General features: G+C 39.9%; 5 protein-coding genes across 5 annotated transcripts; 3 read left to right on the forward strand and 2 right to left on the reverse strand.

Annotated features, from left to right (window-relative positions):
- The first annotated feature begins 8,217 nt into the window (after positions 1-8,217).
- Positions 8,218-11,817, forward strand: LOC149300055 (kelch repeat and BTB domain-containing protein 13-like). Its single transcript, XM_089485527.1, has 2 exons — positions 8,218-8,224; positions 10,406-11,817. The coding sequence occupies exons 1-2, from the start codon at positions 8,218-8,220 to the stop codon at positions 11,815-11,817; spliced, it is 1,419 nt and encodes a 472-aa protein (XP_089341653.1).
- Positions 11,818-18,455: 6,638 nt separating this feature from the next.
- Positions 18,456-30,613, forward strand: LOC149300056 (ras-like protein family member 12). The gene is made up of 5 exons (XM_089485528.1): positions 18,456-18,579; positions 19,172-19,228; positions 26,351-26,424; positions 28,915-29,105; positions 30,226-30,613. Exons 1-5 carry the CDS (start codon positions 18,456-18,458, stop codon positions 30,611-30,613), a joined length of 834 nt encoding a protein of 277 aa, XP_089341654.1.
- A 3,386-nt stretch (positions 30,614-33,999) lies between these two features.
- On the reverse strand, positions 34,000-35,388 carry LOC149300057 (organic solute transporter subunit beta-like). The gene is made up of 3 exons (XM_089485529.1): positions 35,298-35,388; positions 34,402-34,492; positions 34,000-34,216 (listed from the first exon to the last, which is right to left on the reverse strand). The coding sequence occupies exons 1-3, from the start codon at positions 35,386-35,388 to the stop codon at positions 34,000-34,002; spliced, it is 399 nt and encodes a 132-aa protein (XP_089341655.1).
- A 6,774-nt stretch (positions 35,389-42,162) lies between these two features.
- Positions 42,163-49,806, forward strand: LOC149300058 (methionyl-tRNA formyltransferase, mitochondrial-like). The gene is made up of 9 exons (XM_089485530.1): positions 42,163-42,893; positions 43,405-43,611; positions 43,691-43,813; positions 45,755-45,857; positions 45,944-46,019; positions 47,468-47,559; positions 48,114-48,195; positions 48,822-48,889; positions 49,612-49,806. The coding sequence occupies exons 1-9, from the start codon at positions 42,163-42,165 to the stop codon at positions 49,804-49,806; spliced, it is 1,677 nt and encodes a 558-aa protein (XP_089341656.1).
- A 1,133-nt stretch (positions 49,807-50,939) lies between these two features.
- LOC149300059 (uncharacterized) lies at positions 50,940-60,001 on the reverse strand. The gene is made up of 12 exons (XM_089485531.1): positions 59,889-60,001; positions 58,835-58,923; positions 57,981-58,099; positions 57,058-57,160; positions 55,109-55,206; positions 54,868-55,017; positions 54,623-54,790; positions 53,930-53,999; positions 53,579-53,657; positions 52,591-52,744; positions 51,677-51,781; positions 50,940-50,969 (listed from the first exon to the last, which is right to left on the reverse strand). The coding sequence occupies exons 1-12, from the start codon at positions 59,999-60,001 to the stop codon at positions 50,940-50,942; spliced, it is 1,278 nt and encodes a 425-aa protein (XP_089341657.1).
- Positions 60,002-62,673: the final 2,672 nt, after the last annotated feature.

Here is a 62,673-nt window from a genome sequence, read left to right on the forward strand (position 1 = left end):
TTGACGATTTGATTCAGTAAACAATTTTGGTGATTTCAGGAATAATTTTAATTTTGCTTACTGGGCAGTGACCTCTTCCTTTGGATTACATTCTAACCAGAAGTTGGAATAATTTTAACTGAAAATGAAAAGTTTTTGATTGGAACATGTGAACTATAACATCAGGGAGCAACTGCGTGTAGGACGGGGCTCCAGAGACAGCACCTTATGGTGTTGAGACCCTACAACCAGCCCTATATGCAGTGACCAGGCCCTACGTACTTGGCCCATAAATCTTGAGGCATCAAGATGTCTTGTGTGTAGTATGATTAATTTAGAAGTTTAATTATATTGTAGCAGCCAGGAGGCATCCGTAAATAACCCCCAGAGAAGCTTAAAATCTATTTTAGATGAAGCTCTGAAAGAGAAAGGCCCAGGATTTACCGCACGCTGTGCAATTATAACCACTATGTTTACAGCTGAAATCTAGGAACTGTTTTCCAGTGTTTTTCCATTAAATTATGTAATAAATATTTACTGAGAACACTATGTAAAAAATGAATTTACTAATAAATACTCATTGTTTAAACTATATTTATGCGATGCATACTGTTCTTCACAACGTGTCAAATTCTTGGCTTGTTTTGCAGAACAGGGGACAAATGGACAGTGGAGGGTGTTTTGGACCCTCAGGGTCTTATGTTTTTTTAATTAAGGTGAGCCTGTGATGAATTTGTTCTGCTGGGTAGATGTTGTGTCTTAGATCACCAGATGCCGCATACATAGAATCAATTTTCCAAACTAATATACATTTCACACAGGTGTATACATCCCGAGTGTCCCTCTTTAGAAGAGACAGTCCCCCAACCCCCTTTGTCCCTCTCTCCTCCCTCTTTTGTACAAGCTTAGAATTCTACTTCTGATAAGGCCTGCAACCATAGGGCAGGGCGGCATGAGGTTGTGGGGGCAAATAAAGGTCACTGTTATAATAGCTAAGTATAGGCTGTGGGGTCATTGAAGGGTCAGGTAGTTCAATAAAAAAAAAAAAAAAAAAGTGAAGCTTATATAATTTTGTTTGCGTTTGCGCATGCGCTAGCGCTTTGCCGCGTTTTTTAAGTGTCGCGTGCGGCCGCATGCCTGCCTCGCGGGTGCTTTGCACGGCGCAATGGGCGGGAAAATCACCTATAAATAGGCTGTTTTGACGGACTGGTTTCACTTACCTGGCTTTCAGCGGAGCCGATACTGCACTGACCTCTGAGTCTGGTGAGCAGTGGCGAAGCTGACAAGCTGAAGAAGCGATGGAGCAATTAATGAAGATGCGCCCTCCCACCCTCCCTGTATTTTATCCTCTTCTTTGTCGTGGCTTTTGTCGGGGTATAGTTATCCTATAGCTTTAGGGTGAACTGTAAGTTTAAGTTATGCCGGCTGGCAAGATTAAGTGATTTAAGTAGGTTGCTCTGGGCTTGTGCCAAGGGCTTATTATGTTGTTACAATGGTTGCAAATCAGTTCGCTACATTTGAAGTTTGTATGTTTGATAAACTAAATAAAAGCCACGGCCTGTTTCATCCAAGCATGGTGTTTGTGTTTTATTTATATAGGAATAGTTTATGTTGGTTGTTATATATATGGTTAATGTCCCTTACAACCTCATGTAAAAGTCACAATAATGTGTATAGAAACAGCATTGTTTATCCAATTATATAAATTAATATAAATACACTCCATACTAATTTATGTATTTACCTGTTAATCTGTACCAATAGGTAATAAGCCTTTTATACGCATAGAGATGAAGTGAGTGTGCACTTGACTCCGTGCAGCATTGGTCTGAAATCTCAAGGCGAACAAACAGTTTATGCATCTCTTTAGGTGATAGTAGACCTATTTGCATTGTGTCCTTTCTGTACATGCCACTAGGTATTCACCAAAACCTGTAACAAATGGGTTAATTTCAGTAATAGTTGTCTACCAGATTTTGTCCAGAAATACTCCTGTTTCCACTCACAATCTCTCCCCAGTAAACTGTGAGCAACTCTATGATACTTACTTACTGATTAAAGTCTTATCACGGTTACAAAATAAATTGGGTGTTCTGCCACTGGTGCTATTGCAACATTGTTGGATATATTACATGACATTTATTTACAAAGTGCCAGCAAATTCTTTAGCGCTATTACAATCGGTAGACAGTGAGAAGAAACAATAACTTCGAAACTGACAGCATAAAGAATTGACAAATGCTAAGACGCATTGGTACAGAAGAAGAAGGACCTGCGAGTCCTGCTCGTGTAAGCTTACAATCTAGTAGGTTGAGTGGAATGAGACAGAAAGAAAGGGATATAAAATTCAACTAATGTGTGATGTTGCAGCAGATTTTGTGTAAGGTTAAAGGTGCTGTTCCACTTAGCAGCAACACAAGGTTATGGCCAAACCTTTGGGTTGAGCAGCTCTCCTGCCACACAGGTGCCTCAGTAATGGTGTCTAGGGAAAGGTTTAAATGGCTTGAGAGTCTCTTTTGGGTTAAAATGCAGTGAAAAATTAGCTAGTGCCCGACAAGCATTGACGTAGTGGCGGGTTGAGCAATATATAGCCATACAGTGTGAAATCCCCAATATTTATGCCTTAGATAGGTTTTTTTAAAAAATGGTATTCACTAGGTATGTGCTTAATTCAAGTTTTGTTTTGTGTTTTATGTAATTTGACCTTAAAAGAAAATAATAAAATTGCAGGTTAAATTTCTTACAGGTTAATGATAGAGGGTGCAATTAATGTTTTGTCTAAGTGAAACGGCACATTTAATGTAGAGTGCGTTGTGTCATCACCTAAATAAAGAGCAGTTTATTTGTTTTCTGTACAGTGATATACATTGAGTCCGATAATAATAATAATAATAATAATAATCTTGATCCCTACATTATGGGTCTGTTTATGACCGCTGTTTGGAAAACAAGATGGCTGCTCCCAGAAGTAATATTTTATGTTAATATAAAACGTGATATAAAGTCTGTCCTTTCAGAAGACAATCAGCAATTATGCCACGAGTCTACTCCCCATTTAAGGGATAAATCAGTTAATCTCAGTCTAAATTTAGAACTCATATTTTCAGAGCTGTGGGTTCAGCTGCAGAATGGAAGCCGCATCTATACGAATCCCGCTCTAATTCTAATTTCTCCTCCTCCATATCGCCCGAAGTGGCCTTTTAGTTCTTTCAAAGCGAAAAAAAATGTACGCCTTCACATCGACCTGTCAATCAAACTCACATTAGAGCAGGGTGGCAAGATGGGTCCATTAATTGTGTATTTTAGGGTTGTCTTGGATGATGCATGTTTTAAGTGCCTCTGGTTAAAGAAGTCATCTGGATAAGTGCTCCAAAACCCTATCCCAAATAACAAATACAGATGACATGGAGTCGGGGGACAAAACATAATATATTGCATAATAGCCTTCCTCCCAAGTTCACATAAACAAAGCACAAATATATTCAGTAAAATTATAGGTTTATCTTGAATAACATTGTAGCAACATTGCTGGCCAAAGTTTAATGTGTAAAGGTCATATAAAAAAAGAAAACAGCATTTTTAATTGGCAATTTTAAAAGTAAAACATTACCGGTATATGCTAGGGTCAATATATACCGTATTGGCTCGGATATAGGCCGCCCCCGTATATAGGCCGCACCCTAAAAGTTTGGTGCTTTTTAAAAGAAAAAGTTTTTTTAATAGACATGCTGCCACTCTGTCCCCCCCCGCCCGAGATATGCTGCCACTGTTCTCCCCCCCGAGATATGCTGCCACTGTCCTCCTCCTCCCCCCCGAGATATGCTGCCACTGTCCTCCTCCTCCCCCCCGAGATATGCTGCCACTGTCCCCCCCCCGAGATATGCTGCCACTGTCCTCCTCCTCCCCCCCGAGATATGCTGCCACTATCCTCCTCCTCCCCCCCCCCGAGATATGCTGCCACTGTCCTCCTCCTCCCCCCCGAGATATGCTGCCATTATCCTCCTCCTCCCCCCCGAGATATGCTGCCACTGTCCTCCTCCATCCCCCCTGAGATATGCTGCCACTGTCCTCCTCCATCCCCCCTGAGATATGCTGCCACTGTCCTCCTCCTCCCCCCCGAGATATGCTGCCACTATCCTCCTCCCCCCCGAGATATGCTGCCACTGTCCTCCTCCTCCCCCCCGAGATATGCTGCCACTATCCTCCTCCCCCCCGAGATATGCTGCCACTGTCCTCCTCCTCCCCCCCGAGATATGCTGCCACTGTCCTCCCCCCCGAGATATGCTGCCACTGTCCTCCTCCCCCCCGAGATATGCTGCCACTGTCCTCCTCCTCCCCCCCGAGATATGCTGCCACTCTGCACCCCCCCCCGACTTACCAGAGCAGACTCCCGGGTGTCTTGCGGGGCCGGCGGGGGACATCTACGCAATACGCGTATACAACTTCCGGTGCCGGTACTCAGCGGATGTGCCGGCACCGGAAGTTGTATACGCGTATTGCGTAGATGTCCCCTGCCGGCCCCGGGAGACACCCGGGAGTCTGCTCTGGTAAGTCTTGAGGGCAGAGGTAAAACGCATCGTGCGGACGTTCACCGGCTGCGGCAATGCGCATAAACAACCTCTGCTGCCGCCACGTCTGCACAATGTGCTTTAACAATCTCCCTTGCCGGGACTCCCCCCGTGGGAATTCCCGGCAAGGGAGATTGTTAAAGCACATCGAGCAGACGTGCCGACAGCGGAGGCTGTTTACGCGCATCGCCGCTGCCGGTGAACGTCTGCACGATGCGCTTAGACAATCTCCCTTGCCGGCATCCCCCCGAGGGTATCAGAGAGTAGTATACGGGTCCCCTGCACCGCTGCGGGGGATCTGTATCCTAACCCTGCTGCCTGCCCGGCGCCCGGAACTGCATGTCCCGGGCGTCGGGCGCTAGACCCCGAATATAGGCCGCACCCCCACATTAAAGACTTAAAGTGGGGGAAAAAAGTGCGGCCTATATTCGAGCCAATACGGTAGTTCAGCTGTAGGACAAAAAAGTTCCCATGGATTTAATAAATGTTATATATGGATAATAATCATCCTCTGCAGTTGTTCTGATGACAATGTTAAACCCTATGCACATTTTGGACAGACGTATTCTCAGGGATTCTTAGAGACATCTTAGTGTAAGAAAAAAAGTTAATGACTCAGATACAGGTCAACAGATGTCAAAGCCACGGGATGGGTTCCCAGATTCTTAGAACTCATATACTTGAAAGCCTTGATTTTGTTAATAAAAAAACGTAATATAAAGCAATAGTTAGTCACTTCTCAGTCTTTCCCTTGAGACAAAGTATAACTTTTTAATCAAAAGTGGTTATGGATTTGGATAGCAAGAAGATCTCTAAAATCATATTACTCACTCCATTGGATTGCATTATATTATGGTGAGAAGACCTCCAATTTATAAAATGAAAACTATGGCAGTATTACCATATTAATGGCAGCCACTATGGTGTGTTTCTTACCACCACCCGTTAAAGGTGTGCCAAGGTACCCTTCATACATATACATTGCAACTTTACCCTTAGAATTATCTGACCTTTAAGATTCTTTCAAATGTTAACCCTTTAATAGTTTATTCCTAAGATTGTATTTCAGCTACCTGCTGACTGGGATAGGCAAATTGTCCGTACAAGGACACCAGTGTCCGTGACATGGTTTGTGAAGGTCCATAGAACATCATTAAATTGTCGTCCATAGACCCCAGTAAATGTCTACCATAAGTAATGTTGGTGCCTACCAATGGTGACCGTCCAGTAACTGTCTAAAAACCATTACTTCTCAGAAGCTAAAAATATTGTGAATTAAGTCCCCTGTATTTAACCAGGACATTCAGTTGTAACATACAAATGATAAAAGCACAGTTTTTACTGCTAATAGCAATACATTGGTGTAAAGCATAAATCAACTTTAGACTTGTATAGATGTTTGTCCCTACGAATGTGCCCACTTACCCAGGGGCAAAGCCTAGAAGCTCCAAGGTACGATTACAACTCTACAGAATTTGCTGGTTCATTATAAATAAGATATGATAATAAAATAGATTTTACCCTCAGTTTGTTACAGAGCATAACAAACAGATTATTTAACCTTTGCAATCTCAGTATGTACCTTTATGTCCTAAAAAAGTGGTTGGGGCCACTGCTAGGACCAACACGTAAATGGTGGGCAGAAAGAAGCAGAAACGGTTACTAGGTCTGATGAGAAATATTCTGGCTACAGGAAAAAAAATAATGAAGAATAATGGAGAAAATGAGATGCTGTTAACAGGGCAAATGGGTGCATTCACTAACATGGAAGTTTTTAGAAGAAAAGAAGAGATAAGCCAGAAGTCTGGGTTTATATGGCTTTTCAAGAAATCTCACCAGAGGCGGGCTGCCCCAGGTGGCCGGGAGGCAATTGCCACCACGGACCAGTCCTCATTTTTCAAAGAGAGCTGACCAGAGGCCAAAATTAGGCTTGCCCATGGGCTCAGTTGGGTCATGGTAGAGCGGTTCAAGCTTAGGGTTGGGGAAAGGACAGGAGGAACTTAGCTTTACATGAGCCCCAGACCATCTCATGCATTAAAATAATCAATACAAAATATATTTGATAGATATAGAATATACCATTTTTTACACCACATTAGCTCTCTAAACGTGTTATTGTATTTGAAAGCATACTATAGTATACATAAACATACTGTAAAGGGGGGGGGATAATTTGAGTTTAAGCAGCTTATAATATGGTCCTAGGTCACACACACTTTTGGTGTTTTCCTCTAGTCTCACATACAAGGATGTTTATATTAAGACATATTACTGTTAGTAATTGAGACAAAAAAACCTGTTATGTTGTTGTCTTTTAAATGTGCTTGTTGGCAGTGGAATAGTTAACCCGATGAGAGTTGAAGAACCTTTACTAAGTAAGAAGGACGAGGAGCCCTGTGGGTTTAGAGTCTGTGTCCATAGATACGATTTATTTGTGTGTGTTTGGCTGAGAATAGCAGACCTTGGGAAACCCGCAGCTGACCGCGTCCTATGGGTCTTTCAATCGTAAGCCCTTTTGTGGATGTGCTTCCCACCAGTTAAGCGCAGATTTCCTACTGGAAATTATTTTCTGGAACCCGAAAAAATTATAATTCTATCTCTAAAGCGAAACGAGTCAGTGCACACATGGTGTGCATCCAGGATAAATAATAACTTATCAGTTCATTATTCCAAAGTCTGAGATCCTTAAGATCTTGTTTATAAATTTTATAAACAGCATCACAGTATCCCTTGCCACATCTACCTATTTGAAGTTCATACACTGTTACGTTTTCAGACTGCAGAAGATAGCACAGAGCCACGCAACAAAATATAACTTATTAAGGCTACAATTCTCTCAAAATGTGCTCAAAACAGCAGAAATTATGCTTGTATATAAAATATATATTATTCTTTTAAATGCCTTACCCAGTTACCTAATAGTTACCTAAATAGACTTCCCTAGGTAAACTACCTGAAGCTCTCCCACTTCTCTACCCAAAGAAAGAAGAAACTAACTCGGAGATCAGTAGGAAGCACCCAAAGAGTTTCTAGATGTCATGCATTGTACCAGGCCTTCAGGTAGGGGGGTTTAACCCCAAGCAGGGAAGTGGTTTAACCATGAGCGCCCTCCATGCAAGTTCCACTCACTACTGTCACCTTCCATGCTATCTTGGCCAGGCCAACTTATGTGCAGCTGGTTTTTCCTCTATGTATTCTCGCCCTTCCTGTTGCCCCCTCATACCTCTTACACAGAGCAGTAAAGGGAAAATTCTCCCTATTAATGGGTCACAAAGTCACATAAAAAGTCACAAAAAAAAAGCTATGAAACTAGCATGTTAATAAATCTTCTGTCATCACCGGGATGTAGGTGCGCACCTGATCGACATTTACACTTTCACCTCTTGTGTAACTTATTGCCACCCTTGCCTGGATTGTGAGCTTATTTAAGTCATTTTTACCTACTAAACAGCGCTGCAGAACATGATGGAACTATATAAATTACTGTATTTGCTCGATTATATATATAGTTCTATACATACGCATTGCTTATTTTAATCTGTAAACGTCGCTGCATGGGTTCATTTAGTGCACTAAATAGCAATATGTAATATTTGTGGAAAGTGAAAACCCCCCAGTTCTGCATCAGTAACACTGGAGTGGTGGACTTGCAAGTTACTATACACTCCAAATGCAATGTATGCACAATGAAAGTTGTTAATACCGTATTTGCTCGATTATAAGACGAGGTTTTTTTCAGAGCAAATGCTCTGAAAAATACCCCTCGTCTTCTAATCGGGGTCGTCTTCTAATCAGACCTCAAATAGAGGTCTGATTATGAGACTAAGATCCAGATCCCCCGCACCGCTGCAGGGGACCTGGATCCTCCTGTCTCCCCCCCCCATCATACACTTACTTACCGGTGCTTCCTGCTGTATTGCCGGGGCAGCGGGTTGACGTCTACGCGATCCGCGTAGACAACGTCCGCTGCAGCCGGAAGGAGGTGTGGCTAGCAGCGGGGGTTGTCTGTGTCCGTCGCGGATACCTTCCCCGACTGTCAGAAATCAGAGTTCCCCGCACAGGTGCCGGAACTCTGATCTCTGACAGCCGGGAAAGGTATCCGCGACGGACGCAGACAACCCCCCGCTGCCAACTCCACCTCCTTCCGGCTGCAGCGGAAGGAGACGTCAACCCGCTGCCCCGGCAATACAGCAGGAATTTGGAAGCACCGGTAAGTGTGTGTGCGTGTGTGTGTTAAATGGGGGACATAGGGCATTTCTGGAATGCCTTATACCCCTATATGCCACTCTGGCACTTAGGGGGTTAAAAGGCATATTATGGGGCAGAGTGGCATATAGGGAGTTATAAGGCATTTCAGGAAGCAGAGTGGCGTTAAGGGGGCATTTAATAGAGCACTCTGCCTCCTGAAATGCCTTATAGAGTGCTCTATACAATGCCTTTTAACTCCCTTAATGCCACTGCCTCCTGGAATGCCTTATACCTCCCTATATGCCACTCTGCCCCATAATATGCATTTTAACCCCCTAAATGCCAGAATGGGATATAGGGGTATAAGGCATTTCTGGAGGCAGAGTGGCACATAGGGGGTCAAAAGGCATACCATGGGGCACAGTGGCATATAGAGGGTTAAAAGGCATATCATGGGCCACAGTGCCATATTGGTGTGGCAAGCCTGGGGGCAGATGTGCGTAACTGGGGGACAGGTTGGAAAATACAAGGAAATAAAAACAAAAAAAATATTTTTCTCAATCATAGCTTTTATTTAAAAAAATAGTTTACATGAATTAACATTAACTGGTAAAACTTTTTTCCTTTAGGGTCGTCTTATATTCAGGCTTTTTCTTTTTTTCCTAAGTTAATATTCAGATTTTGGGGGGTCGTCTTATAATCAGGGTCGTCTTATAATCGAGCAAATACGGTATTAATCATTTTGTTACATTGCCAGAACCATTTGATTTAGCTTTTGAATGTGTATGGAGTGTAAGGTTCCTATTTATCACTGTTTCATATTATGGAAAAAGGCAAAATAACAGCCTTTCTAACCACAACGGCATAAAACAAAGCACTGTGAAGACGACGTTATGTTCAGTGTTCTGAGGTCTAGCACCTCCCTCATATCCACAGCCTTCCAAATATTTTGCTCTTATGTTTCAGCTGAGCTACAGAGAGGCTTTTACATGGCCACGGGGAAGCTTTCACATAGCCGTGTGTGACCTTGATACTTGAGTCACAGAAGTCGTAGGGCCTCATAAAGAGAAAATTCAACCACTTTCGGAATAGCTTAATTTTATTTCCACATAAGAACCCCTCTTCTGTAGGCTAGGGAAAGTCCCACTCGATAACGCCTAATTTTGGAGGTTTTTCTGTTCTGGCATTAAGCAAAGGGAACAAATGAATGGAAAAACTAAGCTCAGATAAGCTTACAGTTGTCCTTTTGGACAATGCTGGCCATTTTAACTTGTGGCCAACGGGGACCTCAACATATGAAGAGCGCAAATATAGACAAGATGAATTAACTTTTATAGCTTTATAATGAAAGCATGTTCAGGTTCTGCTCTAATGGTCAATTATTATTATTATAAAAATGTATATACACTCATGTAAATGTGTAAGGAAGCATCCCGATTCCATGACTATTATAAAGTGATATCTGATGAACAGAATGACAGGCACGACGTATTCAGCTGCCTGTTTCTCTTGGCAAATACCACAACACTAGCAGTGCTATCTTTAGCAAGAGACAAGTAACAGGTGCCAAGCTGAAGTTCAAACACAGAAGACCACAACAGGGAAAATGAGGCAGTGACCTAAAGAAGCAGACATCCCATAAAGCTCGAACATTGAAAAGTATAACATAGCCAAAATTATGGCTAAACTGCATGTGAAGGTGGAAGGGACACTATTTGACACGGACAAGGATTTGCTCGTGACCCACAGTGAATATTTTCGTGCCCTTTTTGAGTCTGGAATGAAGGAGAGCACGCAGGATGAAATCCATCTCCAGAACTTGGGTGCCTTAGGATTCTTGATCACACTCAGGGTGATGGAAGGTGAAAGACCACTTCTAACCTGTGATGAAATTGTGCAAGCTGTGGAATGTGCAGCTTTTCTGCATGTAGAGATTTTGACCAAACACTTGGTTAACTTAATAGATTCAGAGAATTGTCTAGTGCTGTACCAATCAGCCTCTGCCTATGGACTTCTTGATCTCTTCCATGCTGCAGCTTTATACATCCGAGACATTTATGAATATTTAGAAGAAGAGCTGCATTTTCTACCCTCTGATCTTCTGGAGTATGTGGATTCTCTGTTACCTTGTAAATTAGTAGCTGTGGGCGCACACACCCCAGCGCTTGAGTTTCTTCAAGACGTCTCCCGTACCATGTGCTATTTGAATGAAAAAGAGAACTGTTGGGAGAGTCTAGCCTGCATTCCAGAAGAGGCCAGCACTTTCCTAGCTGGTGTTGCAACTCTGGGAAACAAGGTCTATATTGTTGGGGGTGCCCGAGGAGCCAACAAGAAAGTGGTAGAAAGAAGCTTCTGCTATGATGCTGACAACCAAAGCTGGAGTGATTTTGATAGTCCACATCAGCTTCGATATGAGGTGACGCTTATAGGACATGAGGGACACCTGTATGCCATTGGAGGAGAGTATGAAAGAGTTCCTATAGCATCTGTGGAGAAATATTGTATATCTTCTGAAACGTGGACTTTTGGAAAAGAGCTACCTCAGTCTGCAGCAGGTCCACCTGCCACAAAGGCAATGGGTAGGATCTTTATTTGTCTATGGAAGCCACTAGACACCACCATCATTTATGAGTACGAAACCATGAAAGATGAATTGATCCCAGTGACCTCCCTAAAGAGGGTGCAGAGTTATGGTCATTGTATGGTAGGACACAGGGATAATCTGTACATTATGAGGAATGGACCATCGGATGACTTTCTCCGTTGTTCAATTGAAAATTTCAACCTTACAACACAGCAGTGGACAACTTTGCCTGGGCAGTATGTCAACAGCAAGGGAGCCCTTTTTACAGCTGTGATTCGTGGGGACAGTGTCTTTACCCTGAACAGAGCATTAACTCTGATCTACAAGGTAGACAATTATACTTGGAAACCGACAAAGGAAAAAGCTGGATTTAGTAAGGGAGGACAACTGCATACGTTCTTCCTCAGGTTACCTGAAAAGAAACAGCTAACAGTCAATCAACTCAACAAAATGCCTCGTCCATTGAGGTCAAAAAGTGATTTGCGTTCATTAACTTAGCACAGACTCATATACACCAGTGGCAACATATTACATGGCATTTTGCTTTGTTCTTAAGCAGGTTCTTAAACAACAATTACAGATGTATAACAACAACAGAGTTTCGCAAACCTCCAGCTCATCATCTTTAGATGGATATCATAAGTCATTGGAGATTACTTTTTTACCTTAACATGCTACAAAAAATGTAAATCAAATGGCAACTAGGAGGCTGTCAAAGAGTATATTCCAACGTCATCTAATGCAGTTAACCAAGAGAGAAGCAGCAGCCATACAGAAGTGGCCAGAAGAGAGGCAGTGGAAACTTGGTATGTGAATTGAAAAGTAAAACACATATTATCATGGCCAGTAAAAGGAAATGCAAGTATAATAAAACATGATGCACTTTGTACATTCAAACACAGCACCTGTCTTGAATATCTGAGAAAGGAGTATTCATTATTGCGTCACAATTTCACCTATACAGTCTATATATTTATAGTGCGCTTATATTTATTATGCTGCCAGACTGACACCAACAAAATACATATAAAAACGACAAGCATGGCTGTTGAGCTCTAAGCATGCGCCAAAAAGGCCGTCTGTTCTGACTCAAAATTCAGTGATTATGGGAGCGCACACTGTGCCAAAGCAGAAAAGGGTGTTCGTCCATGACTGCACGGGTGGTTAGGTCTAAATTTGATTTCTTTGCACTCTCCTGCTCTGTTGCACTAATATGATTTGGTGTCAATAAAGATTTTAGCTTCAAAACGCACGCCGTGTTGTTCTTTTAAACCTTGGTGATGTACCATACCGCTTTTTTTGTCCTCTAAACAGCTTGTTTATTTTTTAAAGCAGCAGGAACAGTACAGAAGCTTAAGCTTTCCAGATGTTACGACATTATTCCACACACTTGGCTGAATTTCTCCATGGGTTCTTTATAAGGTTATATAGGGAAACTTAGTTTATTTTTCATCTTATCACCATATCAACCAATGCAATGGTCCAATCAACAGCACTACTCCATTGGTTGCTATGGTAATAACACCACAAATTAAACTTTGCACGCAAAACCAGGAAACAGAGCTCCATCACTGTGCCGCTGCTTAATGGGCCGGTTAAAAAAGGGATCTCTCCAACCGGCTCATTTACACTATGGAGGTTGTGCCGAGTCGGCACAGCCTCCGTAGGATGCACTACAAAGTGGCGTGTGCCTTTAAGACATGGAGCGCTGGGACATCACATCATCAGGACAGTGGCCATGGAGGGGACAGCTTGGGGCTACTTGGAGTTGCTTATAATACAAGATTGTGTCAAATTTAACACAATATGTGTTGACCGGGTGATAGGATTGTTAGGCAAAACAGAGGAGGTAAGGCTCATAAACTTTTATAGCTGGCACTTGTAGGTCTTCATTTGCGGAAATTTGAAGAATGAGAATGTTATTATTGTTATTATTAGATAATAACATTAACAATACTTATTATTACTGTTAGCAGTATCACTTATCAGCACTCCCTTCTTCTCTGCAACACATTCGTGCACGAAACTCCATAGCTAAATAAGAGGTTTTCACTTTCCAGGTTTTAACATGCCATCAATTTACCAAACGGGCAAGTTAAGCGCAGCACCTTAAAGAAGATACGCATTCCAAACAGCAGTTAAGAAGCCTGTTTAGACTGTAGCTTATCCTAGAATCCCTAGTATCCTGACCCAAATCTCTGGCAGTGTTACTTTCCCCCCATCTTCTTGTTTAATCTCAGCGGAGCTGCAATTGGAGATGGCGTATAGTCATTAACCCTTTCAGGCACTGCCTAAACTAAATATCCCGGCTTGTTCTAGAGTTAGTGTGCTAACATGAAATTAAAAATAGCTGCCAGTTTTTGCATCTCACTTCCACAACTGTCAAATATACAACTCACAGCACAGGTTCTTATTACTGCCAGGGTACAGCTCGATTTATCCAAACAAAAGTCACACCCCCACATCAACCGTTTAGTTATTTTAAGGGCTTCTTTGTGAGAAACACTTAAATGGTATAAACATTTACATACTTCTGTTCTCTCCTCAATCTGTTCAGCGTTGTTTCCTTCAGTACTCGAGCCATTAACATCCAAGGCCTCATCTGCTGCTGCTTGCATTTGTGATTTATGATGGACCAACGTAAATTACCGTAATGTAAACTGTAATATTTATGTGGCAATGATAAGAGGATTGTATTCCACCACAATCATAGGCTGACACTCTTCAATACAGACACTAATAAAAATGCATAATCATTGACACACACACCGAAAATCATCTACAATCGGTAAAAACAACTGTATAACGATGGATATGGATCAAATGGACACAGACAAACTAAAGTATACTCAAGCATTTCTTCCTATATTAATACACACAGATTCCATACTTTGCAAGTGCTAGTGTTGTGTGTTCTACACCACAAACTTTGGACCACAAAGTCCACAAAAGGAGCATATAAAGGATCCAGTTATTCAGAAAATACTGCTTTAAGTCTAACTAAAGCACAAGCAGAAAGGGTCATCGAATGGCTCTAGGTCCTCAACCCAGAGCAGCTCTCAGGGCAGCAGACCAGCATACCCAGCAATAAAATGCCAGCTGTGATCCACCTTGATTGGAAAGTGGAGGCAGAACTAGTTTAATTGATACTAAGAGACACAGCAATGATTACTGACCCCTGAAGAGACCCAGTTTACCAGGACAGTAGAGCTGAAGGAACATTGTCTTGCCCAGAAATAGTTACCTGTAACATTAAAAAGTTGTGTTCTAAAACTAGATAAACGTAGCATCTATGGGGTGTAAAGACAGTTTTTATTAGCAAATTAGCTCTGCATCTGGATAATACAAGAATAGGCTTTGATGTCCAATAAAGCTGAGGTTGTATCTCATGTTAGGCATTGTACTGGAAAAACATTAACTTAAAATATGGAGTGAGGCTGTAGTAGTGACCAGAACTGGAGCAATCTAGTACCCTAATGCCAGTTCTCCAATATGAAACGGTTGACCATGTATCCAGCAGATAGACCACTAAAGGCCACTCCTGCAAAACAATGCATGACAATAAGTTTATGTGAAACAAAAGGAACAGAAAGATATTTTTATCTCAAAAGTATAAAAAATCAAAGTACCATTTCACTAAAATATTCATTTTCAGTAATATTTCCACACATTTAATGATCCTTTGTGACCCGGAATGCATTCAAGATGCTTTCATGGCCTCGATCTTTCTCAGACTTTCTTGAATACTTAGACGCATACCTATCCAGGTTTAAAAATCCTCAGCAGGCTTAAATTTTACCACAATATAGTTTGCCAGACCTACAAAATGAGTGATAATGTGATATCCATTAGAGCTATAAATTAAAAATTATCACAGAAAAGCAAAGAGGCAATGAAGGAGCTGGGGGAGAAACAAAATGAAAAAGCATGTAAAATGCATCTATAACATTGATGTGTAAGTTTATCCACTATATTAGATTTATTATATCCTCTACAAATATTAAGTAAAAAAAATCACGTGAAAAAAATGAATAATAAAGGTAAAATAAGGGAATAAAGGAAGTAATTATATCCTTTACAAGTCTTTACTTAAATAGCTATAATTCACATATAAACCAAGGCCTGATGATAAGACTAGTTTCTCCAATGAAGCAGGACAAGGTGGCAAATATTAAAATGCATTGTTAAAAATTGTGATTACTGACGATATTTTAAGACTTTACAAGTAAGATGTCGATACATAACACATAATGAGAGGAAATGGGCAGTCTTTGTATAAATGGGGGGTATTTAAGATTGTTTAACCATAAAGCGAAAAAATATGAATTTCACATAGTTGTAGTAGTTTCTGGACATTTCTCAGGGTCAGGGGATGATCTGAGACAGAAGAAAGATCATTTTCAATCTGTTTATCTGGGGCATTGAGAAATACTTCCCGTACAAGGAATTTGGCAGACAACCAGTGTGACCAGAACAGTATTTCACCAGCTGCAGATGGAGTGAGAGAGAAGGGGAGAAAGACAGTGAGAAAGGACCAGGACAGGACAGGGTTATATAAAGGGAGGTAGTGGGACTTGCCACAAAGAGGAACAATGAAGTGTAGGGGTCTTCTGGTGGACTTATAACTTGGAGAATGGCCACAATCATCACACAGCTTCTGGAAAACCTATGTATAGAACACAAGAGGTAGCCTCGGTGCTTATAAGGTGACCTGGGGGTTTGAGGCAGGAACCCAGCACAGTGTTCTAGATCAGCTGGTGGAGGAGCTGCAGATAGTAGGAGGGTTTGGTGTAGTTGTGTGTGTTTATTCCCAGCTGTTGAAGAGAAAGCATATGCTGCTGCGGCAGCCGAAATCATCAGGAAGTCTCCGAAACTCGGAATTAGAGAGGATTAAGAGTGGTTTCTGCAGAAGTCGATTTATTGTGGGATCTAGAAGGACCTTCTCTATCCAGAGGACAGCAGATCGCGTGTGAACCTCCAGCTACAGAATGCTCCTTCCCAGACTGCTGATGGGATTACAAAACGTTAATTGAATCTTGGAGACAGGGATCTCAAACAGGACTTCTCTTTCCCCACCCCATGCAAGGTGAAGGACATCAAGTCTTTGCTTTCTGCTTATACTTTGAAATGCTAAGCTGTATTATCATATTTTACTTATTTAAAATTTACATGCTGGTATAAGGACATATTTCTTAATTACTTGTTTCCTAGAATTCCTATGCATTTTGACAACGTGTTCCAGCCCAGAAAATTATGTGTAGCTTGATACTTATATATCACACCCATAATATTCAGCATATTTCTGCAGTATTATAAATATTTTCCTTAACAAAATCATGAAAAGGCAAATAAAAGATTTCTCACACACATACATGTTAATATATTTGTTTACACAAAGAGTGGTAGATAAATGGAACAGCCTTCCAGCAGACGTGGTAGAGACTAATACAGTGAGCAAATTTTAACAAGCATGGGTGGAATAGGCTTAACATATCCTGAATCTAAAAAAAGACCAAGGAGTGATTAAGATCTCAGTCATTTCAGGTAAAATGGGCAGACTAGATGGGCTATCTGTCATCAAATTCTATGTTTATATTTATATATTTAAAAATTAATTAAATATTATTACATAATGCAATGATGACCAGTAAAGTATGCAGATATGTAGCATATTTTTATTGATATAGCTCTAACAGCATTGCCGTGCAATAAGTTTTACTGACAAATGCAGATTTAAACACACAGAGACAGACCTTATATCTGAAACAGTTAAATGAAGAAAACCCTGAGAAGTTCAGATGCACCCTCTCCTTTCTCTCTTACCTCTTACCTTTGAGAAGTTTCTCTCTGTTGAAGGTGGTATGATTTACTCATACACAGCACCAAGACTGTCACAGGTGGCTTTAGTATCATATATTGTCTTAACAAAGAAAGTGTTAGAAGAAGGCAGGAGAATGAAGTATTTAAAGTGTGTCTCAGATGCAGTAGAATAGATGCCGCCATACAAGTCCTTTCAGATTTGCCTGTTACACAATGCCTCACTGTGTATTGAATAACACATAATAACAATGTACGGAATACTTTTGTGGCTACGTGACCGCAACGTAGGCTAACAACCATAAAATATGTTATTAAAATTTTACTTTTTTATAGTTAAACAAGAAGGCGAACAAGAAGGTTCAACGCCAATACAAAAGGCATAAACTCACCTAGAGCAGCGTATCCAGGGTGGCATCAGCCCCTGTGTCCTAAAACAGTGCTAGATTGTCATTTTGTCCATTAGACTTCCTGGTGCCTTGCTACCCAATGAGTGACTTTTGGAGATCAAAGATGCAACATCCCATTTATACAATGAAGGTCTTTGCCTTACTGGCGTAGCTTTCATAGTATAGGATACCTGGTGTCTACCTGGCCTACTGTGTGTATCATTACACACAAATATAGTTTTTGTTCCCACAAAGTTATCTAGGCCAGGATCCTAGGCCAGAATACATCCCTGAACATCCCTGGTGGCCCCACCACATACATTCATGCAGAGATATGGCCACGTAAATATATACGCACTGACTGCCATAAACACAGATCCAAGCTTCTACTTGCATGGTATCTCTTCCCCCGTAGCTCCAGGTCCTAGGGCAAACACCCCATTTTCCCCGTTGTTAATCTGCCACTGGCTCTGGCACTGCCCAACCTACACACACCCCCCTACCCAACAATTCCCAACCCTGGCTTGGCCCAGTTCATGAAGAGTAAAAAACTGATGGGGAAGGTATTTTAGTCTTATTTTGGACTTTTGTAATGCTTAAGGTGACTGTGTCGACAAGTCAAGCCCTGGGCCTGGCACAGCCTTGGCTAAGCTTTGTGTTGTATCCCCAGCTGACTTGTCCATCCCTATCCAGTTCCATTTTTGATTCATGGGCACTTATTACATTATATTTTATTTATAGAACACCTTCAGATTCCGTAGAGGTTAATTAATTCAAGATTCAAACGTTTTCACCCAGCTCTATAATGTCTAGAGACAAATTGAAGTTTAGTGAATATGTACTTTAGAAATCATTTTTTTCCATCACAGTGTTCTGTCTTTTCCTGTGTGTTCCTTTCCCTAATGGAATTTTCATTGTTAATAGCAGACAATGTCCTTGATGTTTGGAAAACCAAGAGCTCTCAATGTTTCTAACTTCTCCGCCACTAATGAACGCAACGTGCACTCCGAATGTAACCTTGTCCTTCTGGGATGTCGCGGGGCTGGCAAATCAGGTGAGAGGAGTGTTGCAGGAAACTGAAGAAGCCTTTATAGCACAATATACGATACTCCCTGCATATGATATAGGGTATTAACAAAAAATATATATATATATATATATCAGAAATCATGTGTATACCATGGGAGCAGCCATCTTAACTTCCTGTTCTAATGATCTGCATGGATTTTCCTCCCCATTGTATTATCTCTCCCCTTGAAAGGTTCAAGGAGAAGGTAGGGACTTTAGAAGAGGAAACTGATTAGGTCATATACAGCCGTAAGATCTAATTTTACATATGGCAAACCTTGACACTAGATATTTACAAAACAATTACACTAATTGGCTTTTTAAATATGCTAACGGCTGCTGTAAGTTCCTCTTTATAGGCTCACGCCACATATTGTACCTTTTATCTTATGTGGGACATATGAATCCAGAATGACAATGGGTAAAACAAAATATCATATTAACTCCACAGTTATAAAATGTAAACAAGAGAACCAAGGCCTACAGTGAAATTTACTTCATAATATGTAATAGGCAAGCATAGACCAAGAGGCTTAGATAAATAGGACATAATATAACCACACTGTATCTTTTTGCAGCTTTAACTGTCAAGTTCCTCACCAGACGTTTTATAAGTGAATATGATCCCTTCTTGGGTGAGTGTTTCCTAATTCTTATTTCATTTGACTTTTGGGCATAGGAACAAGTAGTCCTCCATATTCTGCTAGAAAATAGTGCATAATCACTTACGTATGTTTTTTTGGGTTCCAATGCTGCTAATTAAAGTTGTCACCTTGTTCTGCTACCTTACAGCGCAGAGTACAGCAATGTTAATTACGGGGGCTTCCTGGAGCAGAGCATCAGTAGGTAGATAGGTCCATCAATAGGAAGATGTGTTGTTTCAGAGTTTCAGTATGTGCAAGTCAGACGGACAGGTCCGCTCCTCTGTCTTATCCCCACAAGAGATAAAGAGTTTAAGCCGATCACAGTTACCATAAAAAGTGGTTCTAAAGAAGTGCTCAAAAGGGAGACCGAGTTATGATACTTGAAGAACTGCTCCATACATGACCATGAGGTCATATCAAAAGCCTTACTGGGGTCATATCAGATCAGAATGTTTTTTTAATACAATATACAATTTTTATTACACGCTTGTGTAATGTCCCTTTTATTTTATGTCATCTCTCTGCTGCCCGCACTCTCCCTTTTCTAGCCAGCAGTGTTCTTGTTGCCTAGTTTCCTTCTAATGATCTGCTGACAGCCCCCTAAGACATCACCATTCATCTTCTCCCACTTTTTAGAAAGACAGGAATGTTGGCAGAGCTAATTAAGGAACATTTGGTGTCAATCTGCAGAATCAGAATATGCTCAGTAATCTTTTCTAACTAGGGAATGGTAGCTCCAATATTTAAAGGGAAAAAAAGAGTCAGTTTTTTTTATTTCTAAACTGGATTCATCCATTAGTGTTCCTATAAAAAAGTCAGTGTATTCTCTGGTTTAAGAGTTTGTGGGTTAAACTTTGTATAAAATCGAATTTTAATATTCCATTGAGATGTTCCGTGTTCGTGTTGTGTGCTTAGATGACATGGCAACATCCTATTGGCTTATGGGAATAAGACTTGGTCCATAGCCATTGTCTGAAAACAAACAGAAACAGAGCTCAAAAGGTCAAGAGTCTCACGAACCATGAGATCCACTGAGATACAAACGTTTATGTTTTGCTCTAGGATCACAATTTATGCCCATAAATAAACATACAAAGCCATGTTAAATACCTCTGGGATGTTATTTCACCCTTGTGGTAGAAGGGGGTAAGGGCTGTGATCCTTAGAAGGATGATAAGGAGAAGGCAGGTGAATTCAGGTCAAGAAGTTAACTAGTTAAGCATCACATATAGAACTCAGCTCTGTTAAGTTAAAATGGTCATTAAACTTTAACGTACATATCTCTACAACAATTACACTGAAAAACTACATGCAATAGTCATATTCTTTTAACGATGCTGGGTGGCAGGAGTGCATTGAAGACGTTTACATACATTCACATTAAATAAATTTCACTTTTCTTCACAAGATATAGACGGTAAGGAATCAGTTCTAACATGATGACAGCATTGTAGCTTATTTTATGTATATCGGGTATTGATAATGTATGATCATAATGTAGGTTTTGTTGGTTTTGCATATTTTGGGAAATCGTTACCAGATATAGAATATTCTGTGCCGTCCTATATCAGACAGAGTCTGTTTTTACTTGCCTGTAAGTTGCGCATATTATATTACACAATTGATTAATTAAGTTGCGTAATGAGAATTTAACTTAATTATTTTATATTCAATATTACCGATGTTATCTTTGAGAGATATCTAATTAAGTAAATCGGTAAATACCTTTAATAGCATTTAAAGCAAAAAAAGGAGGTTTTTTTTGCAATGTAATTTGTCTATAGACTTGTGGAATGGTCAATTGACCCGTTTCCTCCAAGCGCTTATATTCAGGCATCCCTGAGTCTTGGGGATGGGTCAATCGATTTTTCTTATTAACCAAGATTTAAAAATGGCAGGGAAACCTCTGTATCAATGCAGAGTCATTAGAAAGATAAGAAAAAAAGAAAATGCTAAAAAAAAGGAATGCTATTAAATACAGCAGTCTTGTACCATAATTACATATTTCCTATTTGAAGAGCAGTTTGAAGGCTATTTCTTATGTATTCTACAATCCACACAGAATAGTTCCTACATCACATAGCTTGCAAGTAAGATGGAAAATGAGTTATATTTGGAAGGCAAATGATGCCAGAGATATTATAGTGATTGTAGACAAGGAGAGAGGAATCTGGACTCTGTCTTGGGGGAATAATTGTCTTCATTAACATGAAAAGACCCAGGACTCAGTCAGGAATCAGAGCTGATTAATGACAGAGATTAAATAGATATGAATCTTATTCTGATGCTCGCTAAAAGCTCCAAGTGCCCAGACAGGCTGTGAAGTAAATGTTTTCACTTAGAGTTTGGAGCAAATATTCTCCGAGGAAATGTATTTCATTTTCTGCCAGTAGTTTTGAATTCTGCCCAGAACATTCATTTTCAGTTAAATGGGTTAACTGTTCCATTGCCAAAATTCTTCAGCCATACTATATCTGTCTGTGCGTTTGTCACCGTCATCCAGCCGAGACCATTGCCAAGTCAGACAAGACACAGGTACAGAAAGAAGTCTGTAAGAGGAGATCCTAAGTTTTTTTAGATGACACAGAAATATTTCTGATGCTCCAGAGGTAGTAAACAAAATGAATAATGTTGGTTAAAAAAAGCTGAAAGTTTTACATTCGAGGCACAAAAACGGAAAAACACAAATGGATTTAAAATTATAGTTAAACGACAAAGTGACAAAGGCGGAAAGAAGTTTTGGAGTTTGCAACCTAAAATATTTCGGTACGTAGCAAAAAAAAAGCACTTCAGAAAACCACATTTTCAGTTAAAAAAAAAAACTTGCCTAAAGAATGGACAAAAAGGACTACTGAAATTTGTAATGCAATGGCTAAATGATCCTTAAGGGGCAGTAAGTCCAAATTTTGTTTTTCATTTATCAGACTGGGATCAAAATTAGGCCTTGTCATTTAAGAGTTTTCTGCAATTAACACATTGGCCCAGTATCAGTGGTCAGTCCAGGGCTGACGGTGGCATCACTTTGGGGTTAGGCGTAATTTTCGCCCTTAGCATAATACTTTCCCTCCTTTGCCAATGGTCATCTGGTGGCTTTACTTCCACTGGACTCATTGGGCAAACCAGTAATCTTCTGGCTTACTAGCTTAGCAGTATTAAAAGACTATGAGTATAAGGAACATTGCCATAGTGGTATGAAAGTTACAAGCTCTCTACTCCCATCACTGCTGGTAGGTGGGGGAACAATTCAATCCAGGGAGCAATTTAGTATCCCAAAATATTAAGTGATGAGAACAGGTTAAAATAGGAGAAATGTTATAAAAAGAAAGGGAACTGAATAAAACAAAGACAGTGGAAAAAGAGGGAGTTAATACAACTGCATTCACGTTCTCATCCGCAGTTCATCTGCACTGGCAGTAACTGTTCGTTTCTCTTCATGTTTTGAGCTTGGTTCTCCTATTTCTGTAGTAGTTCTGAAGAATATCATGTTCTTCCTATACAGGTGCCCATCTGCTTCTACAATGGGGGCTACTATCTGCAAGCAAATGCAGAACTTTCCATCTATTGATGCATTGCATGAGTACTGGTTGCCCAGTACTCCTGGCTCCTTGCTTGTAGTGAGCTTTGGCTTTGCATGGTCTCTGTATTATTTGCCCAGCAACACTCTCTACTACTTTAAGAAATAACAGATTTTGTGAAGTTGGAAGCTTTGTCCTTGTTCTTCTGTCCTCAAGTTTCTTGGCTGGACTACTGTCAGTCCCTTCTGTTGCCATATTTCTCCAGTCCAACATAGTTTTCCAGTGGTCTTTCCCCTCTCTTCCAGCTGTCTTTTTTTTAGAAAGTCCTGGCTTGGTAAAGAGAACAGATCCATGTCATGTCTGATCCATGGCAGGATTGGAATTTTATGTGTCCTTAGAGGTTCTTTTGCTTGGTTACTCAGGTATTAAGTGTTACAAGGCATCTTTTTGCTGTGAATTAATGGCCAGAATAACATACCTTTACATATGGCTTTACGAGTGCAAGCATCAGTTCCTAGGTGATTTGCATAAATCCCTGTTATTTTAGAGCTTTTGGGATTACTACTCTAGGACCTTGGTTCATAAATGACTTATTTCATCATTGTAGGGCCAATATTCTCTTATAATGCCATAAGTATCCTCCATCCTGAAGGAATTGTTGCTTTCAATACTTGTATTGCTTGTTGTATAATAGTGAGCATCATCTGAAACATCTTGCTCTGGTTCTTCTGTGTTATATATTTCAATGTTTGTTCTCTGCTTACACACCCTTGCAAATGCAAAATTGTTTTTTTTTAACATTTTTCTGCAGGTTTGTCCAAATGCTTGGGATTTATTTGCACAGCAATGGCATCTTGAGATCTTTGGTCTGATCCTTTGTGGCTCTACACTTTTAGTTTTTGTACTGTGCATTTGTTTTGTTTGCTATGTATTGCCCCAGCATTGCTGGTGGTGATTTCAGTTGCATGCCCCCGAGGTCACTGCTTCTGTACATATCTATAGCTTTCTGCAAGGTCAGCTCTGATTCTCTGAGCATTCTTTTTTTCTGCTGGAGGCTTTTGATCATAATATCATGCAGTCACAAATTAATTAATCATGTAATCATCAGGCCCAAATTCACATGATCTTGTCACATATTGGTCAGGGGTCTCTGATTGTCCTTGGTCTATCTTTCATTTATGATGTATCCTACCGGTTTAAAGTGTGCTTTTAATGCACCTAGAGTTTTCTCAACATCCTGCTTCTTTTCCTTCTTATAGAAAGGTGCTGCTAAATGTGCAGAAAATCTCTCACCATTGTGTAATACAATCCTTACCCATCTAATCCTTCCACTGGAGCTTGAAAAAGGCCCAATTTAAAGCCAGATCACCTTGCGAGATGGTACTGGGAAAAAATTCTGCTGTTTTGGGTCATTAACAGATAAACTTGTGCTCTTGACACCTTGTTTGTCAGACTGGCCATATGTTTTGAATGAACTACCTTCAGTCATTACACATCAACATACGCGATCTACAATAGCCAGGAGGCTGATAGTAGTACTGGCTTTGAGACATTTAGCCAATGACCCCAATATAAGATTCATGGATTTGAAAGTATTCAGCATATACCATCAACAGAGCATCCATACAAGATTTCTCTCAGATTTCCAGTGAATACGTTTTATTTTATTTTTATTTTATTTATTTAGTGCCAACAATTTACACAAGACTTCATACAATACATATATTCAAGGGGTATGGCAAACCAACAATTGACAGACTTAGACAAATGGATACATTGGGTAAAGAGGGCAGAGTTTCATTGCATAATTTTATCACCAATATGTGCAAACAGCCATATATGATTTATCTGGGACCAGCACTCATCAGAAATGTATATATTTTCCAGTATGACTTAATAGAAGTTAAGACATTTTGCCACGCACCACCAAATGATCACCTATTTAGCCAACACTGCTGACAAAAAGTATGCATGAGTTCTCCTTTAAAGTAAAGAGCAATCATAGCTCAGTCTTTTTATCTAAATAAATGGCCTGATTAAGTAAACCGAGATAAAATGTATCATTTTCTAATGACTATTCTAATAACCTTAATAGATTCAAGGTGGGATTGTCACATACACACAATGTAGCTTTTTTGCAAAGCTCACATAAGGAGCATGTTACCAACTACCCCATATTCCAAAGAGGTCAAAGGCAGTGTATGTATGTATGTATGTATGTATGTATGTACAGTATGTATGCATAGATCTGCACTCCAATTTCTGTGGTTCTTAAGACTGGCTGCAATGATGTACAGAGGTATTGTAAGTGAAGCCGGGGCAGAGCAGGGGTTAAACATACAAATTTCTCTGACAGAATGGATGGTTTGATGAGGCTATGTCACTTCCATGAGCACAAATTTGACAGATTTTACAGTTTACAAGCAATACACTCTATTTGTATTAGAAATAATTATTAATAATATTATTATTATATTATTATTTGTATTAGAAATAATTATTAATAATATTATTATTATATTATTATTATTATATTATTATAGTCATCTATAAAGTCATTATGAAGGGTGAGATCATAGTAGAAGTAGATGCTCACTGGGGTTGGTGCTTCATAATGTTCAGTGAAGTCAGAGGGTTAACATATACAATTCTCCTGCCAACCCCCTGGGTAGTAAAAACTTTCCTAAACAGGGATATTAGAAAGTTATGTATAACAGTTTTTTAATGGTACAAAAAACATTCTAGCAAAGTGAAAATGCGGCAAAATCAAGCAACTTAAAGGGACAGTCTAGTGTCTCGTACAACCCAATGCATATCACTTTGTAAGTACTTTATGCATTCTTTAACCTGTAGGAGAAAGTTTAAAGTACTTACCTTTAGGAGAAGCTGCCGCTTCAGAGCTCTTGCATGCCAAGGAACTGGGGACAAGGAAAGAGGCAAATACACAGTGTTGGGAAGGGGGGGATTTTGCTGAATTCTTCTATGCTTTTGCCAGAAGGAGAAACCATTGATTTAAAGGGGACACTCCGCAATCATATGTGTCCCTTTAAGGCCCACTATAAGTGATCCCATATAACTACATCAGGCTACCTTTCTTTTTTACCTATTTTGCCATTGGTTCTCCATATAGTCTGTATTTATTGTTGATGGCAGTGGACATTTTGTTTGTCATTATCATCAAAGCCTTACCATCAACACAGCTTAATGGGGGTCCACTGGCACCCCAAAATAATAGGGGACCCTGCCATTACTCAATCCTTCATTGTCCCCTATCATACAGCTATGTCAGCATGGTTAGAGGATTAGTGCTACGTCTGGTTGTCTAGTGGTTTGTTCATGTAGGCTAGGATGAGTACATGGCTGTGCAGAAATACAGGTAGAGACTCTAAATCCCTGTTCGCTGATATACTGTATATGAAAATCAATGGGACCTCCTTCTCAGGGTTACTCTTAGTTTCTATGTTTTCTTAGGATAGTTGTAATAGTGACCTAACCATATGAAAACAGATGAGTAGAGCTCTTGTTCAATACTTTCTCAGCTTTCAGTCATACAAGTTACAGTTCTTTTCTTACATCCACTTTTGCTCATGTTTTGCAGAGGACACATATACATCAGAGGAGATTGTAGACCAGCATCCAGTTCTTGTAAGGGTTATGGACACAGCTGATAAGGTGAGTTAAAATAAGTAAAAAATAAAATAAGAAGCACAGACAGTTTTTGTTTTTTGTATACATTGTACAGCCAATACACCGTATTTGCAGCAGGCTTACACCTGTTTGGTAGGCCTCGTATTACACATTTGTATTATTTGAGCCTGAGACTAGCTTAGCGCACTGAAATTTTTTCTTTTCCGAGTTAAAATAAGTGTCAGGGTTATTCACGTTATCTGGTGAAATATCAATGTGTGGTCACGTTTTTCTTTCTTGGAATGTTCTTTTTACTGAACTAATCTTTATTCGATGGATTATATGACCGAAAACCAAATAAGCTTATTAGAAAAGGTTATATTAAAGGCATAATAAATGATCTGGTTGACTGCTGCTATGGATTAATGAAATATTTTGACAGCCTCTATGAGAATATTTTGGGAAGAATTTCATTTCAATAATTAGGGATATATTACATCATTACAGTTGATGCCAGTAAACAACAATAAAAAACCACAAAAAGTTGGGAAAAACTCCAACCATTTGTTGATTTACTATGGTCGGATTGAAAGTCTACATAAAATTAAACCTTTGGAAATGGGTCTTATTTATTTGAGACTCCTAGAAACTACTGTCCTGTGCTCCTGGGTCTTCTCATAAGCAAGTAAAAGACAACAAAATAAACATTTTGTTTCCTAACTCCTTGGATCAGAATGTATCTGTTTTATGGCTTATGTATTGGAGCAGAGTAGCAATCTATATAAAGGTCTAGATGTGATTTAGATCAAACACCCCACAAAACATGGCATGAAGTATTTACAGAGCAGATAGCTTAAAAGGAGAGATTATTTTTTTGTGAACAGGGACTCAAAAGCATACAACATATGCAATATGGACAAAAGTATTGGTACACCTGACCGTTACACCAACAGGGACATTAATATGAAGTTAGTCCCTCTTTGCAGCTATAACAGATTCCACTCTTCTGGGAAGGCTTTACACAAGATTTTGGAGAGTTTCTTTGGGGATTTTTGCCCATTCATCCAGTAGAGCATTTGTGAGATCAGGCACTGATGTTGGATGAGAAGGCCCGGCTCGCAATCTGCATTTCAGTTCATCCCAAAGGTGTTCAATGGGGTTAAGGACAGGGCTCTGTGCGGCCAATCAAGTTCTTCCACCTCAAACTCATCCAACCATGTCTTTATGGACCTTGCTTTGTGCACTGGGGCACAGTCATGCTGGAACAGGAAAACGCCATCCCCCAATTGTTCCCACAAAGTTGGAAGCATAGCATCTTCCAAAATTTCTTGATTTGCTGAAGGGGACATGCCAAGACATTTTGAATGATTGAGCAAAAATCCCCACAGAAACCGTCCAAAATCTTGTGGAAAGCCTTCCCAGAAGAGCGGAAGCCACAAACGGGGGATGAACTACACATTAATGTCTATGTATTTCGAACACAATGTCATAAAAGTCCCTGTTGGTGTAATGGTCAGGTGTCCCAATACTTTTGTCCATATAACGTACTTCTCCCTGACCTTTCTTCCCTGTGTCTATGAGGCTTTATGGGGCCTTGATCACCACACCTGTAATAGAATACCTGTTTACTCTGGAGGAATTAACCTTACCCTTGCTGGTTTGTGCAGCAAGTGAAATACAGGCAGGAAAACCATATAGACTGCCAGAGACAGAATCTTCTCAGTCACAAGCATCTTGTGGATCAAAGGAACCTCTATCGAGTAAGTACAGTATAGATTAGAGGTCCAATATATCATTCAGGTTAAACAATTTAGTGCTGTCATATATTTTCAAAACTGTATGTTGCCTCTAAAAGCTACGTTATTTTTTCTGTGCCATGCGATAATTTAGCAACAAATGAGTTAACAGAGTTTTACATTTCTAATCTACCTTCTCTGATAGAAAGCTGTTTTTTTATAGTACTAACAGCTTTGGACCTGGCTGGCTGTGCAGGTTATGAGACAAAGTTCTCCTGTTTCTGGACAATGAATCTTTTGAATAAAGTCTTGGCCAAATTCAAAGGGGCTTTTGAAGTGAGTTACAAAAAATGATCAGGATTTTTATATTAGCTGGTAACGTGCAAGCCAGTCAGAGCATGAAATGTGCTATCTCTGTTCAAACCCAATGACCTTGTTTGGAGATTCAGTGACCAGAATATAGTGTGATCCTAAAGCATAAAAAATTATTATGAAGTCTAGAGATGGCTTCGCTCTCGTAGCTTTGTTATAGTAAGTGAAGTAAGCAACACAGCTTAAACCCTGCCAGCGGTTGCAAAATGATAGATGTATAGATCATAACTATTAACACAACCCTTTTAATCATCAGGACAGAAAAACAAAGGAGGGGGACACTAGGCGTACATTATTATAAGAGTTTTCTAGGATACTCTAGGATACTTTTGTTGTAAAATCTGTATACTGTTTTCATTCATTTACTTATACATCTATGGATGCATTGTTTGTCTGTGTGTTACATTCTTCTTTTGTCTCACTTCAGGAAGGGCCTGTGAATCCCGAGCGGTACTTACACTGGGCAAATGCTTTCCTGGTAGTGTATAGCATTGATAACAAGCAGAGTTTTGAGGGCTGCTGCCAGTACTTGGATATTATTTCTCATTATAACAAAGAAGCGCTGCACGAGAGCCCAGTTCTGCTCCTGGGGAACAAGCTGGACATGGAGAGATACAGGTGTGACACGGATACATATATATATATATATATACACACAGTACTGTGCAAATATTTTGGGCAGGTGTAAAAAAATGCTGTAAAGCAAGAATGCTTAAAAAAAAGAGATGTTAATAGGGCAAAGTGTGAGTGAACAGAAGAAAATTTAAATCAAATCAAAATGAATTACAGTAATTCTTAATCTTTACATGTACTCATGGAATCAGGACCGTCTTAAACACAAGGCAAAAGGGACAGCTGTCATGCTGTCATGGGCCCAGGCTTACCTTAGGGCGTTGCGGCATTTATACCTTAGTTCTTTACCAGCCACTATAGCCTGGAGGTCTATGCAATAGCTACTTTGCTCATGGCCACATCACCCGCTGATGTGGTGTGACTGCATATGATGCCATATGTAATAGTAACTCATGCTTCTTTCCATACTCCACCATCCCTGGAGGGCTAAAGAAAAGAACCCAATGGTAGTCATTGGGTGCTCTGGGCATCCTTAGTTCATACATCAATAAGAATATGAAACCTCTTTGTACGTATCCTCAGATATGAAACGTTGTCACCCCTACTACAGTATTGCTTCTTGCTTTTCATTCTTTTCTTCTTATATTTATTGCAGGATCTCTTCATCTTTCCTCATGTCTCTGGTGTTCCTCCTGTTTCCCATGTTCCTGCTTGCACATCCTTCTGGATTCTGAGCTTTACTGTCTGCTGTCAGTAACACTATAAACTATTTTTATCAGGGAATGTTCTCAGTTTTCAAGGAGAGGTCCTGCATAAAACATGATTTCCGAGGGTATAGTTTTGTTACTCTGTTTTATTACATCATACGCTTGTGTTTATTTTTGCTGCAAGGAAATTAAAAGTGGAACTTTGTGTCCACTAAGACATCACCAACAATTCTGAATTTGAAATATAAACAATAGGATCTCTAATAATTTCCCAAATGTATTCATAACCGTTAGTCCTAATCGATGGCCTATTTTCATGTCACAGGGTATAGAACTTGCATTCTTGCATTCTTTAAAATCATCAACATAATATATGCATATATTTTCTGCTGTCACACTATAGATTTGTGTGCTGTCCAAGTAGTTGCATTTAGACCTTATATTGTGTACTCTATCAGACAGGTTAGCAAAGCCGATGGTTCAGCTCTAGCTACGCGCCATGGGTGTCTTTTTCGAGAGGTATCAGCCTGCCTGGATTTCCGGTTGGTACAGCAGGTTTTTTACGATGCCATACACGAAGTAAGGAGAGAAGCAGAGAAGTCTGCCACTATAAGACGGCCACTATACATCAGTGAGGAGAGAGCTCTGCTTGGGCTGCCTCCCACCTCATCCTCTGCATCTTCCACACGTCATGGTGTACCCACCCTCAGCACGCTCTCCCCGCTCAGCTACAAGGAGATTCCTTCTGTTGCACAAGCCAAACTAGTCACTGTCAAGTCTTCCAGGGCACAGAGCAAACGCAAAGCACCAACCTTAACACTTCTCAAAGGTTTCAAGATATTCTAACTCTGGGAGCCTACAATTATGGATCTCACAACAGATATAAGAGGACAAGTTTATCATTTGTTTAGGCTGACATGTTTAGTCTGTGAAAGATACAACAAAGAAGCTTTAAGTAGTACTTCTGAAAAAAAAGCTTCCAACCCTGTCCACGTTTGCATATTTATTCCTCAGCAACAGTTCATTTTGTAACTGAAAGACCAGTCAAAGAACACAATGTTCAGGCTAACGCAAGGTTCCAGCCTTCTGATCTTCGGACACAATGTGCTTGCTCATCTGCTCTTTGTAACGACAGCCCCCAGATGATACAATATCTAATTGTGAAGAAGGATTGTTCCTTAAGAATACATAGTACCTGACTAAATCACAAAACCGCGACACACTGTTTCAGATGTGCCAAGAACAAATAGATTTGATAAAATATACTGTTTTTGTGATACAGCTTGCTCTGAAAATGGGATGTGTTTCCTTATTATTGATATTTGCTGTGTTCTTACACTTCTGAAGTTTTGTTTGTATTCTACACACTTCACACCCAACCTATCATGGCATCTCTGTATTCTAATTTTACACAACAGCATGTGATGGTTACATGCATTTATTTCCCAGTTTACTCTTTTTTGTTTTATGTTTTTCTCTGTCCAATTTTTATGCTTCCCTCCGCTGAAATACATTTGTAAACGCTGCCCTCAGATAATGTAAACACACACTACCAGAAATTGTTATACACATATGTTGGTTTTGGATAGACAGAGACTGCTTGTCTCACTGGTTTCTGTTTCATATTAAAGACATACATCTACAGTAGTGTATTCTGGCCAAGGCCCAAGGCAGCAGTGCTCTTTTGAAAACAGGCACCCTAGCGCACCGTTGCTCAATAGCTATTCACAAGGGAGACCTATGATCTAGGTCAACACCCGTGTTAAATGCCCAGTGACTTCATGTACTCCATGCCTCTGCTATGCACTTACCGCCTGCTTCTCCATCAGAGATCACACACAAACTTTACTCACTACATTGTGAGATAAGATCATGCAACATTTGATCTCTACAGCTTCACTATGTGTCATTGATGGCTTACTTTGAGGTAGGTCAAGTTTACCCTTCTTAATACACAGTAAATCTTCAATGAAATTTGGCAAATTGAATTTTGCAATCTGCCAGCTCAGCCTCCTTGTAGGGGAAAATTGTTAGGATGGGCCCTTCAATATTGCTGTCTTGAGACCAACATCTTCTCTATAGGGTTTTAGTCCTCACATCTACAGAGACCTTGCTTTACTGTAAATGACCAATTAGGTTTTCAATGCAGTAACTCAATATGTACAGTATACAGCTCATGTCATGCCATAGGTTGGCTAACTTACCTCTACCCTTAGTGAATAAGTAGCCTATCGCTCCTGGTCTCATTTAGACCCACACCTTGCCCATCCACATGCCTTAGAAGTCTGCTTTCCTAAGAGGCAATGGTCTAAATTCTCTTGTCCCTGATGAATGTGTCATGTAATTTGCTTTATCTTCAAATGTTCTGTTTTTTTCAGACAGCATATTGTGAATTTCACTTCATGTAATATAATCCAGCGATATTATGCTCTCCTAGATATTATTACCTCTCTGCTTATACACATGATCCTGCCCCACACCAATTTACAGTCTGATAGTTATCCTGGTGTAATATTGTGTCATTGTCAAAACAGAGACAGCAAAATGCATTTGCACAGCAACTCATATCACATTTCAGTTAATAAGGAATGTAACAGACTCTTTCTCCAGGGCCAATTAACCCTTTTGCTACATGTGCAAAATATAACCCTGGGTGAAAAATTACCCGGATCAAGAAGACAACTCCCTATCAATGAATCTGTGCGTGAGTGATGAGTAAACTCCAACTGTGCAAAGGTGAACTCAGCACATGGCTTTCTGCCTTCCTTTTTGTTAATGTGTTCCTAAACATGGTGCATTTAATGTATTGCTGTTTACGGAGAACAAGCTGTTTTGTGGATTCCAACTTTGGCTGAAAATGGAAAAAATTAACACAGGATATAACAAAATCTCAGTAAAAAAAAATGTCTGATCGGACAAAATGTCTATACATTCCCTTTTATACAAACTGACATGATATATAATGTAAGTTTGAAATCAGTAGTTATGATATTAAAAACACTGTGTAAGGACTCGCACATTAGGTATATAATTGAATGGGGTGGTTCCATCTACTGAATTAAGCACTACTATAATAAAATACAGCATTAGAAATATCATCCCTACTACTGCTGAATAAACAAGCTTGCCCTAAAGAATAATCCTGTAAAATGTAGCATCCTTCATAACTTGCCTCCTAGGCTGCTCTGATTTAAAGATTTTGGCCCACTGCTTGAAGCTTTACTATAAACTGAAGCAACAAGGGCTTTGAGAATAACAAACTTATTGACTAAATCATTTATTTGTTCTCTTTATGTATTTTATGCATTTCCTTTTTTTCTTTCATATAGTTTAGACGAGACTCCGTTGCTATTGATAGCTGCTTTATTAATGGGGCAAGGGCTGAAATTTTGTCACATGCCTGTGTCTACGATATAAATTATAACAGGGCTGGCGTAGCAATTAACATTGTCTATAAAATAAACAGTCATAAAGTCATCTCCTTATTAAAGATATGCCAGTACAAAACTGCAAGTGGAGGTATAATGAATACAAAACCAAATAACCCACCAAACGTCTATGTAACTACTATCTCTGACTATAATACAAATTGTGTGTTTAGGGATGTCGACGCCATACAGCATATTTTTTTTTGTTAAAAAAAAAAAAGGAAAAACATCAAAAACAAATGAATTACAATTTATCCAAATATTTAAGTAAATAAAGGGCTGCTTGTCAGAGGCTGGTCATTTGGAAGGCAATTTCTCTACATCAGCTGTTGAAGAATTGTTGAGTACAAAATGAAGTCACACACAAAAAAAAATAACTAAGAAATTAATATTAAATATTAAAATTCTAACAGACCGCATGTTTGCAAGGATTCCCCATTAGTATATCTCAGTACAGAGATACTGACCTTTTAAATGCCAGTGGCAACAGTAGTGTTTGGTCTTGGAAAAAGAAGATTTAGAGTTACACAAGCTTTGAAGATGTCATTTCTTTAACTGGAAATGAGCAATGATGTACCTTGACCTGTTTTTCTAATATATAGGTACAGTAAGCTAAATAACAGCGAAGCAATATAAATTTTCCAGTCCAGGGAGAATTGTTACTAACAGGTTAAGGCACAGGTAGGAAAGAGGGGCTCTGAAAAAGACAGTCTTAAAATGTGGAACATCTGTGTTGCCCTTTCCCAGCCATTCCACCATTTTGCACTTCTCCCTGGCCATTTCAATAGATATGCCTCTTTCTGTTTAAACATCCTCCTCTGGCACTTCTGTATAGAGGGAGGTGATCTGCCCATCCTTCCACTGCACTGTGATATCTCCTGGTTGTGGTTCCTTTTTCAAAAGGTTGTCCTCTTGAGATGCTGTGTCTTTCTCCAGGTGGACTACAGCCTGTTTGCCATCAGACTCCACTGATAGAGCAGCATTTGCATTCTTCTGGTAGAGGGCAATCATCTTCTTCTTCCTATATCACATTTTGTGAAAGAAAAGGTAGCATATACAAAACGAACATTGTTACATTACATTTTATTTATAGAGTGCCCGCAGATCCATTATCACTAATAGGGATTTCAGAATTTTGAGCAAAATGTTCTAAGTATTATTTTTTGTTACTCAAAGTACTATATATATATATAGTGTGAAGCTCACCTGTTGTTAAAAATATTCCGGACTAGTACAAAAATTCCCAAAAACAATGCAACAAATGCAAGAGCAAGGATGGCATAATTCCAGGCGGTGACTGCAAAGAAAAGTTGAAATATGTTTAATTTTTCCAGCCCAGCTCTAAAAAGTCAGCAACATAGTTAGAGATTGGATTATAAAATCCCACCCTGCAGGTGGCTCTACACAATCCCTAATCAGGTTTCATTGGAAATCCTCTTTATCTGCAGCCATGCATGATGTTCTCGCAGGATTTTAATTGTCACCATTTTTCAGTGTTTGACATATACATATCACCTTGAACGGCAAATGTTGGTATTTTGGTGCATGCACATTAATATTGTCATTTACATACCTATCATAATGCCATAGAGATGTAAGCAAAAAGCTTTACTTTTGATCTATACATTTTATAGCAGTTTGGCTAGCACAATGATTAGGTTCAACATTCGCCATGTTTGCATGACTGAAGGACAGTAATATATAAATTATTATTTAATTATAGTTGTTAATGACCTAACATGATAACATGTGCAGCTACATCTGAATCCCTAACGTATGACGGACAGCCTGTCAACTCCACTGTTGTAGGGAGCATGGAGCTCTATGCAGGAAGGGCCATGTATCTCACTATTCCTGCTTCCTGGTTAGAAGGATGTTGGTAAAATGAGGGCATTGGATGAAAATGTCATAACTTGGCTCCTGCTCCTGCAGTAACTTACAAATGTGTTGATGGTGGTTGACTGTGCCTATTGGATACAGTCAACCTCCATGCACAGGGTGGATTGGGATAAATATTGACAGGGAAACGCTAAAAGACATATTAACACTTTTGAGCCTATTGAGGATTATTGTAGGATTGATTGTAGGCTGATTTTACTTACGATCTCCAGTTCGGAAGAACCAAAGAGCCTTCTCCATCTTCTTCTGCTGTACAGATGGAGTGGTTTCAACTATAGTGCTTGAGTCGCCCATGTTTCAAAAGAACAGTAGTTACTTGGCTTCACTCTATAACACAGAACAAAATAAAAAAAAAATACTGAATACTTTATTACCATTTTATTTCTACTGTAGACCATGGTCCTTAATGACTAATCCTGTTCCCCTCTGCTTCTCAGTACAGTATCCTAAAAACATCTCAGGTTAAGTATATATATATATATACTTGAGAAGGTCCAACATATTAAACTAAATTTAGCACAAAATTAATATTTTCATGTTAGTTTTGTGATTCATGTTTAAGAGCTGGCTCATGGGCTTCTCATTCTTGATGCATGAAGTACTGTCAGATGGAACACTTAGAAACCTACAGTTTGATGGCCGATAGGAACCTTGGCCCATCTGATCTGCCCATTTTTCCTGATGTAAAGACTTAATTGGTCCTTGGCCTTGTCGTACACTTGGGAAAGTTTTAAGCCTATACCATGCATGTTTAAATTCCCTCACTGTATCAGCTCCTGTATTACTTTGGTGAGAGAATATTCCACTTCAACCTCCCTCTCAGTAAACTAAACTAAGCCTCTGACCCTCTAGTTTTAGATCATGAAATCATAAATTTGCTTCTGTACTTTGTTAAATCTTTTTATGAACTGAAATGTTTCTATCATGGGTGGAACTAGTCACTATACTTATATTACGTGTGTAACAATATATACAATATATATATACACATATAATAATGTACAGAATTCACATTCCAAAGAAGCCTTAGGATATCTATTAAATATAGCAGATTAATATGTCCAATTTTATTTGCCAAAAAGAGACATTACAATATATATATATATATATATATATATATATATATAAATGTATAAAAAAATACATATCTTTGATCATTTTATACAATTGTTAATCTAATGATACTCTCTTTGTGTTTGTGGTATCAGGTTTAAAAAAGACCTAGAAGGGGTAAAAATGTTGCCTGTTATGCTGGTATAGAAGCCATTTAGATGCACTAAATCAGATTTGTGGACCATAGTTTATTTTCTAACGCAGTCTGATGGGTCATGTCTGGATTAGTCCTTTACCCAACTACTAATTCCCATCCCCTTGTCAATATTCTGTTTGGGAAGTTTCTCCAGAATTTAGTCAAATACCACCAATACAGCCAAGTTAAAAACTCTAATTTATTGTAAAGCTCTGTTTAATTAATGATAGTAAATATATGATAAGAACTGTGTCAGCCCCCCCCCCCTCACACTATCGCTTGGACCTGTGTTACTGATCTCAAATCACTTACTTATCTGATTCTGAGTGTCCTGTGGGTGCTGCGGAGTGTCACAGAGTGCTTGTCCCTCAGGTCACATACTCTCTTTCTGCTACTTTATCCCAGTAAACAGAGCCAGAGGTGAATGGACACAGTGACGTTCACCACTTGTTTCGCAGAAATTGAAACTCCCACATAGGGATGTCACAGTGAACATTGTACAGTCTAGTGCAACTCCCTGATTAAAACTATACTTTGAAGCCTGTGTTCTCTTTCAGAACCCTTTTGCAATGGCTGCTCCATACAACCCAGAAAACTGCATTTATTTAAATATACCCTATATACTCGATGTAACCTCCAAATCATGACGACCTAAACCAGCAGTTACGGACCCAAACCAAGCAACCTGTTTACATTGTGATACTTTGGAAACTGCTTAGTAAAAGCACAACATGCCATTAAACTCCTGGAGGGTTATGGTCCAAAAAGAACAGGTTCTGTCTTTCTTGTCTATAACAGATTAATACAATGAGGAAAAGTAAACAATCATGGGATAAGCTTTAGGCTTTTCTTAATACAAGACAAGACCAGGGACCAAAAGAGGTTTAAGGTTTTTACAGCAGGAAAAAATGGGCAAACTAAATGGGCTGTTATTATTTCCCCATTATAAATTCTATACTCCGTTATCTTGTGATTTTTCTTGTTTACCACTTGTACTAGAGAAACGTTTACAGTACAAATGGAACGGGGCAGTAAATAAGAGCAGACAAACCAGGGAGCGGGGATCATCTGTCATTACTGGAGGCAATGGGAAAGCAGAAAGTCAATTACTCTGCCTGCGTCATATTTCTGCAATAACTTAACGGAAGCCATGTCATTTTCTTTGATTAAGTTAATGCAGAATAAAAATATTTGAGTCCCCCAGTTTGTATGGCCTGTATGGCCCCTACCCTATTACTGATATCGTACATCAAACGGCCAAGAAGGCTTCCATGCCAATGGTACCACATCTTGCCAGTAGGTTTAGTGTTGTACGCATTGTTTCTGAAATTGTGCAAGCAGCTTTCAGAAAATTAAAGAAGCGTTCATTCTTAGTGATATAATTCCTTAAGGATAGTGGAGCAAACATAGTTTCCTTTAGCTTCCCTTAAAAAAAGAAGGCAGTTTTGAATTAAACATAAGGGTTCCTTCCTGGCAAAGCATGATTTAAAGGCCTGCTTTTATACATCTGTCTATAAAAATGTCTATGGCTATGAAAAAAGGACATAGATGTAGTCAGGTGTTTTTAGACTTTATGTATCATCCCTAAGCAATGGTAATTATTATCAGCATGGAAAAGGAAACTCAGTTTCCGTCTGTCTACAAAACCTAATGGAAATGTTGGTAAAAGGTTGTGATACCTTGCAATGCGCTACCCAACTGAACTCTTTTCTGGACATTTTCTGATCAGTTGCCAGAACTTTAGATCCTAAACTGCACACGACTGGACATAAAAACTAAAATAATTATTTATTAAAAAATGACATTCTTTTAGAAAATGCATTTGCCTTAATAAACAACCTATTCACGGTGTCCACAAAAACTCTCAGTATTAACAACTGGGTTAACCCTAGTAGGCATAACACTGATTTTGCAACCTATTACCTGTCACCACTTTATGTCACAAATAAAATAACTACATTTTGTTCTTTGGCTAAAAACAGCAACATTATTTTTTGTACTTAATGGCCAATAATGAACAGTGTAACACTGCTAGTTTAAAACAGGTTATTTTGATTACATTCACAATTATTTCATACGTTCAAATATTTTATGAAATAACTGAAAATAAAATATATTGCTGATTTCATGGGGATATTTTTGCTTAGGTTATTAACTCCTGATCCTGACAATCCCCTTTGTAGAGATTTAATGAACACTGAATGGTGTAGAAAACAGACATATCAAAGAATAATAATCATCGTATCCCATATACAGCTATCCTAAACCCAGAATGGATTAAGAGAATAAATATAAACTACATGCATAGAGACTGTACCTTCAGATCTGTTTGGTGGGTCCTGGTAGGTGTCATTGGCACAGTTCTAGTTCTTTCTCTGTGTTTTATATTTTTAGGAGGGAATGCCCCATGCCCTTGGCATGTAAACCTTATCTGTTTGTGTAATTACTTTTTGATTCCTAGCATGTCTTTGACCTCAACAGTTTGGTTATACTATAACCAGCCCATCCCCACTGCAGTACAGAAAGTGGCTGAATGTAACACAGACATACACCCTTTCACTGCTAAAGAACTACGAGACTCTTTAATGAAGGCTATTTTCAACAATCCAATCACTACCGGTTCTTCTAATACAGCCTCAATGCAGCTTCAGTCTTGAATTTCAGGGGTTAGTAACACTGATTTGTTTCTACCCCTACACTATATATCTAGATGTACACATTTTAATTGTATTCAGTTATTCAAGTGCATATATATCTATCATTGGAAGTGCAAAACCCCAGGATAGAATACTCACCTTTCCTCATCTGCTACATGCGCTGTGCAGACAAATGAGTCTGGTGTAAAGGGGAGTATCATTAAACTAGTTTACAACCACTCCAACTTTGTAAACAACTTTTTACAATCATTATCAGTTTTTATTTCAAGAGAATTGCTTTATTCTGAAACGCTATGATCTTGACTAGTATATACTTGTCTTATATGTTTCCTACCATCTCTACATATTTGTTAAATTAATACTTTATTATTAAGAAGGACATAAAACATAATTAGGTATGATTTAATAATCATCAGGTCTGATACGGTCTCCAATTAACTTTGATGATGATCCATCTGTAAAATATACTAAGAGCTACCTGAGTTGAACTTGGTGGAAGCCCTTACCTGCCAAATTTCCAAAAAATGTAGTTATTGAGATGAGTCACAATTTAGGTCAATGCAGGATCAACTAACAAAAGCTCTTAAGTGCTTGGCAGTTACAAAACTCACTGAGAACTTGGATTTGAGCTGGTCTGATTGCCACCATAAATCAGTTGAAGCAGTAGCTACAATTCAGCTTTTACTAGATAAACCCCAAATTAGGTAATTTGTCTCAGTGAAGTGTCATAGAAAAATAATATTTTTCTGTGGCCAAAAAGTACAGTGTTGAATGCAGTGATGAAGGGGAGCATTAAGAAAAAACTTGTTTTATTTAATTTCCTCTTATTTGCAGACCTTACGACTGCCATCATTGTCAGTAATGTGATATTTTGGGTGACTTTCCTTGTTCAAACATCACACTAAGCTGAGTGTTATGGCGCAGCTTGTCCAATAAAATAGTTACCTCCACAGACGTTCATTAGTCAGAAAGTCACTGAGACACTGACTGAGACATTCCGTCATTTGCCACAAGGCATACCCTGGTGTTAGTAATGAACGTTTTTGGTATGAATTTCCTTTTCAATATTATACAATGTATGTATGTGACAGGGTAGTTGCACTTAGAAGTTGCCCAAAATCCTTCCTCTTCTGGAGGAGCTGCTTCCTTCTAGAAGTGGAGCTAGTTTGAATGAAAGAAGAAGAGACGGGAGATGTGATAGAACTATTTAAATACTTAAAGGGATTTCAGAAAGTAAGGAGGGAAGTTTATTTCAAATGGGCAGACTAAATAGGAAAATAGCTTCTTATCTGCCATTATATTCAATGTTTCTAGGTGCACTAAGTAGTAGTGCTAGCTCCAGTTAGCCTTCAACTGGTGGAAAGGTGTTGTGGGCGCAGCATTTTTAGGGACCGGGGCAGGGAGTGTGCACGACCTTACCCGTACAATGAAGTAACTGACATGAAGAAGCTGTGCTTGACCTGGAAACAAATGCTTTCCCAGGCTCCAATTAATATTAAAGTCAGTCCTGACAATTTTTCCTGATGCATCAGATTCAAACCCCCTGGCCTGGTTAAATGTTCTTATTACATCTCCCTTCTGTTCTTTCCTCCAAGCTATACATAATAAGATCCATTATCCATTAGTATTTCCTGATAGCTTGTATTGTGTAGTTGGCTTCCTATTTTGTGAAGTAGTAATACAGTTGCCAACTTCTCAAGTCTTCTGGAACTACTCCTGCATACCTGGGAACTTTTGGCCTCCGGCTACCCGAAGCCTTCCCTTGCGAGACGCGGCCAGGACTGCCCACTGACATCGGCGGTCCCACTGATGTAGTACTCCTGCCAGGGCCGGCCCGACAATGGACCCGAGTGGGGCAACTGCTCCAGGCGGCACTTTTGAAGGGGCGGCACTTTGCCGCTCCAAGCCCTTTTTTTTTTTTTTTTAAAGCGAAAGAGAGAGAAAGGGGCGCCGTGTGGTTTTCGCTTACCAAGCTGTCAGTACCCGCTCGGCGCCCCTCGCTCTCTCCTCTGCGGTGAGTCTTCCTGTTCGGTCTCGGTGCCAGCTTGTAATGCTGAGTGCCAGAAGACTGCTGAAAGGTAAGTACAAGGGAGGGGGGGAGGGAGAGGAAGGGTAGATAATGGGGGGGGCAGCAGGGACAGAGGGAGAGGAAGGGTAGATAAGGGGGGGGCGGCAGGGACGGAGGGAGAGGAAGGGTAGATAAGGGGGGGCGGCATTTTAAAATTCGCCCCAGGCGGCATTTTGCCTTGGGCCGGCCCGGACTCCTGCCAATGGTAACTGTTTAAATACGTCTGCCAATGGTTTTGTCAGAACTGTTTGAAGCACTTTTAATAACTTTGGGTGCATCCCATCGGGCCCCATAGATTTGTCTGTTTTTACTTTGGAGAGTTCTTCCTCTGTAAACACTCTTGTTTTACATATCACCCTATTTCTTTTTGCTAATTGTGCCCCCCTTGCCATTATCTTACTCTGTAAAACAGTATTTAAGCAGTTGCTGCTTTAGGAACTTCTTTGAGAGTGCTACGGAGCATGTCCAAAAGGTTTCAGTAGAGACAGAAGATGTAAAGGAGTTGCAATAATCCATGCAGGATATCACAAGGCAGTGGATTAGTATTTTGTTTGTTTCTTATGCGAGGACTGGTCGAATTCAGCAGATATTTTTCAGGTTAAGGCGGAAGGATTTCACGAGGGACTGGATGTGAGGAATGAGTCAGGTGTGACACCAAGGCAGCATACTCGGTCTGTCGGTTGGAAAGTGGGAAATAAAGAACGTATACACTGATTTAGATTTAATGTGCATTAAAAATAAAAATATTTTTTGGGGGACAATAAACCACAAATAAAGTTTCTACTCATGAAACCAGATATTACAGTTACAGTAGCCCACAGGTTACCTGCCCCTTCTTGCCAGTGAAACTTGTGATTCTAGAAATAAAGCCTGCTATTATTAAAATATGCCTCTCTATTTAGGGAAACTCCACACAATCAGAAAGAACAACATTTCCGCTGTATCACGCTCCATTAGCACCGGAACCTCTGCGCGCTGCGTTTGTTTCTTCGGGACAAAATTATACTCAAACCAAGATGGCGGCCTCCACGATCGGTTAAGGCATGAAAGGTTGTACGACTTGATAAAGCCGAATCTTCCTATATTGCACACACATGAGTCTGTGTATTCAGCCCTGGAGGGGGCTGCTTCGCGGAGAGCCCTGCTGTACCCGTGGCGCCGGGATCCAGGCTTTGGGTTTACACCAAATAGCCGAATATGTAGCGGGGAAGGACCGTATCAGTCCTGCCAAAGCAGGGCACAGAACCCCTGTGAATGCAGAGCCTCGGGAGATACTAAGGTTAAAGCGGACGATTAGAGTGGGAAATACCGACGCTGGTTTCGGGTTATGTGTTCGGTGTAACGGGGCTGTTGGAGAAGTGGTACCTTTACAGGAAGCTGAAGGAATAAGTAGGCGCAGAGGGCTGACAGCATGGGGTATCCGTACACGGATGCTGAGATCTGGGGTTTGGACATATGGGATTAATACCCCAGCACGGATCTGGAGGAGTCTTAAAGTACCGGACAGTGACGGCTGGGGGAGAGATGGATGCCCCAGGCAGCAGGAGATGCAGCTCCCCATTTCCTGGATGAAGAGGTGCAGGGTTGTAGAAATGGTGAATGGAAACCTGCCCAGGACTCTGCTCATACGAAAACATCTAGTAAACCATGGCTATTCTATGAGGCATTACTCCCAGAGCCATGAACCATCAATCACACCAGAAAGTGTTTCCAACCTAGGTAGATCCCGGCCCCCATGGAATGTCCTGTTTTTTGGAACTGATGATTTTGCACTGGAGTCACTGAAAGGTCTGAACAAATTCAGGTATAACCAGTTTATTGACGGGCAAATGCCATGATACAATTTTTTTTAATAATAGGTTGGAATAGTTTCGTTTTTGTCAGTTGGTTTTTGCTGAACATGGCTAAATTCTGGTCATTTGTTTGCCTAGCCCCTGTTTGGCTTTGCATCTTTTGTAAATAATCTCCCCCGTAATCCTTGTTATGTTAGCCCTCCCTGAATTTTAAAGGTAAAATACCTCCCCGTCTGCTCCTGTAAAAATATTATTGTTGGTCCCACACGTTAAAATATACCCCTTCCATGAATTACTGCATACTTCCTGCAGGACTTGGCTGGGGACAGTTGGCTTGCATGGTTATTTAAGGCAGGGTTATGTGCGTAGGGGATTACATCTATATGTAATGGTAGTGGGGGGACTTGTACCGCCATCTACTTCAAGTAAAAGCTATACCATAACTTGTGACACTAAAATACAAATTGGGCTAACCCATTATGTGTCTTAACTATTTGTTGCTGTCAGTAATGGCTTGTACCTTGATTTGTGTTTTTGGTGTAGGACACAGGAACCAGTAGTTGGAAGACTAGAGGTTGTTACCTTACCATCTTCTCTGCCCAAGGGTCTTCCTGTGAGAAATTACGCAGCAGATCAGGGCATCCCTGTACACGAGTGGCCCAGCACAGGCTGCTGTGACCAATTTGACATTGGCGTGGTGGCATCCTTTGGGCGACTCCTCAGTGAGGACCTTATTTTAACATTTCCATAGTAGGTCTATCATGATGCTTGTTGCATTTTAAACAGAGCTTTTGGTCAGTCTACTCTAACCATAACTGATATTTTTCAGCGGCATCTTGAATGTGCATCCCAGTTGCCTCCCAAGATGGCGAGGCCCGGCTCCAATAATCCACACAGTACTGAATGGTGACGAAAACACAGCTGTCACTATCATGCAGATTAGACCAAAGAGGTACCGTGGCACTCTATATCTCTATAATTATTTAAGGACAAGGTGAGGAAAAAAAACCTCAGGGCAGAAAAATGATAAATGATGCTGACCTTGCAACAGCCAACCACTTATCCCAGCTTCTGTAAGTAAGCTCTTAAATTAGATATCTCCAAAACAATGACACTGATTGGCAAACCAAATGGACAAGCTATAGATAATTATGCTTAAAGCTGTGACAGTTTTTCAATTAAGTCAGTTTTTTATTTAAGGGTATTTATTGGTTGTGCTTTTAAAGTTTGTCTAATCTATTTTTCCCCTGATGTAAAGACTCAGATCTTATGCGGTCTTGTCTTGTCTTTAAATGAGGATGTGGCATTTCAATCACATCTTCCCTCTTTCTTCTTTTTTCTAAGCAATAAAGATCCCTTACTCTTCCCTTATAGTTTTTATCCTGCAAACCATGTACCATTTCAGTAGCCCTGCTCTGAACTCTCTCCGATATATATAGTATCTTTTTATGATATACATACATATATAGTTCTAGTAGAGTACAGTGCTGCAGGATATGATTAAACTATATAAATCAATAAATTAGAATACCGTATTTGCTCGATTATAAGACGACCCTGATTATAAGACGACCCCCCAAAATCTGAATATTAACTTAGGAAAAAAAGAAAAAGCCCGAATATAAGACGACCCCAAAGGAAAAAAGTTTTACCAGTAAATGTTAATTCATGTAAACTATTTTTTTTTAATAAAAGCTATGATTGAGAAAAAGATTTTTTTTGTTTTTATTTCTTGTATTTTCCAACCTGTCCCCCAGTTACGCACATCTGCCCCCAGGCTTGCCACTCCAATATGGCACTGTGGCCCATGATATGCCTTTTAACCCTCTATATGCCACTGTGCCCCATGGTATGCCTTTTGACCCCCTATGTGCCACTCTGCCTCCAGAAATGCCTTATACCCCTATATCCCATTCTGGCATTTAGGGGGTTAAAATGCATATTATGGGGCAGAGTGGCATATAGGGAGGTATAAGGCATTTCAGGAGGCAGAGTGGCATTAAGGGAGTTAAAAGGCATTGTATAGAGCACTCTGCCTCCAGAAATGCCTTATACCACTATATGCCACTCTGCCATTTAGGGGGTTAAAAGGCATATTATGGGGCAGAGTGGCATATAGGGAGGTATAAGGCATTTCAGGAGGCAGAGTGCTCTATTAAATGCCCCCTTAACGCCACTCCAGAAATGCCCTATGCCCCCATTTAACACACACACCCTATACCCCCATTTAACTAACTAACTAACACACACACACACACACACTCTCCCCCCCCCTTCCCCCGCTCTCCCCCCTCTCTTACCGGTGCTTCCAGCCGGGGCAGCGGGTTGACGTCGCCTTCTGCTGCAGCCAGAAGGAGGTGTGGCTAGCAGCGGGGGTTTGTATGCGTCCGTCGCGTATACTTTCCCCGGCTGTCAGAGATCAGAGTTCCCCGCACCGGTGCGGGGAACTCTGATCTCTGACAGTCGGGGAAGGTCTATGCGACGGACGCAGACAACCCCCGCTGCTAGCCACACCTCCTTCCGGCTGCAGCGGACGTTGTCTACGCAGATCGCGTAGACGTCAACCCGCTGCCCCGGCAACACAGCAGGAAGCACCGATAAGTGTGTATGATGGGGGGGGGGGGTGAGACAGGAGGATCCAGGTCCCCTGCAGCGGTGCGGGGGATCTGGATCTTAGTCTCCTAATCAGACCTCTATTTGAGGTCTGATTAGAAGACGACCCCGATTAGAAGACGAGGGGTATTTTTCAGAGCATTTGCTCTGAAAAAAACCTCGTCTTATAATCGAGCAAATACGGTAATAGTATAGGTAACCATTTATTTCTGCTTAAATAATTGGTGCCAGAGTATAGAGGTTTTATAATTTCTTAATGAATTGGAAACACTCCCTTTAGGTTTGATGTAGGTCCAATTGTGATGCAGCAGATGTATCCTGTACCACCTAAATGTACAGCTAAGGAACTAGAAGCTATGCTGGCCGGATATGGATCTGAAATGGTGAGAATTCAAAGGCATATTTAAAAATTATAGATTAAGAACAGTGTTCAATGGTTGGCATTAAATACAATTTTCTTGCCTCATAGCTAATTTCTGTTCTAAAGAATTTACCCCAGAGCCTGAAATGGAGTAGAGAACAGCCAAAAGAAGGTGTGACATTTGGTATGTGACTTTTTTTTAAATACTACTTTTGTATTAGGGGAATGCTTGTCATAGCTAAAACAAGCATGTATATCAATATATCCCTGAACTTGTAATGTCATGCACAATTATGTGCCTACAAGCCAATAATTGTATGTAATTGATGTGTATATATAGGTGCATATAGTATCTCTTTTCAATTAAACCAATTCTTGAAAACTAAGTGATTACATCTTGTATATACCAGATATTCTTTTTCTGCAGTTTTTTTTATTATATATTTACATATACATATATATATACATATATATATATATATATATATATATGTATATATATATGTATATGTGTGTGTGTAAAATGATTCGATGAAATTATAATAGTAATTTATATAATTTGATGACTATAATGAAATCTGGTAAGTAACTGGAACATTAAGACAAAAACATAAAATATCTTAATTTAATATTATAATCCACAATGCAAGTGGGGGAGTTTAGCGCTGGAAATGCATATTGGAAAGCCAATCTTCAGAAACAAGTTTGGATTATGTAGGGCTAGGTTTTAAATAATACTTTTTAAAAAAGTGGCAACATTGTAAGGTTTTTGTTTTTTTTTAAAGCAACTTTTATACTGTTCGATTTTAACTTTCCACCGTCAAACCACTATAGTTTGTCAACGTTAGTTTGTGAAAGTCCTTTTGTAATGTTGCATGGATTTGTATCAGCAATAGAACGTTTGTGATTATAGTTATTAAAAAGCATAATTTTGTAGTAATGCTAGCACTCAAAAACCAATAAAGGCGGAAAGGTGTGTACTCCATTGTGGCTGGCCGGCCAAACACAATTGCTTCAACAAAAAAACATTCTGACGCAGTAAAAAAATATATATATTTTTAAAATAACCCTTACACTACTGGCACCTCTTTTAGTTTGGAGAATAATTGTCAATGTATTAATACCTATTATCTACTACATAAATGACACCTATCACTATTGCATTGCAATGGTGGCACCTATTAAATTGCACACAGCAATGAAAGAGTTAATTTGTTGGCGCTAAAGTCTATTTAGACTCTTTGCTCATGTTCTGTGTGTTGGTGTCACATTTAAAGGGTGTGTTACGACCCGTTTGCAGATTTCTAGGCCTGCTTTTTTGGTTGTCTAGAAAATCTGACATAAATGTATAACTTCAGCATATACTAATTGTCTTCGTCTCTGTTGAATTTTTTTAAGTGCAAATGTTTCCATTGGCATTAATTATGGCAGTTTTTAGATGTTATAGTGCATATTCATTTGATTTTACACAGGTCATTATTGCATTAGTCACCTCTGTTAAAACTAAAGGCCTAGACGTGTCGTTGAAGTGGGCTCATTGTACATTCCTCTGCATCATAGCTTGTGTGACTTGCTTATACATTACTCCTAATTTTATATTTTAACAGTGTGTTTTTCTTATTTTTCTGATAGCTCCCAAGGTTACCCCAGCCATGGGTTGTGTGAGGTGGGAAGAGCAAGGTGTAGAAGAAATTATGCGGCTAGAACGTGCAATTGGATTTGCAGTAAGTAAAGGGACATTCATCAGTATCGTTCCAATCCCACAAAATAAGAGATTACTTAAAGCAAAAGGGAGATCAGTCTTTCATAGTATCACAGATATGCAAGTCAGGAGCAAACTTATTTCCATGATTTTATTAAAGCTACTCTATGGACAGCTTTTAGAGGAATATCCTGGAATTAGCATAGAGAAGACAAAATTTGCTTTTGTTTTGTGTCTGGCTTTTGCCGTCATCATCTTTTTCGGCACACAGACTTTGAGTTTGCCTTTTAATGACAAATCTCTATCCTTCCTTTCCTATACTTTTAATAGCTAGATACGATAGTCATCAGTATCAAATGTTTGTTTATAGCCAGACTCTTATACAGGGAGCAATGTACTTTGTGAAACCTACCTTCAAATATCAATCTTTAAATGTTGTACACGGTGCAAAATATGATACCACGTGTACAGTATTTGCATTGTTCTAATCTGTTGTGTCACTCTGTAAGATTGTTGGAGCATTTGTCAGTGTTTCAGTTGCGTCACTCTTTTTGATGGTCCAGTATTGTCCTTTAGGTGCCACTGCAGACTGTATGGATGGGATCTCCGGTCAAATTGCTAAACTTTGTGGAACCCCCTGATTCATTAAATGTCTTGGGTCAGTATGTGTATTACTTAGTTTACATGTCTTTGTTCTACCTGGTATATTAGAGATCTAGAGAGATGCTGCCTGACAGGGCTCAAATTTTGTGAATTCTAATAATTAACCATTGGACAATTGCAAGTACACACACACAAAATTACAAAGGAAATTGGATAGAATATATTTTTAACCCCTTAATGACAAAGCCCATACATGTACGGGCTCAAAATGCATTGTTTTCAATGGGTTTAGGGACTGCCCATTGTCCTTAAGGAGTTAAAAAATATATATATTGCAATTCGCAAAAGTAAAAGTAGCAACTTAGTCTGGCAAAATTCACCATGAGAGGTAACTGTATAAGGTTAATGAGCACTCGATTTACTATATACATATTATATAGAACGGAATGGTGGACTATTTGTATAATGCGCTGAGCATTTCTTGATAGTAAACGCCTGTCCTGGTAGGGAAATAAATGGAAACAGTGGCTAAATCCATTTAAACAAATTCTCAAGTGTCAGATAAGACAGTTTATATTCTATTAAGTATCCTAGTAAGGATTTGGCGTGTTATATAATATAAACCAGGAATTGTCCATGTGTGTTGATTACCATCTTTTCATTGTATATGAATTTCTGCAGAAACAATCGGGGTGCCTGGTTCGGTTAGATATCTTCGTGGACCTGAAATCCTGGTGGTACGCTGTAAGGTAGGTTTTTGTAAGACACAAAAGAAGTTTATACATGTAGCAACTCTCGTGAAGAGCAGTTAACAGAATAATCAGCAGAAGCATTTAATGTCAGTGGACACCAGAATTGCCTTTTATATCCCTTAAAATACCTCTTACAAGAAACATTCCCTAGTTAAACAATGCAGAATTAGCAGAGAGCTGGAAGAGGTTATGGTTTTTACATTTCATACTTTGTGTGGTTTTTATTAGAAATCTGAAATATGCCTCCATTGCCACTGTACTTTAGTCCTGTTTAGAAAACGAAAAATAATAATGTAGGCTGAAGTGACTTTATTGGCATGTGATTCAGTATCTAGAGCACGGCACTGCTGGTTGGGAAGGATAACTGGTCCTGTAACTTCATACGTTAAATTATTGATGGGCATGATAATGGTAATAGACTACCTAGACCCTGCTGAGGTGCACCAATAAAGTTACGAGGCACAGTACTAATGAAACGCAGCAGCTATACTTAGGCTGTAAGGATAATTTCCTCAAGTGGTGATATTTATAAAAATTTTATCTTGCATGAGTGATACCCTTGAAAACGTGAAGCGGTAGATCAGATGTTTCCTTAAATTAAAATAAAAGCTGAATAATCTTCAGTTAGGAATTTTTAATTAGCAGCTTTACAACCACAAAAGTGTGCAATAGCAAACTTATTACGAAATACACTACCGATTGTTTGCTTTATTTGGCAGGATGGCTGGGTTGGCGTCAGAACCGTAGTATTAAAAAAGAAGCTCTCGGCCAAGGATTTCTACAATGGATACCTGCACCAACGGCTTTCACAAACCTCAAACAGCCAGCAGGAAATGTGCCGGTTTTACACACTATATCTGCCACCAAAGGCTAAGATCCCAAAAAAGAGTCAGACGTCGTGTCGTAATGTGTGACAGTGATAGAGGGTTGCTGCACAGTGTACAGCTTTTGCTTAAAGTAGCAGCTGACAAGTTTTTTTTTTATTTTTTTTTTAAACTTGTACCTTTGTTGGCCCAGGACAACTGTTCCCCTTCCTATTCACTCGCAGTCCTCACACAAAGCTTTCATCCGAGGCCAAAAATAAAATCATCTTATTGTGCTGAGTTCGAGCGCAGGTTAAGAGAGCCCTGAATGCCCTGTCGGGGGAGAAGGGACTCCCCTGCCAAGCCCTAAACACCAGCAATACATTTCTTGGCACCGTGGCTTAAAACCAAGAGTTCCAGCATCTTTGGTTACAGAAGCTGATGCTAAAAAAAACATCATCTGCTCCATACCTCATCTTTCAATAACATATTATAAAAACCTGTCAACCCACATTATAATATAGGGGGGCAAACAAATGTCTGGCCTGAGCTTGCAAAACAAATATATATATATATATGTGGGGTGAGAAAAACCCAGTGCACCCAAAAGAAAATTAGGTAAAATTAATATAAATAGAAATATGTATATACTTCCTCCTTCAGTTCTTACAGCTGCCACCCAACCACAACACTCTCCAAATGTTGAACAATACCAAGAGATCCACTTGGGGGTGCTCATATAAGAAAAAAGACAAGAAAAAGACAACAATAGTATAGACTGTTTTAACCAATAATTCAATATTCAGGTGTGTTATTGCACTCACAAGGAGCTTGCAAAAGACAGACAGGGGAAATTAATATTATCAACGCTTTTAGTGATGTTATATTTTATGCCATGAAGGAAACACCAATAAGGAAAATGTTTTAACATGATCACACAAGGAACTGATTAAGACACACTAATTTATGCATACTATTGTTTAATAAAACATTTGTAAAATACAATATTGTAATAAAAGATTAATTTTTCAATGGAAGAATATTTTACATTTTTGTGGCTGGATTGAGTCTGTTAATAAAACAATTGAAAATCACATCTACATTTTATGTAGAAGAAACTGAATAATGTACACGGGTGAATAAACTGTTATCCTGTTCTGTAAAAGTCAACTGGAACACGTGACGCTGATGGAATCACAAGCGTGCTTTAAAACAAGCACAAAGGCGGAGAGCCACATGTAAACTCAGGATGGCTTTACCAAAGGCAAGTACCACTAAAACAAAGAAAAACAAGTTAGCAATGACTTAAGTCACAGAAGGCACACCTGAAATCATGTACTTATTTGATCTTTAAGAAAATCAGACTTATACTTTAGGCATTTTGAAATGGATAGTGAATTCAGATCCGAATAAGCCTAACCCCACTTTAATTCATAGGATTTATAGGTCCCTTTAAATTTCTGTGGTGTTCCTCTTGTAAACGCATGAGGGGATGCTGCAGATATATATATTTGCCCGCCGTCCAGCTATTTTCTGTGCAGGAGATGTGTTCACGGTCAAGTCGACTAGCAATGTGTGCAGGGTTCTAGCAAGAGACTTGTGCATGCTGGGATATCCCTTCGATTGATTTCAATTGAAGTGCCTTCCTGACACTGGTTGCTTGAAGCTGCTAATATAGTGTGTTTTTGACATCTACTGGCTTAACATTAGTGATCTACCTAGCCCGACAAAAAATAGGCTTCAAGTTACTTGAAATTTGTAGATGCTGAAATGTGAATCTCCATCAATATTGATTGTTCTCAGCTTAAACTAGCACTCAATTCTGTTACAGCATTTTTGATCTTGGGTCTTTGAAATAGAAGCCGTTAGCTAATTAATTGATGGCATATAACTTAACTGGTCAACAATACGTATGTTACAGAAAAAAAATATTTAGTAAATATTTATAGTACGTGGGGAAGACTAGATGAAAGCCATTTACCTCCTCTGACATCCCTGCTGAACTCCTGCCCTTAGCATTGAAAGGTGGTTTCAAGTATCCTTTAAAGTACAATGGTACCAGCTCATGGAAGGTTGTTAAACAGTCCTAAGAAGAGAAAGAAGCATAACATTTTATCCCTTTAGCTATAGATGCTTATTTACACAAATATTTCTTATAAATACATCTAGCATTAAAACAGTAGTGACTGCAGCCTACAACCTATCCCACGGGTTCCAAGAGACATCCAGTGACTATCATGAGCACCGGTGGATAGAGAACTAATTCCAAACACTTCCAATTGTGAAGAGCTAGGACATGGTACATTAATAAACACTCTTCTACTCTATTACATGCAAAGAGAAATGCTCAGCTAAAAAATAGCTTGGGAAGGGCAAAGGAGCAAAAGCATATAGGATTCTTCATAATTAGCAATGGGATACAGGTCAGACCAGATAATATAAATGTTCCAAACAACTTTCATTGTACTATATGTTATCTTCTAATAATATAAGATTCAAAACAGATTGATACATTTTGTCATTCTATCGCTTTGGTGGGCAGAAGAAATTCAAACAAACAATCAGGTATCCCCACTGCAGTGGATCAGAGAGGATCCAGAGCTGTAATATTCCTGTTCATCCTTATAAACAATACCGCTTCCTTCATTCATCTTTAGCTCCCTTACAAAGTCATCTCCACAAGTTCGGGCACAAATATTTTGAAACATCTGTGCCCAACAGCCATAGTTGTACATTCTGAATTCTTCTCAATCTTGGTAAATTATTTCTAATCGTTGAACCTTAAAGTAAAAGGCATTGAGCATTCCATAGTTCATACGGACTATCACGCCTGACTTGTAAGTTAGTTCTAATTCTCCTCTAACAATGGGGTTTGTACAATGTTCCAAGCCATACCTTTTGTTCCTTGGCACAGATGTAAGTGAACCATTTCAGTCCGGCAGCCACGTGAGTAATCTCATCGGTGTAGATCACTTCAAGCACTTTGACAGAGCTCTCATCTCCCTGTGCTAAGAATCTTTGGAGTGTCTGTGGGTGGACATCTAGACCCCTAGAAAACATTAGCACATTAAAAAGTGAGAAAGCCAGAGATCCTAAAACATAACCTACCATTAACTTTCTGAAATAAAATTCTGAAACATTTGGGGAACCATACAACCTAAGCAAAGTGTAAACATGGAGGATAATTAGAAATTGGGTAAAATTATACGCAAATGACAGTACTCCGCAAAATCATTTTTTTCTTGTGATCTACCCATTTGATATAAAATATTGGTAATCTTAAATGCACTTTATCCACATTCTTCATAATTGTTACGAGACAGCCTGCATTGATGCTAACCAGCCTTGCAGTTCATGTCCTCAGGCATACAAAACATTTTCTAAAGATTGAAAATATTGAGTGGCTGACAGCAATCAACCTAAGTTGGCGGTGAATACAGTTCTAGTTCTCTGCTCTCAGATTTTTGTCTGAACAACCTAATGGTTTGCTGGAAATATCAAGATGGTCACCACAATTCAAGAAGGGTAAAATAAGGTGTGTGCCTGTATGGAATATGTGAGCTCATACATCGGCTGCAGAAAGAACAGTTGAACTTAATTATCTGGTAAGGTCTGTAAAATAACATCGGGAGATTAATTCTGCAGGTTCCTACAAAAGTCGGTAAAGGTAATGCAGTGTTGGGGGGAGTTCAATTTCTCTTGAGTTCCCTGCTTTCCAGATTAGCATCAACTGATGTCAACGCAATCAATAGGAGCCAAGGGTACTTCAGAAGCTCAGGAAATTGAGTTGTAGGTACAAGAAATGATGGAAAACAGCACAGTTTTACATTGAGAAAAGCTACTTTACATGTGAAATCATAAGCATATAATGGATTATGCATACCTTGCTTCATGGACCATGTGCACAATTGCTAATCGTCCCAGAAGATCATGCGCTGTGTCTGCAGCAGACTGCCACAATCCTGGAGACATACAGTCAGGACAAGACAAACATGTACATTAACTTTTGTTTTCTTTCACACAGGATTTACTGCATTGACAGCAAAATATGCCTCTGGTGTCATAAAAAGCAATGGCTGAAAATACATATTTCCTAAACTTATAAGGAGTGTTTACTTTAACTAGATAATTTTTACTATTTTTAATAAGCTATAGGCTAACACAGTGAAAAATAAAAATGATAATCAAAGCCTATAATCTCATTCGGATGATTTGCTTCAAAAACCGCACATACCATTGTGCACAGCGAGTGCTCCGAAGTTACTGCCCAGCTCTAACAAACGCTTCTCCAACAATCGATAATGCTGACAAAAAGAAAAGGCGAGATATCAAGATCACTTTTGCAGTGACAGCAAAAAAGAAAAGCCATTCATGTGCAATCAAAATAATTTCTAGAAGAGATCCATGAGTCTGTCAGATTTCTTTATACAAGTTCGGACCCAACAGGCATCCTGAACTACTCAGACAGTAGAAAACATAACTTTAATCACAATGTTCGAACAGTGAACATACTGAAATAGAATCCAAAGAATATTCATATTAATTAAAATACAAAAGGAACACCTAAATTGTTCCGCGTTAAACATAGAAAGAAAATCTGGTAAAGATGATACCTTTATTGGTAACTGACTTACAATGGGTTGCTATCTAGGTATCTTCTTCAGGAATTGCTATGAGAAGCTGTGTAATACCAAGAAACTGGATTAGAAAGTGGTTTCATTGGTGGCCTTGAACCTGGAGATGTAGAACTGTTAAGTAAGCCTACTAGCCTAATTAGAAAGACTATGATCTTTGATTATCTGTTTGATGAACTTTTTACCAACCTTGCTGCCCCCCTCTTATCAATGTGGAAAGTTAACTAGTTTTTAACTGCACTCGTTGTGCTGTACGCATTTCAATTTATATGAAAACCACCAGAATTACAAACCTTTGCTTCATCTCCAGCCACTTTAACAAAGTCAGAGAAGAATTCTCGTGGCAATGGGTCTCCATTGCTCAACCGGAACCCGGCGAAGCGAGCGATGATGTCCCAAGACAGGTCTATTGCCCACTGCTCAATGTTAGCCAGCGAGTGCAGCAGCGCAATCCTACTGGCCTAAAAATAAAAAAAGCTATTTACATTCCACACGAACATCTGATGGGACGAAATATTCTAGAAACACCCGATCTCACCAGGGTGCCCCCTTTCCCTCGCTTGATTCTGCCCGGTTGCACTATAGTCAGACTTTCCTTGCGACTAGGCTGGGTAGGTGGTTGTGTTTGACCTATTTCTGTGACTTCTTCAGTGTCCCATAGAGCTTGTGCTTGCTGGGTCAGCTTTACCTAAACAAGAAGTTTTCATTTATGCAAACAGGTCCAATGCATTAATCAGTAAGCAATATCCTCACAAACAGAGAACAACACTGCTACTCACCTTCTCTTCTGGATCTGCAGTCCTCAGTATCCTGTCGGCCCAGTAACATAAGTTGGACTCATCAGTAGTTGGAGAAAGGTCTACCGTTTCTGTATTAACTAAACACAGAATTTTTTTTTTATTTTTTTTTGTCAAGGACTGAACACAACAGTATCAGGACAATTCACCAACACATATATAAAAGGCTGACCCAAGTAACTGTATAGTATTATAATGATATACCTATTATAATGTTCACTTCACTATACATTCTGAAAACCCAATCCAAGTGAGCTTCTGCTGCAGGAAGAGCTTGGCTGGCTCTGTGTGATGTATAACTAAATCAGCAAGAGTACATGCTTCTTGCCAGAGAGACCTGCCAGTGTTGGCATTTCATAATGAACAGTGAAGCAAGGGAGTTACAACCACAGCTCTCCTGACAATCAGTGAACGAACCGAAGAGAAGTAGTTCCTCCTTCACCGTTTTGCTTTGTTCTAGCAAGGACTAAATATTGGCTCTTTTCCCAAATAAAGGTGATTTGGGTTTCCGGTGTGTTGTTCAGTCGTAAAAACGTATCCTTACATTACACACAGATATATTGTTTAGCCTTTGACAAAGATACAATTACTGTCTTTGCTCGATTATAAGACGACCCCCCAATTTGAATATTAATTTGGGAAGAAAAAAAAATTCCTTAATGTAAGACTACCCTATAGGGAAAAAAGTTTTTGCTAATAAATATTAATTCACATGTCAATTTTTTCATATTCAATAAAAAACCATGATTGAAGAAAATGCATTTCTTGTTTTTATTTGCCACCCCCCCCCCCCACCGACTTGTCCCCCATGCTTCAGACTCTAGTGTCTAGAGGGGGGGTGCCGGGCGACGTCTGCGCCTAGACAACCTCCGCTGCTGCCCGGCACTTCCGCTGGGGCTTATGGATCTTAGTCTTATAGCCAGATTATAAAACGACCTTGAATATAAAATGAGTGGCATTTTTCAGAGGATTTGCTCTGAAAAAAACCTTGTCTTATATCAGGGCTCGACAAATCCCAGGCGCCAGGTCGCCATGGCGACTGAGAATTTTGTCCTGGCGCCTAGGTGTTTGTCAGCCTGTTAAATTCCCCAAAAATGCCCCCACATCGCCACAATCGTGGGGGACCTGACAACACAACCCTGCTGCCTGATCGCTCCATGAGAGCGAAAGTGCGTTAACCCCTTCAATGCCGCAATCGCGGCATTTTAGGAGTTAATTCCCATTTTGTACGGGGCTCTGCTGCTGGTGGTCTGCCTGGAAGCCCAGGCAGACCAGCAACAGCAAAAACGAGCCTCCATAAGCCCTTTGATGATTCCTGTAGGCATGGAAGCCTACAGCAGTCATCAGAGACTCCCCCTGCAATGGCTGGTCTATAGACCAGCAATTGCGTCCCAGCTGCCAGAGGCAGCTTCAGGGACAGGGGCGAGAGCTCTTCGGTCTCCACATGAGTGTGGAGACCAGCCCCAACCCTCCTCTGCTGCCCGATCGCTCCATGAGAGCGACAGTGCAGCGTTAACCCCTTCAATGCCACAAATGTGTATGACACATTTGTGGCATTGCAGGGGTTAACATTTGTCCCCGCAAGCTTGGTGGGGACTAAATATCAGTCAATGCTCTGCTCCAATGGAACATCAGCATTGAAAGAGTTTAAAAATAAATAAATATATATATATAAAAAAAACAGCAATGACCTGAAAGTCCAGGGTGCTTCCAGGTCAATGCTGTGAGTTTAGTAAGTGGGCTGATGATGATCAGATCACTCCTGACCAACTGTTAGTTTTAAAAAAAATCCTGGCTCCTAACTTTTTTAGCTGGCGCCTAGATTCACAACAAATTTGTCAAGCAAATACGGTATCCCTCTTGTAAAAGAGGGAAGTTCAGAATCTTAAAAAGTTCAGGATCTTATGTGAAACTGAATAATTTTCACTTACCAGTGTGTTTACATACAGTTTCCTTCCATGGTGCGAGGGACAACTGATTTTGTGTTTGGATATAAACCTTCCCCTCGTAAACATTAACCTCATATACCTGGTTCTGTAGGATGAGATATTTATAAATAAAAAACAAAAAAACACACAAAACATCAGCATAAACATCACGTATGGAGGAGGAACAGGATAACAAAAGTTTCTCAGCAGGACTGTCATCAGACTGGCACAGTGCTTATTACGTATTATGGTTTTGGCAACCATTCTACAGTGCACTGAGAAAAATGCAATAATTACTGATTATTTTCATAATCGATTAGTTGGCCGATCAGATAAAAATATATATCATTTTGTGCTTATTTAAAATAATTCAATGAACAAACAGCAGAATAATCAAACTTGCATTTCTTGTTATTTCCCAGAGAGGAAGAGCCAGGTCCCCTGCAGCGCTCTGGCAGCCGGTGAACGCCGCGCAACGCGCGCAGACAACCTCCCCTGCTGCTGGCCGGTACTTCCGCCGGGGCTTCTATAGTGGAGCACTGGAAGGTCATGTGACGACGGTGCTCCATCATAGAAGCCCTGGTGGAAGTGGAGGATGTCTGCACACATAGCATAGACGCCCGCCGGCTGTCAGAGAGAACGATTCAGGTCCCCTGCAGCGCTGCAGGGGATCTGGATCTTATGGTTACAGTCCGACCTCTATTTGGGGTCAGATTATAAAACAAAGGGTATTTTTCAGAGCAAAAACCCTCATCTTATATTTGATAAAATCGATTCAACTAATCTATAATGAAATTTGTTGGCAACGATTTTATCGATTAGTTGTTGCAGCCCTAATAAGTACATTTAAAATCAGCCCTTTGAGTAGCTCCGACTCATTTACCAAAGCAATATGTTTAATGATTGTTTTCATATAAATGTCTGACCTGCAATCCTGAGGACGATGTCCCATCATCTAAGCAGAATTCAAAATCATGCCAGGGGCAGGTGATTGCCATGCGACCATTGCAAAGCTCCTCTATGTCGCCCTGTTCTAAAGGTCCGCCTATTAGAATAAAGCACATATTACAGTCAGCAAAGCAAAACTAATACAACACTGTGCGAAAAATTAAATGCCACCCAGCACACAGCTTTAATTACTAATATAAGGGTTACTCCAGTCATCATATGCACTTTCATTTTTGTAGCATCTCCCTTGCAAAGGCATTAAGGGTTCTGCAAAAAGCCCCACATATACATTTGCCTCTACACCAACCCACCATCTATTAGCTATGAACACATCTTCATGCACGTATTATACCTGGCAAGGGAAATGCTGCGGGAAGAGGTCGTTTCAGACCCCTAACGAGCATGGGCAGAAAGTCCCCATTGATTTCTCTGCCGCTCAGTGGCTGCTTCAAACAGTCAACCATTCCCAAAAATTGCTGGACCACTGTCTACCCTTCGTAGAGCGCTGCGGAATCTGATGGCGCTATATAAAAATTATAATAAAATATTTTAAAATATACCTTCTTAAACTGCTTGAGCGTGCTTTTTCCTGTCAAAGAAATTTATTAATAAAAAAAAATTCCTTCTCTGATGCCCGGGACTGTAATCTGTACCTTTAAGGGTGATGTACCATTCACACATAACAGGTCGGCCTCAGAGGGCCCTTCTTCAAATATTATGAAATCTAATATAGGCCTTTAAAAACTATACAACTTTCCGCTTACAAAATATTTATTTTGAAATACCAGATTAATTACTACTCCTATAGAGTAGTGCATCCAAAACAAGATACCTTCATGAGGACACGCAGAATCCATGGCGTAGAACTTGTCATCTTGCGTGTGAATTAGCACCACGTGCTCACCATCTTCTGAATATAACCTGAAAAACAATATAATAAATATTCAAAGCCAACGAGGTATCGTTCAGGGTTACAAAGGTTCATGCTCACCATCGTCTGAATATCACCTACACAACAACAAAATCACACGCAGGTATTTGTGTAATTTATCACACCAAATTATTTAAATATCACTATATAAACAATGAGAAAAAACACATTACATACCTAAAAAACATACTATATACTATGACCCAATATCAGTGTACCACTCTGCAGAATACAAAGGTGCTATTTTATCATCAAAGTGAATAACAAAGGCATTTATCTTCCCCTGGAGGACCTCCAGTGTAAATTTAAGGCAACTTCTGCGGTACATCGGTGGCTACCTGAGCATGATGGGATTTGTAGCCCAGAGCAGACAATGCCCTAGACTAAATACCTGCTGCTGGTGGGAATTCAGGCTGTCACCCACCTTACTTGAAAAAATAACTACCTTAAAAAAAACAACAACACTTCAATAAAAGATTAAAAGATAGTTCTTCTGCCATTGTGCAGCACTGCGGAATATGTATACATTATATAAATAATAGGACAAAAAAAAATGTCATTTAAACTTAATAGCAAAGGTGATTATCCTCCATGAAAGACAACCTCCACAATGCAGTATAAGTGAGGCTGCCTGAGCATGATGGGATTTGTAGCAGAATTAAGGTTGTGTCACCTACCTTAAAGGTATATAACTACCAATGCCTCAATAAAAATCAAACATTCCTTCTACCTTTGTGCATTTATAACTATGACAAAAAATATCACCACTTAATAACAAATGTGATTAACTTCCATTAGAGAACCTCCAGTAACAATGAAGGGCAACCTCGGGCACCTCCGCAATGCAGTATAACCGAGGCTACCTGAGCGTGATGGGATTCGCAGCTCAGAGCAGACAGTGCTCAACGGCTGCTGCCGGTGGTGGTTGTTAGTCAGGTTATGTAACGCCTCTTACTTGGTACAGGGAGATTTGAACCTCGCCTTCTCCCCGACGCACTGCCAGTTTGTGTTGCTCACCACTTCCTTCAAGGCAGACACCAGATCCTCTCGGAACCCCTCGGCGTCCATCCCACCGGCGGCGGTAGCCCGAGGCAGTTATCCCTGGGCGACTGCCCCTCTCCAGCACGGCATACAAGGCCTATCACTAAACACACTCTCCGGCATGTAGCACAGGAATCACGTGGCCCAGTCCTGGCAAAGTAAACCGCGCCTCTTCCTGTTCGTTTGATAACCAAAGTTGCTAAGTAGTGATGGGAAGTTCGGACCTCGGATCAGTAAAGTGAATCGGTTCATTTCGAGTCGTTCATTGAAATGAACCGATTCATGATCCTATTAATCAGATCACTCAATGTCACTCACAGCAGTTACTAGTTCCCAGTCCCTCCCTGCAGTCACACTGACGATTGGTCCCGCCCCTTTCCTTATAGCATCCACACTGCTCAGCAACTAATCTAACAGTAAGTATAAAATTAATATTTGGGCTGCTGAAAGTTAGGTGAGGTGGGGGTTAATTTAGGGGCAGTTATGGTTTATGGGGTCTTTAGGGTTAATTTAGGGGCAGTTATGGTAGATGTGGTCTTTAAGGTTAATTTAGGGGCAGTTATGGTAGATGTGTTCTTTAGGGTTAATTTAGGGGCAGTTGTGGTTGATGGTGTCTTTAGGGTTAATTTAGGGGCAGTTATGGTTAATGGGGGTCTTAAGGGTTAATTTAGGGGCAGTTATGGTTAATGGGGTCTTAAGAGTTAATTTAGGGGTAGTTATGGTTAATGGGGTATTTAGGGTTAATTTAATGCTGAGGACTGAGAGTTAATTTAATTAATAAGGTTAACTTAAGGTGCAGTTCGAGGTAAAGGGGTGCAAACTAAGGGCAATCTAAATCCTGGGGGCAGTGAAGATTAATACTGTATTTATTTATAAAAGTATTATAAAATTGTCAGTGTGCTGTATAGGAGTCTGTGAACGAGTCATGAGTCATGAGTCATAGTTCCTCTGAAGGAGTCTGTGAATCGATGAGCTGTAACCTGATCCCAGGTCTGTGTCTATGTGCTGTGCGGATGACTCACTCTAGGATCAGGTTATACCGTATTTGCTCGATTATAAGACGACCCTGATTATAAGACGACCCCCCAAAATCTGAATATTAACTTAGGAAAAAAAGAAAAAGCCTGAATATAAGACGACCCTAAAGGAAAAAAGTTTTACCAGTAAATGTTAATTCATGTAAACTATTTTTTTTAATAAAAGCTATGATTGAGAAAAATATTTTTTTTGTTTTTATTTCTTGTATTTTCCAACCTGTCCCCCAGTTACGCACATCTGCCCCCAGGCTTGCCACTCCAATATGGCACTGTGGCCCATGATATGCCTTTTAACCCTCTATATGCCACTGTGCCCCATGGTATGCCTTTTGACCCCCTATGTGCCACTCTGCCTCCAGAAATGCCTTATACCCCTATATGCCACTCTGCCTCCAGAAATGCCTTATACCCCTATATCCCATTCTGGCATTTAGGGGGTTAAAATGCATATTATGGGGCAGAGTGGCATATAGGGAGGTATAAGGCATTTCAGGAGGCAGAGTGCTCTATTAAATGCCCCCTTAACGCCACTCCAGAAATGCCCTATGCCCCCATTTAACACACACACACACACACACACCCTATACCCCCATTTAACTAACACACACACTCTCCCCTCCCCTCCCCTCTCAGCCCTCTCTTACCGGTGCTTCCAGCCGGGGCAGCGGGTTGACGTCGCCTTCTGCTGCAGCCGGAAGGAGGTGGAGTTGGCAGCGGGGGTTTGTCTGCGTCCGTCGCGTATACTTTCCCCGGCTGTCAGAGATCAGAGTTCCCCGCACCGGTGCGGGGAACTCTGATCTCTGACAGTCGGGGAAGGTTTGCGCGACGGACGCAGACAACCCCCGCTGCTAGCCACACCTCCTTCCGGCTGCAGCGGACGTTGTCTACGCGAATCGCGTAGACGTCAACCCGCTGCCCCGGCAATACAGCAGGAAGCACCGGTAAGTGTGTGTATGATGGATGGGGGGGGGGCGGGAGGAGACAGGAGGATCCAGGAGGATCCAGGTCCCCTGCAGCGGTGCGGGGGATCTGGATCTTAGTCTCCTAATCAGACTCTATTTGAGGTCTGATTAGAAGACGACCCCGATTAGAAGACGAGGGGTATTTTTCAGAGCATTTGCTCTGAAAAAAACCTCGTCTTATAATCGAGCAAATACGGTAATATAACTGCAGTTCATGATTCACAGACTGAACTGTTACAAATGAATTGTTCAGTCTACTGAACCGATTCATCTAGACCATTGAAAAGAATCGGTTCAAAAGAACGATTCGTTCATGAACAGGACATCCCTACTGCTAAGGCCTTCTCCAGTCTCCTGGATGGGGACGGGGAAGCACTGTGGCGGAGTTTGTAATGACAAGATCCGCCTCCTCTCATAATTGCCAAGGCGAAATGCCCAAGGGCAATACAATTGGTTATATAGGAGGTATCTATTTAGATTTCCAAAAATCTGTGGACTAAGTATCAATAATTATTTAGTTATATAGATGCCACCATATAAAGTGATATAAGTAATATAAAGCAAACGTGCTTATAAATCAAATTGTGTAAATGTATTATTCTTCAATCCAATCACTCTACCATAGCCACACTTCCAACAATATACATCTATCTATCTATCTATCTATCTATATATATATATACATATATAATATATTATA

This window comes from Sceloporus occidentalis, unplaced genomic scaffold, assembly GCF_023333645.1.
Source record: "Sceloporus occidentalis isolate IW3139 unplaced genomic scaffold, rSceOcc1.0.p SCAF_26, whole genome shotgun sequence".
NCBI lineage: Eukaryota > Metazoa > Chordata > Lepidosauria > Squamata > Phrynosomatidae > Sceloporus > Sceloporus occidentalis.

Coding starts and splice junctions, on each gene's coding strand:
- LOC149300058 (XM_089485530.1), top strand. CDS start 42,163: ATGAGTCTGTGTATTCAGCCCTGGAGGGGGCTGCTTCGCGGAGAGCCC. Junction 43,814..45,754: donor ATGCAGATTAGACCAAAGAG/GTACCGTGGCAC, acceptor CACTCCCTTTAG/GTTTGATGTAGGTCCAATTG. Junction 48,890..49,611: donor TCCTGGTGGTACGCTGTAAG/GTAGGTTTTTGT, acceptor TTTATTTGGCAG/GATGGCTGGGTTGGCGTCAG.
- LOC149300059 (XM_089485531.1), bottom strand. CDS start 60,001: ATGGACGCCGAGGGGTTCCGAGAGGATCTGGTGTCTGCCTTGAAGGAA. Junction 57,161..57,980: donor CATCGTCCTCAGGATTGCAG/GTCAGACATTTA, acceptor CTCATCCTACAG/AACCAGGTATATGAGGTTAA. Junction 54,000..54,622: donor TGGCTGGAGATGAAGCAAAG/GTTTGTAATTCT, acceptor TCTTTTTGTCAG/CATTATCGATTGTTGGAGAA.
- LOC149300056 (XM_089485528.1), top strand. CDS start 18,456: ATGTCCTTGATGTTTGGAAAACCAAGAGCTCTCAATGTTTCTAACTTC. Junction 18,580..19,171: donor TCGCGGGGCTGGCAAATCAG/GTGAGAGGAGTG, acceptor ATCTTTTTGCAG/CTTTAACTGTCAAGTTCCTC. Junction 29,106..30,225: donor CTGGACATGGAGAGATACAG/GTGTGACACGGA, acceptor GTACTCTATCAG/ACAGGTTAGCAAAGCCGATG.
- LOC149300057 (XM_089485529.1), bottom strand. CDS start 35,388: ATGGGCGACTCAAGCACTATAGTTGAAACCACTCCATCTGTACAGCAG. Junction 34,493..35,297: donor GTTCTTCCGAACTGGAGATC/GTAAGTAAAATC, acceptor TTTTCTTTGCAG/TCACCGCCTGGAATTATGCC. Junction 34,217..34,401: donor CGGAATATTTTTAACAACAG/GTGAGCTTCACA, acceptor AATGTGATATAG/GAAGAAGAAGATGATTGCCC.